A 68,564-nucleotide genomic window follows, 5' to 3' on the forward strand; every position below is an offset into this window, starting at 1 on the left:
AAACTCCCCCCTTGTGCAGGATCCCTGCTCCAGCAGAACCACAGCTGGCACTGCAGGAGGGCTGAGCCCCCCTGGGATGGGACTGTGCCACCACCCTGAGCCCCCCTGGGATGGGACTGTGCCACCACCCGGGATGGACTGCCCACCCTGAGCCCCCTGGGATGGGACTGTGCCACCACACTGAGCCTCCTGGGATGGGACTGTGCCACCACCCTGACCCACAGGGGACAGGGCCTGCTCTCACTCTGGCAGTGGGTTTGTATTACTGCATTTTATTTTCATTTTCCTAGTAAAGAACTGTTATTCCTATTCCCATATCTTTGCCTGAGAGCCCCTTAATTTCAAAACTATAATAATTTAGAGGGAGGGGTTTTACATTTTCCATTTCAGGGCAGGCTCCTGCCTTCCTTAGCACACACCTGTCCTTTCAAACCAATACATTAACAAAATCTATAATAACACAGATTAAACCACACTCAAACTTGGTCAAAATTAATTTTGACAGGACAAAATGAACTTAATAGAACTCAGCCCTAAAAGGATATCAAGCTAAGAGAATGTAACTTAACATTACTCAAAAGCTAACAACACCAGGGCTTAACTTAATGTAATTTCACCAACACCTAATTTGCACTGAATAAAAACATAACAGAACTAAGTCTCAACAAAACTGGAATAGAACAGGAAATAGCTTAAAGTGAAGAACAATTAAACAGGACACTGTCCAAACTCAGTAGCACCCGAACTTAACAGAGATTGATCTAACAAAATCAACTGAAGACAACTCATCCTCAATCAAATTAGCAAACATATCTCAGTATTACTCTAATCTGACAATATTGGACCTTAACTTTGCTGAATCTTATTAATAATAAATCTGCAGACAATCTGTGAACAGAATGATTTTTCTGGAGGCATTAAAAAGGGTGGAAAAAATCCATTGTAAGTTCATATATTGTAGATTCACATATAATGGAAGATCAAAGATTACTCACTGCAAACACTTTTGGATATATAAATTTCTAGAATTGTGGCAATAAACAAGGTGCACGATTAAAACAACTTTGTCTGCTTGAGCAGCAAATTTTTTTTGGTGATCTAATTATTTACAAACTTTAGGGAACTGCTGCAGATAAAATTCAAGGTTATAGAGCTTAGCTAAGAACTTAGAATGAATTGCTGCAAATAATCTAGGGAGAGGAGGAGAGCCACAGGCTGGGTGTGGAGCAGCCATGGTTCTGAGGGGGTGCTGGCAGCTCCGCTTGCCCTTTGGCCCTCTGGTTCCTGAGGCAATGCCCCAGGTGAGGAGAAGCAGGAAGGCTCCCCTGGATGGCTGCCAGCTGATGGAGCCCATGCTGGACCAGCTGGGTCAGGAGAGGAGAGAAGTGGAGATGGAGCCACACAAAGGGAAGAAGAAACTGGAGTCCCTCTGGCCCATCTTCAGGATCCACCACCAGAAAACCATCATGAATGTCACCATCATATTTTCTGCAAAAATCCCTTCGCCAGGATTTCTCTCCTTGGAAGCTGAGAAGCCTCAGAGAAAAAGGGCAACAGTTCTTATCTCATTTGCTTCTCCTGTGTTTTGCTGCTTTGGAATGTGGTTTGGACATTGTTTACCCAGAGGTGATTTTTTCATTGGTTTCATGTGAATTGTTTTCACTCTTTGGCCGATCTGTGCCAAGCTGTGTCAGACTCTGGAGAAAGGATATAGACATAAGGCCAGAAAGCTACTTATCAAAACTCATGACTCTTTCTCTTTTCTTTAGTATAGTTTAGTACAGTATTCTTTTATATAAAACAGTAACATAAAATAATAAATTAGCCTTCTAAGAACATGGTCAGATTCATCTTTCCTCCCCTCGTCGGGGGTCCATGAAAATACCACATATGAGTTCTGCACCAAGGAGGAGACAAAAACCTTATTGCCCAGTGGAAGAAGCAGGGCTGTGGGAACTTCTGCTGCCTGCACTGCATCCAGACTTGGGACACTAACTCTGGGAAAAACTGCAGCTGCAGGGTCCCCAAAAACAAGCTGGAAGTGGTGACTCTCCTGCTTGTTCCTCTGCCCTGCAGTGGTTCTGACTTCTCCCAGCTCAGGGACAGCAGAGGGGTAGTGCTGCTCTTCCTGGTCACTGCCTCTGCCTTTGCTGCTAGAACTGGTGTCCACTTGGTGCTGAAGTTACTGTCAGTTTTGGCATTCATTTAAGGTTGTTAAAAGTTTGGGAAATAACACCAAACTGTGGAAACCTTTCCCACCCAGAGCCATTCCCTGCCTGGAGGTCTGAGCCTGCTGCTCTGGCTGTGGCTTGGCTCTAACACCCTCCTCATGATTGTTTTTCAGGGCAGAATCATTGAGTGCACTCGCTGTGATGCAGAGGCTGCTCTGGGTGAAGCCTTTTGCCATCAAACTTGTTTTTTGAACTCTGAGAGACATCTTCCTCCTCCTCAATGGACTATGAGTGCAATTACAGCTGCTTTCTCTGATGGGATATTTCTGTATAATAATTAAAGCAGCAGCATGATCACCTGGATCATGCATAAATGGGGGGTGCTTTGGAGAAGGGTTTTGTGTAGCCATTTATTTTAAAATAAAACTTGCTTTCCTGGGAGAAAAAAAAAAAAAAACAGTTGTGCACTGAATGTAATTCTGAAGTCACACAAAACATGCAAGTGGGGTTTCCAACCACTCCAGAAATCACTTGGGAAGAAAAATCATCAGGGGAAGCAAAATCTGATGTGTGCAACATTACAAAATAGAAATAGCCACTCCTCACACTGAGCAGTAGAACTGGGGGTATTTAGCACTAGAGGGAAGGACCTGGAAGGTGACAGAGCACTGGCAAATGTATCCTGAAAGGTTGAATGGAAGCCCCTTCTGCATTCACATCAAAGTTCATGTGAAAATGTTAAGTGTATGTGCCAGAGAGAGCTATTCCTAGATTCCCTAAGAATGCACCACAGGATTTTATAAGTAATCAATTCAAAAAGCTGGGAAACAGAAGAAAATTATTTATTTATACAGAGAAGATCACACCTCTTATGAATTATGAACTATGCATTTATATAGCAGGCCATATGTGCTCATGAATAAATCCTTTTCTGAGACTCAAGACTTTGGTAGCTGTTCACTAAGTTAAACTTTACACATGTAAATGAGGAGAAGCCTAGGAAATGAAGATAGTTCCTTCCTAAGTAAAAGTCTTGCTTAAGCCAGTGAAACCCCCAGACCTCAGCAGGATTTTGCAATGTCCATTTGTATTTCTGGGACTGAAATCCTTAAAACAACTTGAGAACATCCCAAGAGAAGAAGAGCAAGACCCAGCTGAGTGCACTGAGGAGAAAAAGCTGCTTCATGTGTTTAGGATGTTGTCACTTACCAAGAGTATTTAGGCTGAGGATTTTTTGTATTTGGCTGAATCAAACAACTAGCATTGAAAATTGTAAACAACATTGTAATTGTTTTGTATTGTAATAACAATTAGCATTGTAAATTTAGCATTGAAAAATCATATGATGGTACAATGATGAGGAGAAAATGGTGTCATTTCTATTTAATTTATATGGAGCTGACATAAAAAGAGTCAAAGTGAGAGCAACTTACAGGAGTTTTCACCTGTAAATTTTCACCTTTACCATTTCAAGCACAGTATGTTTGCACTGGGGAACCCCACAGTAGCTGGAGCTTTTTTAACCTTTAAAACTGCCTCAGCTGCATTATTGCTCCAGATTTGAGCCTATAACATAATTAAAGCAACTCTATTTACAGCATACCTCACACACACACACCTTTGTCACAGCTGTGAATGTGATATGCCTGTTCCTATGCTTTTCTACCTCCAAGCCAGCACCTTTCTTTGACCTTTTACTCATCCTCAGCTCGTAGCTCCTCATGCAATTAAAGTGAGCCACGCTTATTTTTAGCATGTACAAATATTCTAGGAACTACAGAACTGTTTGTCATCTCTGTTGGTAGAGCCCAATTGTTTTCATTTGTTGCTTGGTGGAAATTACCATGGAATTCAGTTATCTTTTTGTTGCTGGCAATGCTTACATTTCTGAGATAATTTCTCCTCTCCTGTGAGTTACTCCCACTGCTCCTTCCTGACAGGCCTATCCCTAACATGGCTTTGCACAGCTTCAGGTGAACATCTCTTTTTAAAGAGTATTTCTCATCATTATTTTTGTACTTCTATGTATTATTAAATGTAGCTGAAAGGATGCTGTCAGGTTTATATCCACATTTCAATCCAGGGTGGGATAACCTCAGTGAACCTTAGCTCACTGTCCTGTATCCTCTGCACTGTTTTGGGTGAAACACCTCACTGGAAAAAAACAATAAAGCAGATAAACCACTGTAATATTAACACAGATTTTTTCCCATTAGATATTTATCTTTCTGCAGAGAATTTATGTCTGAAAGGAATGTGGCTATAATATTTTCCATTAAATTATCACGCTGCTAAATCTTTCTTGGCAGAAGTTGTGGTAAGGTGCAACAACTCAACTGCTTGCTTGACAGCTTATTCCAGGAATAACGTAGAGGGGAAAAAAAGTTCTACTCATTCCTTCAATAATGAGATGTTGGGGGGGCAAGGTTTTAGTCCCTTTTGCTTTGGCAGGCTGCAAACAGGACACCAGATGGGAGATATTTAATAAATAAACACTACTCTGATCCACCTATAGCCAAGTCCTGACTCAGCCTCCTCTTACTGAAATCACTTGGAGCCTGGTCAAGTACAGATAAAGAGCTCATTTCAGCATTGGATCCCAGCTGAGCATTGCTGCAGCCAGACTAGGTTAGGAACCTGCTGCTGGGAGCCACGGCAGTGTGAGAGGTCAAGGCAGCTTTGCCTTGAACTCTCTTCAGTCAAGTCAGCCTAGACCAAGCCGTTTCCTCTGCTTCCAGCTCTGGCAAACTTGGTAAAGCTGTTCCAGCACCTGGATGTCTCTGCTGTGCCACTGCCCCCTTGACATATTATTTTTTTCCTAAGAGTCTCTTTCCTTCCCAGAGTTAACTGGAACAGCCATGGGGGGATGGCCCCTCAACAAGGTGTTGAAGCTTTGGTGTCAGGTACAGCTGCTCCATGTCAAACATACACTGATACAAGGTGGGCTGGTTATCAATCTCAAGTGGAGGCTCCAGAATCCATTTGAGCCAGCCCAGTAGGACTGTCCAGCAAAGAGAAGGTTTGGTTGTGGGATCTGATCCTCCTCTGGAGTCACAGCTCAGGAGATGCCCTGTCAGAGCAGACAGAATGCCACAGGCATTCAACAGGTGTCAGCAACACCATGGAACGCCCGGGCTTATCGAGTCCCATCATGTTAAATTAATAATTGATCTTTTTTATTGCATTTGCAACAAACACTGCATAGAGATTGTTGGTCAGTGATTCCTCATCAGTAAAACACAAAGTTTGGAATCACTCGTGCAAGTGGCTGGGCCAGCGTGAAAAGCACTTGGAGCAAGGGAGGAGCCGGGGCTGCAGACTGACTGCGGCAGATGCCTGAGGCCAGGCAGCTGATGACAGAGCCGCACTCTGGGGACAATCCCGGCACCTCCACCGGGGCTCCGCACTGTCCGCGGATAACCGCAGGGCACTGCTCGGAAACTGAAGCAGCCCCATGACCAAAGCTGCCCTTCGGGGGAAGCTCCCATGTTAGAGGGACACCAGAACTCCATCAGCACAGTCCACATGAACATCTCTGCTGTTCTCACGGCACAGTGCCTCTGGCACTCCAGGTTTTGGAGGTTATCCTAAAATATTTGGGGGGTGTGTGGTGTCAGAGCCACCCTGCAGCAGAGGTCTTTGCAGTGCCACACACGCCATCAAATGCTGCTGAGATTTTTATTTAACGCTGTTGCCAGCTTAACGGCCACAGCATTGGGCTCAGGGCTGAGCTGTCCCTGTGACCAAAGGAAATGACACCCGGAAGGTGGACACACGGTAAAACCAGCATCCCAAGCAGCTGGCAGCCAGCAGGTTATCCCATAGGGTGTTTTAAAAATATCAGAACAGCACAATGAAGTTTGCATGTTCTTGCCATGTCACATAATGTGCTTCAGAGGATATTTGACTGAGACACTTTCTCCACACTGGTTGTGTCGGGTATGGCCTCATGGTGAATTCATCTGCACTTTTACCTTCCTGTTCTCCTGGGACACCAACCTGTGCTCCAGGCACTGAGTCCTGCAGGGCCCCCTTGTACCATGTACGTTGTGGCTCCTTATTCCACAGGACTTCCTGAATAACTGACTTCAATCTCTTTAGAGAAATAGAGGGATGATTGTGTAGCTGCAGTTCTTAGCAAAGGAAGTTCTTCTTGCCTGGTTCTAAATGTGGATATCAGTGCAACAGTCATGAGCTAGCTCATCTCTCTTGTATTATTATACACACAAAATAAGGAATTATTGGAAATCTCATCAGCTAATTGTAACAAATCAAAATGGACTAAGCATCTGGAATCAGTCAGTATGATTGCTTCTCCTCAACCAGACTCATTTTGCCCTAGAAGACTGCATACAGCTAATTTAGCTCAGACACACTCTCGAGAAAAAGAGAGACAATCAGCAACTGCATCAGTTCTCTACCCACAGCTCCAACAACTCTGAGGAAAACAGTGCAACAACATAGGATGCAAATTTGGATTTGTTGTTTTATTTGGTCTTAAAAAGATTTGGCTCTTTGTCCAATCCTTCCAAGGACTGTGTTAGGAAATATATCTTGCTGAAACAACAGACTACCTTCAGCAGGGAGGGCACTGGAGCTCCTCTGAGCACAGCTACTCACAAATTGCTCTGGAGCCTTGGGGTTTCTGGGGCAGACACCGAACCTGACATAAAATTGCATTTTCCTTGAGTGCAAGAAATGCAAAGACTTTGTGCTTCCACCTTGTTTTCTGTCTCCTTTGTGTTCTCTAGGAAGTACTGAGGCAGGAATAGATGCCATGCTCCTCGCTTTTGTTCTCTAACTGCAAGACTATCCTTTGCCTAAACATCAAAGAGAAACTTGCAAAACAAGAATTACAAGTTTTATGAAGACACAGCCAGCCAAATTAATTCTTGAGGCAATCATACAAAATAAATGTCGTTGAAAGGCTCTCTTACTATCTGCCAGGGGAGAATTTCCTCCATTGTAATGAAACATAGCTAAAAATATCCTGTGTTATAAGAACACTGGAGCTGAACGTGAGGCAGTGCACTTAGGATGATTAATTGGTGTGTCACCAGCAGAAACACTTCTTGACTAAAGCATTTTCACTCACTGCTGCACCCTGGCTCCACTTCAGCTAAGGGAGAGTCCAGGGGATGATTTGAAGTTCTTTTAGATAAAGAGTTTTGATTTGCACAGGGCAATTTATCAGCTCTGTCAGTCACAAAAATTTTTTATGACAGTAAGTCTACAGGTGCCAGCAAGATTAAGTTAGGAGTTTCCTGGGGTCATGGACAGTTCCAGAAGTACAACCAGCAAAACACAAGAAAAAGTTAGAAAAGTTTTATTACAAGAGGTTTTCAGTCTGAAATTCCTGAGTCCTCTTACAAAGACTCAGAGAGAAGCCAGGTTTTATTACTTCAGAAAAAGTAAAGATTTGATGAAAAAATTATGATAAATGATTTTGTTTCCGTAGCCTTTGTGAGTGACATTGACCTGTTACTTGTTTTTTTTCATGCAGTGAAAAAAATGAGGATTTATAAGCTCCAAGCACTTCCTTAGCTCCACACGCTATTTTTCCTCTCTTTATCACCTGAAAACTGCAGTAATTGATTGAAATGAAAAGTTGGACTACTTGTGAACAGGATTGTAATGTGTCCAAGGCAACCAAAGGCCATGAAAATTATGCTGGACTAGGACTATGACAGTAGGGATTTTAAAAGTAATTAATGGCAACAAATGCTTTACTGGGGAAAATATTATTGCGAGTTCAAAGCTGATGTTTTCTGAGAGGCTCATCCCCTTTCACAACTCGGGATGGGTTTAGTTCTGTAGAAAATACAGCATGTTATAAACCACACCACAGGGACACGCAACAGCCTCAAAACACAAATAAACCCAAGTCCATCTTAAATGAGCTGCACTTAACAGGGACGAAAAGACACACGTTGTTACTCATAGTCTAATTAAAGAAACTTAACAGTGCTATAATATTAGATTTACAGCTTGAGGAAAGGTCAATCCAAAGCGTCTCCACGAGCTGCCTCTCACACATTTCATTCCTGAGCCCGGGGCCTCGCTGCGGGTTTCGTGTACAGGATGAGCAGGAAGGGAAAGACATTTAAACAGAACGATGATAACTCATTGCGGGTAATGCTGGCGCGTTGTACTTGCTGAGCTATCCACGCAGGAGTTCAGTTTGGGGTAATAACTGGGCTAAATTAATTTATAAAGTTCCCAGGCAAAAGGGAGATTTATATAAAACATCCTCAGAACGCTGAACTAAGCGCTAACATTACTTCTGAGCCTCGCGTACGCGTACAGGCTGAGAGCAAATTTTGCTCAGCACCTCGAAGAACTTTTCCCCCCTCAATCTGCGGGCTGTGCCCGAGCGGAGCCCTCAGCGTTGAGGGAGCCCCGGAGCCCTCACGGCCCCGCGTCCTCCATTTCCTGCGCCGCGGCGGCGCCCGCGCCCTGCCAAGATGGCGGCGCTGCCTGAGGGCCGGCTGAGGGCGGGATGCGGCCGCTACGGCTCCCCTCGACCCCATGCCGACCCCCAGGGCCGTTCCAGCCCCGCGGGCTCTGCCGAGCGCGGAACTGGCGCCTGGAGGTGCCCGGGCGGGGCGGCGCGGCGCGGGGAGCGGAACGGAAGTTTGAGGGAGTCCCAGCTGGCGGAGGCTGCCGGGGGATGGGGAGGAGGCAAGTCCCAGGCGGGTCTGGCAGGAGCGCGCAGGTTTCCCGCTGGAGGCGGTGCGGGAGTCCGTGCGGGACAGAGGAGTGGGGCTCCTCGGTACAACATGGAGTCACCGCGCGAAGCGGAGTGACTAGGCCAGGCCGGGCAGCGACAGGCAGGAGTGAGGCGGGATCCAACGCTTCCGCCAGCCACTTGGGTGTGCGCGGTACCGCGCCGCCGCTGCCGGGGCTGCTCTGCGCCCGGGCTGCGGTGTGCGCGGTGCAGGCAGAAGCGGGCGGTGAGTCACGGGAAAGCAGCATGAACCGAGAGCCGCCATCGCTTCCCCGCCCGCCCCCCGCCAGCGCGCGGGAGGCGCGCCCCGCCCACCCTCCGGCCGCCACGGTTGGGTGTCCCCGTCCGCCGCTCCCATTGGCCGCTCCTCAGCGCCGCTCTGCGCCCATTGGCCGAGGCGGGCTCCGGCGAGCCGTGCGCACAGCGGCGGGGCGGGGTGAGCCGACGGGCCGTGTGCACACCGCGTGTGGCGCAGGCAGCGGGACCGGCGGGGCCGAGCGAGCGAGCGGAGCTGAGTCGTGCGGGGGCCGCGGCCGCGGGGAACTGGACCGCAGGTACCGCCGGGGGGCCGCGAGGGAACCGCAGGGAAGCGGCCGGGGGTCCCGCGGGGCCCCGAGGCGGCAGCGAGGGCACTGCGCGGGACGGTGATGGCGCTGGCGCACTCCGGCCTAGCGCGCGGGAAAGTACGGCCGGGCGGGCGCCGGCGCCATTCCCGGCCCTGCGGCGCGCTTGGGAGGCCGTGAAGGCCGCTAGGGCCGTGAGGGCCGCGGGCCTGGAAAGGGCGGCGGGCGGCGGCGGGTGAGTCAGGTCTGGGTTCCGGGAGCGCCCAGGGAGCCTGCGCCGCTCGGGGGAGGGAGGCTGGGGCGCTGGGCGAGGGGGGAGCCGCTCTGCTCGGCCCGGGTGCGGCCCGGAGGGGCCTCACGCTCGGTCTCTCGGCCGGGGGTGGTGGGCGGCGGGGCCGGGGCAGCGCTGCACGTGGCCGCCTGGGCGTGGGGAGAGGGAGCCCGGCCGGCCCGCCCGTGAGCCAGCGAGTTTGGGGAAAAGAACGTCCTGTGAGTCTGGGGACTGCGGAGAACGGACCGGAATTTAATATTTTCTTCACTAAATTGTTATTTTTCTTTTTTTTTAATTTTAATTTTGAGTCCCTGCTAAAGTCCCGTCGGCGGGGCCGCGGCCCGCGCACCACGTGGTTCCCCACGTGTGGGGCGCTGCCGGGGACCAGAGGGTCGAGGTGTCGCAACTGTTTGCTCCTGCCACAGGCACGGATGGTGGCCTGCTCTAGATCCAAATGTGACCTATAAATGGATAGGAAAAATAGTCTGTGCCATCTGCAGATCGCGGGCTGCGGGGCGGCCTTTTATTTGAGTTCCTGTCTGGCGTACTTCTCAAGTAACCGCTGTTAGTCATTTAGGAGCCGGCATTGTCACAACGTTAATTAAATTAATAGTGAGTTCTGATTTCCTGTGTGCACTCAACGTGATCCCATTGCCACGCAGCATTGGGGTTGCCTAGCCCCTGGTTCTTTCTTCACTGCTGGCTTGACTAGTGTGGCAATCCTGCATCCGTCCTCAAAGGGAAGAGGTTAAATAGGTTCACTAGAGCTGTGCAGCAGTCCTGAGAGTTACAGGTTTAACCTGCCATTTCAACTGACTTTTTTAATGTCTGGGCTGAATGATATGTTTAAAGCCTCACATGTTGCCCGTGGTGTTTAAGTTTAAAATTTCATACAGATAGACTTAAAAATTAAGGGGGAGGGTGGTAAAATGTGCATATTTGTTCAATAGGGTTTAGCCCTTTCCATATTAACTAGCATGGATAGGCAGAAAGTGCTACTGAGTCACTCCTTGATGAACTTTTGTTCTCTTTCTTGTTTGTGTCAACAGAGATATCTAAGAATTACTTGTCTAAGTGGAGTCATGATGTCCTTTTGGCCTGGTTTCTGTCCCCTCTTGAGTCTTAGTTAATGTTCAGCAGTCCTGGGTCAGCTTGGCTGTAAAATGAGTTGAGGGGTCCTAAATGGAGCATAAGGATTAGCTTTTCACTTCGGCAGGTTTCCTTGAATTTTCAGACTAGTTTATCTCAGAATTGGCGTGTTATTACCTCAATGGCCAGAATACTTAATTTTGTATCTTGTTCTAGTGAGAACAGAAGAGGGAGACAGGAGCATCACTAACTTTGCTGTAGCTGGTTTTCAGGTTACAGTGTGGAAATAAACTGCTAAATACTGAGTGGCTTTGGTGGTAGTCATGTGTCCTGTGTTCAGGAATTCTTACAGCATGTTGCTTGGGAAATAAAAACTCACAGATGGTATTTCTTGTAAACTGAGTAATACTTTGCCTTTTCTTTTGAAATTAAATGCTAGCTTATGATTATCAGGCCTTTCTGCCTCTCCAGTGCTCCAGAGGACAGCAGGGCTGTACTTCCTGTCCCGTTGGGGTTTCATCAAGCTGGGCTCTGGCTTGTCCAATTCAGGTGTGGTGCTGTGGGTTGCTCACAGCAGCCTGGGAAGGCCCTGCTGATTTCCCAAGGGTGCCTGTGCTGGACCTGCCTGGCTGGAGGGCTTTGCATGTGCTGGCTGGAACAGTGGCTTTATCTGCTCGTGCTTTGACTGGAGGAGTGAAGTCCTGCTGATAGCGGCTGCAGGTGCTGTTGTAGGTCAGAAGAAGCACTGAAGTAGAATGAGGGGAGTCATCCCTGTTCTCTTGGGCTATTGGATCCTAAGGAGCTGCTGGTATCCAGAACAAGCCTGAGTTATCTCAGAGGTGAAGCTCAGCTTCCTTTTTACTATGAGGAGCCCAAGTTAGTTGTATTTTAGTTTGTTAAAACAACTTCTCTGGAGGGCATCTAGGCTAAAAGCCATATAAAACGTGGAGTGTTACAGTGGAGCTTTGTGGCAGTGTTCTACATCATCAGGTCTAAAGGGGCTACTAAAACTGAGCATTAACTGCAAAGCCACAGAAAAACAGTATGAGACAGGGAACTTTTTGTATCAGAGGTGTCTCCTACAACTAGGAGAATCATCAGGAAACTCCCACTTTAAAGTTTGGTGTTCAAGTTGCACTCAGAAACTTCAGATGTCTCCTAGGACAGTGCTATGGTGACACAGGGATCTTTGTCATCAGTCCCTGCTGTTAAGCAGTATGGCCACCACACAGAACAAGGTCTAAAATTCATATTTAATAATGTTTCAGCTTCCAGCTGCAGTTGCAGAGATCTTTTGGAGGAGTTCAGGTAAATAACTGCCTTCTCCCTTCTCTAGAAAGGTAAGGTTTGAGGTGAGAAAGCACAACTAGACTTGAGTTTCTGGAGGAGTTTTGGGAGCTAATGGAGGAGACAGTGCCTTGCTGTATCTTGCAGAATTTAACCTGGCTCAGAAATGAGATGAGGCTGTAGTCTTAATTTCTTTTCCATTACCACTTTTCCTGCCCTGGTGAGGTAAAAATCTGGTTCTGGTATGTAAGAAGGGAGGGGATGATGACACATGGGCAGACAGGACAGGCTGCTTTGTGTAACACATCTGAGCTGTGGAAAACAGTGATAGCTGGGACTGAAAACTTTCCAAGAAGACTTAGGTAGCTCTCTTTCAGAAGGCTTACTTAAGGTGGCCTTGATAGATAAAAGGAGCTGCTGGAAACTTGCCTGTGATGACAAAATGGAGGGGTATTGACTAACAGAGAAGTGTTTGAACTTGGGTGGTTTTTACTGTGCTCATTTTTTTCTCATGGAAGTAACTGAAAACTGTAATGGTGTCCAGAGTCCTTGGAGGCTCTCCATTTAAGGGCTTGTCTTCTGAACCAGCCTTTTCTGGATGTTGCTCCTTGAAGGTGGCCATTGGCTTTCTCTGAAAATTGAATCCTTACAGTTCATGCTGCTGAGGAATTCTGTCCTGTGTTAGGCTTGTTAGGGTGCAGGCAAGTAAAAGCAGTGTCAGCTGCAGCCACCTCTCACTGGTGAACCCATTTGCAGTTCCAGATCCTTTACAGGAGGGATGCAGAAGTTAAACATGGAAATACTGGTGGAGAGAAACTTCAGGCAGACTGTTGGGATGTGTTTAAGGGATCTGAGGATGAAGCAGCATGCTCTGTAATCACCTTTCTATGGCAGCTGTAACCTTCCACTGCTATTGAGCTCAGGGTGGGCAAAGGGGCCTCTGAAGATAGTGGTGTTTTAATTAATCTCATTCTAGAAGGATCCTTGCACAGAGACTGGTGTTCAACTTTAGATTTCTGCTTCAGTTTGTGTAATTTTTACCAATTTGCTGTATAGCAGAGGAGGAGAAACTTGAGGTTTTCCCTTTGAAGGGACAGTTAAAAAGGGAAAAAAAACTCTGAATCAGATGTAAAACTTCTGTATTGGCATTCTTTTGAGGCAGTGAGGAGTGAGCTTTTGTCCCTCCTGCAGCTGCTGACCCAAACTGGCAGAAAGACACTAGCTGTAGGTTACCATAAATCTTGGTGTAAAAGTTCCCCCGCTGTGTATCTGGAGTAGGTCTGGCTCACCTGTCACACATTTGTCTTTTACCATGTGTTAACCTGGCTGCTTCTGTCAGTGCTTCCTGTGGGCCACTGCCAGCAGGTCCCACTCTTGTCACCTGGTGCTGGAGTCTCGTCTTCATGTTTGAGAGTGAAGCCTCTTTAGATGTGCTGCAGGTCTCTTACAGCTGGTGCCTACTATTTTGCTCTTTTTAATAGATTTTGTGTTGCCATTTGATAATGCTTTAATGCGAGGATTGTTAAAAGAGTTGTAATGAAGTGAAGAATATATATATTTAAAATTCAGAGACCCCCATCTTGGCCCTCTTGCAAATGAAAAGCAGCATCCACTCTGGTGCCCGAGCCCAGCTCCTGCAGTTGGCTGTGCCTGTGTTTTCCTGTTCTGCAGTGTCAACACAGTTGCTATGAAAACAGGAATAAACAGTGGCACAGGGAGTGCCAGCTGCTGCCAGCAGAGCGGGCAGTGCTCAGCCCTGGCTGCCCTCAGAAGGCACTGGAAATCCTGAACACTGAAATGAAGCAGAGAAGAGTGAGTTGTGTGTGAAATCAAGTGAATCTCTCTTAAGTGCTTCAACAACCAGTTGCTTTAACTTTGTTTAGATGTGTCTGAGGTGTCCTCTTGCAGCTTTTCACTCCTAACCCTAACCTGGCCATCTTTCATTTTGAGGATAAAATCCATCATCTGGTCCATCTGGAAGTTAGATGTGGGATTACAGAGATAACATGCTGGAGCTCTTGTATTTTAAATTCTTACCCTTTTACTGTGGTTGGATAACCATTTCTGTGCAGAAGACCATCAGAGAGAAAGGAGCTGTTTCAAGGGAGGAATGGATAAAAAGCCACAATAAATTTGTGAAACATTGAGGTACTTTGGAACTAGCTAAATGACAATTCATGTTTAGATGCACCCTCTGTACTTAAGAGCTAAATCTGGTTCCCTCTGGAGGTCATGTGTTGTTCTACTGCTCCTGTAGTGGTTTTCTTCAAGACTGAGCTTGTGGGACGTTCCTGTAATCTGGGATGCTGGAGGTCTGGGAGGAGGGGAATCATTCTGTAACATGAGTAAACTGCAGGGATACAGGGGGATTACCTTGAAGGGGGATCAGGTAAACTGTGAAAGACGCCAGATAATGATTGTACTTCTGTTGGGTAAAGAATTAATTGGGAGGGCATTTTTGAGGTATTTAAACTTCAGGAGACTTCATCAAAACAAAGCTGGACATGTGTATTTTTAGAGCCATGTACTGTAAACTTGTCTTCAAGCACACTTTATAAAAGACTCCAGTTTAAATGTCTAACTTCCTTGTTCTTTTCTTTCTCGCTCTGGAGGTGTTGTGTGAGTGTCCTGCAGCACAGGGGAGGTGTGGCAGTGTGAGCACAGTCTGGAACCTGCCCTGTCACTGTGGGCTGGATCTCTTCATGCAGTACTGACCTCCGTTCCCAGTTTGGGCTGTCAGAACTGCCTGTCTGATGCTTCCAGAGCATTTTAAGGATGTTTTGCCCAGTTAGCCTTCTATGTAGTTGGCAAGTTTCTGCTGTCTTAACATCTTAAAACACTTTCTTTCGTGTAAACCTGGAGTGCCATATGCATCCTGAGCTATAGGTTAATTACAAGCTGTTTAGGTCATAAAAGACCTAAAGTCTTCAAAAGTTAAGCTAAAGGGCTTTTGAATGCTTTAGCTTTAATACTATTCTTACACTTGGCTTCCATTCAATAAAGGTTGTAGCTGCCAGGCAGATCCTTCAGGAGAAAATGTAACAACTACCAGGAGGAAATAACTTGTAGAGATTAAGTTTCTGGCTTTAGAGTTTAACTCTCAGCAGCAAGGAAGAAAGTGCTTTACTGAAAGGGAAATGACATTAAGGCTGCTGCTACAATAGTTAAAGGGATTTCCCTCTCCCTGAACATGTTGGAATTTCTTGAAGTAAAGGGTGGCTACAAAATACTTGGAGGAAAAGTTACATGGCACATTGTCTGTTCAAAACTGTCTTACTCAAAGCAAAGTGGAGGCAAACTTGTATTCTCTGTAGTGGTTTCAGTGGTCATGATCAGATACTGTACAAGAAAGCACTGAATTAGCTGGAAGTCCTGTATGGTTTGCACTGCCTTTGCTGAGGGGCTGGGAAGCCTCTGAATCTCTCATTTTAATGTAGCCTTTGGCTGGGGGAGCAGAAGGTGCTCAGAAATGTCTTTCTTGTTCAAACAGGTGATCTGCAGCCATGAGCAGCAACGAGTGCTTCAAGTGTGGCCGTACTGGCCACTGGGCCCGGGAGTGCCCCACTGGGATGGGCCGTGGCCGTGGGATGAGGAGCCGTGGCAGAGGTGAGTGGGGCTGGGCTGTTCTTTTTCTCTGGACAGCAGATCTCCAGCTGGCTGCTGTGTGCAGTGGGTAAACCAGGCTCTGCCAGACTTGAGTGAAGAAGTTTGAGAATCTAATTGATAATAGGAACTAGGAAAACATGCCTCTACCTAGGAGTTTGGCTGGGGGCCCTGAGAGTGAAGCAAACTTCTCAATTCAGTTTGTGGTTGATTCTTAAAAGTATTCAGAACGTAATACTTACTTCTATTTATTTTCTTTTACCCTTTTCAAGCAGGCTTCCAGTTCATGTCTTCATCCCTGCCGGATATCTGTTACCGCTGTGGTGAGTCTGGCCATCTTGCCAAGGACTGTGACCTTCAGGAGGATGGTAAGTATCACTAAATATTCCATCTCTTCAGTGCCACAGGCAGAGCTCTGTGGTTGAGGAGAAGGGTGTTGGGGTTCCCTGGGACCAAGCAGTGCATGTGCCCTGTTCATAGCATGCTGTCCCTCACGCTACCAAGGTTTTATAGTCTTGTTTGGTATGTTTTTCTTATTGTGGAAGCCTGCTATAACTGCGGTAGAGGTGGCCACATTGCGAAGGACTGCAAGGAGCCCAAGAGGGAGAGGGAGCAGTGCTGCTACAACTGTGGCAAGCCCGGCCACCTGGCCCGCGACTGCGACCACGCAGACGAGCAGAAGTGCTATTCTTGTGGAGAGTTTGGGCACATTCAAAAAGACTGCACCAAAGTGAAATGCTATAGGTAAGGACTGACAGGAGGCAGCTGTGAGATGCACCTCTTGTGCTGGATGCATTCTGTGTCTAGTTTTGGTTAGCAAATACAGTTTGTTTGAACTGTTACCCACTGTTGTCCAGAACTAAGGCTTAAACACTTACTGGCAAGATGGAGTACAATTCCATTATGTATCTCTAGATGGCCACTCAGTGCAGGTGTTCAGTCATTGGAGCTGTGCAGAAAGGGTCATGTCCTTTTGCAGAAGGTAGCAGGAGGTAATTGGCTGTAGCTGAGGTAGGCACCCTGTGTCTTCTGCCAGAGCTAACAAACCCCAGCTGTACTGCCCAGCTGACTAGCACAGCCAGCCCCTGCGGGAACACACTGAAGATGCTTTGCTTATGGGAACAGTGAATAGAAGTGGGTGTTAAATTGGTTTGAAATGCCATCTTCTTCAGTGTTGTCTGGTTTTTGAATGCAGCATATACCAGAAACAGCACGTTCCTGAGAGCAGTATTCTTCACCCCCACCAGCATTCCCTGCTGTGGAGGAAGGAGAGAGAACATGGTGTATTTGAGTTAAAACTAGTTATTCTCAAAACAAGGCTAAACTGCAAGCATAAGCATCGGGAACAGGCAAAACCCAGGACACAGTTGGGGGAAAAACCCTGCCAACACACAAAGCTAATGTGCAGTGATTCTGGCACATACAGTGATTAATGTGAGTTGATCATTTGGGAGCAGTTCATGGCACTGCTGAAGACACACTTGCTTCATGTCAGAATTCTGGAACAGAAGCCTTGAATGCAGGACTAACGTTGCAAGAAACTGAAGTAGACAATGTCCTGGACAGAGTAGGATTGCTCCTGTGGTGTTGTGGCTGTTCTGACAGAACCTTTGCTTTTGCAGGTGTGGTGAAACTGGCCATGTAGCCATCAACTGCAGCAAGACCAGCGAAGTCAACTGCTACCGCTGCGGCGAGTCAGGGCACCTTGCACGGGAATGCACAATTGAAGCTACAGCCTAATTATTTTCCTTTGTCGCCCCTCCTTTTTCTGATTGATGGTTGTATTATTTTTCTCTGAATCCTCTTCACTGGCCAAAGGTTGGCAGATAGAGGCTACTCCCAGGCCAGTGAGCTTTACTTGCCGTGTAAAAGGAGGAAAGGGGTGGAAAAATCAACTTTCTGCATTTAACTACAAAAATGTTTATGTTTAGTTTGGTAGAGGTGTTATGTATAATGCTTTGTTAAAGAACCCCCTTTCCGTGCCACTGGTGAATAGGGATTGATGAGTGGGAAGAGTTGAGTCAGACCAGCAAAAACCCTCTCTGGGTTACAGGGAAGTGATCCTATGCAGGAGGAATGAAATTCTGGAAGTGTCTAAACTTCCTCATAACTTTTATTTTATTACAATGGCCTTGGATTGTCTGACCTCAGTAGCTGTTAACACCAAGTGATATCTGCATCAGGCCCTACCTAGAGCACATAGCTGAGTGGGAGTAAAAAAACAAGATGCACATGCCTGTTAATGGCCATGAGAGAGAGAGAGAAATCTGAAATAAATCTAAAAGTAACAGTAATTCAGTCAGTGAATGTTAATGTTGGAGATACAGAACGCAATGGGAAGCTTTTGGATAAATATCTCAAAGTCAATCTGAAACCCAGACATCAGTGCTCATAGCATAAACAATTTGGAGCTATTCAGGAGTTGCAAATAAATGCATTTTCACAGAAATCAAGATGTTATTTTTGTATACTATATCACTTAGACAACTGAGTTTCATTTGCTTGTAATCGGTTTTTAAAGTAAGATGGTAAGAGCAATTGAAGTCCTAGAACATAGAAAATGTAATTTTAAACTATCAATAAAGCTGGAGGAGGAAGGGGAGTTTGGCTAAAGTTCCTTTTGTTTATTTTTGGTTTTCCTGTACACAGTGCAAAACATATTAAAAGGGGTATGTGGAGGTTCAGCTTGGCCTTTTCTTTTCTGCTGTCTCATGCTGAGGTCCTGTCTGCACATGTTCATGGGCGTGGGGGCTGGATGGGGGGCTGATTACATCTGTGCTGGTGCACTTCAAGCATTTCATGGAAAAAACACTGAAGGAGGAGGTTGCTGGAGGTGCAGGGAGTTCCAAACTCTGAGAAGGTCAGAGCGGTGTTTGAGCTGTCACAGTGGCACTGGGAACTGAAGGCTTCTGTCCTTGCCCTGTCCCAGTGCTGGTTCACTGGGGGTCAGTGACCAGCTGCGAAAGGAGCTGATAAAGAGGCTCTTCACGTGCACTCTGTGAGTAAAGTCATTGTGCTGGGGCTCCTGGCTGACCAGTGCTTCACCCTACAGCAGCTGGAGAAGGGGTGCTAGCACCTGGTGGGAGGGCTGGGCTTTGCCTGGAGTGTGTGAGCTGCTGGCTGTGCTCCAGCTCTGGCAGCTCCCCTAGAATCTGGTGTGCTGTACTCATGTTTGAATTGTCACTAAAGGTTTTCCTTGCCAGTCCCAAAGGCTGTAGGTGCTGTAGCATTGAGAAGGGGGCTGTGGTGTCTGTCCCTATAGAAGTACCAGAGTGGCATGTGCAGCTGTGCTGGAGACAGCTGAATTGGCACTGGCACTTGTATCTCTGTTATCATTACAGTTACTGTCAGGGTAACGTTCCTTGTAATTTTGGATGCAGCAGTGAAATGTGGGTTCTCCTGGGGTAGTGCACATACACAGCACATGGTGGTTCAGCCTGCTAGGTTGGGACAAATTTAAGTCTTTGCACACAATTATCTTAGTTTAACAGCAGTAAAGTTTGGACCTCTCTGATTGCAAGCACTTGGAAGTCTTTGGGACTTCAATGACAACTACAAAGTGGTGTTTTCCTCTAAAAAAATCTGTTTTTATACAAAGAAAACAAGATTTAAAAGCTGAGGAACACAAACGAGGCTTTAAGTTCCAGAAAGAGAAAATTACTTCAAAAGGAGATGTTTCTTCCTTGGTCATCTTTTTGTGAGAGCATTGGTGCTGCTGTTCATACAGGTGAACAGGAGCTGGACAAGCAAGTGGTGATTTCATACATTGTGAGACGTGGGAAAAATCAATTCTTCGTATGTCTCATGCTGATCTTTTTCACTAACACTGAGATATCTCATTCCTTATGGCAAACTCATGAAGTGGTTACAGAGCAGGACTGTTCGTCGGGAATTGAGTGACCAGACAAGGGGCAGTGGGTACAAACGGAAAGGGGAAGCTTAGATCCGGTATTGGAAGGAGCTTCTTTCCATGTGAGGGTGGGCAGGCCCTGGCACAGGGTGCCCAGTGCAGCTGCGGCCGCCCCTGGATCCCTGGCAGTATCCCAGGCCAGGCTGGACGGGACTGGGAGGTTTCGGTGCCATGGCAGGGGTGGCACTGCGGTGTCCCCAAGGTCCCCCCCGCACCCGAACCCTCCCTGCTCATCCCAGTCCCGCCAACCCCAGTGGTGCGCATGCGCGGGGGTCACCGAATCCTGCGCGAGCAGAGTGCGCAGGCGCACTGGGGAGCGGGGCCGGGTTCAGTTCCGGGGCGGGGAACTGCTCTGTGCACAGCGCGTTCGGCGAGACCGGGGGGCTGAGGGCACGGCGGGACCATGGTGAGTACGGGACAGGGGCCGAGGGCACGGCGGGACCGTGGGGAGTGCGGGACAGGGGCCGAGGGCACGGCGGGACCGTGGGGAGTGCGGGACAGGGGCCGAGGGCACGGCGGGACCGTGGGGAGTGCGGGACAGGGACCGAGGGGCTGAGGGCACGGCGGGACCGTGGGGAGTGCGGGACAGGGACCGAGGGGCTGAGGGCACGGCGGGACCGTGGGGAGTGCGGGACAGGGACTGAGGGCATGGCGGGACCATGGTGAGTGCGGGACAGGGGCTGAGGGCACGGCGGGACCATGGTGAGTATGGAGCTGGGGCTGAGGGCTCGGCGGGACCGTGGGGAATGCGGGACAGGGACTGCAGGGCTGAGGGCACGGCGGGACCGTGGGGAGTGCAGAACAGGGGCTGAGGGTACGGCGGGACCATGGTGAGTATGGAGCTGGGGCTGAGGGCTCGGTGGGACCGTGGGGAGTGCGGGACAGGGACTGAGGGCACGGCGGGACCGTGGGGAGTGCGGGACAGGGGCTGAGGGCTCGGCGGGACCATGGTGAGTATGGAGCTGGGGCTGAGCAGCTCCTGGGCACGGAGGGACCATGGGGACTGCAGGGCTGAGGGACCCCTCGGCACTTGTCCTCTGGTGCCACTGCCCGGTGAGGGGCTCAGAGGGGACCGGCTGAGGCTGGGAGCGCTGGAGGAGTCGGCAGGGCCGGGGGTGCCTGAGGCCGCTCTGTTTGTGTCTTGCAGGCTCGCAACGCGGAGAAGGCCATGTGAGTGCGGCGGGGGCACCGCCGAGCTCGGGCTCACCTCCGAGCTGGTCTCACACATCAGTGGCTGCTGGCCCTGACTGTACCTGATCTCACACACCTGTGCCAACTGGCCTACAGAACACACATCTGTGCCTGGCTGGCCCATAGAACTCCCTGTTCTGCCACTTTTAAAGCACCAGCAGTTTAATGATATTTTTGGGTACTCAGTTGTATGTGTGCTGGCCCAGAGGTAGTGGGAGTGTGAGGGCACCTGCACACACGTACCTGGTGCTGTGCAGCTCCTGTAGCTCTGCTGGGTGGTTCTGTGCAGGAGAGACCCTGTAGTAATGTACTTGCCCTCCTGCAGGCTGGGGGATAAGTACATTGAAATGTCTGTAAAGGACCTTTGTGGTTTTAGGCAGTTCCCATTTTGGGAACAGATGCCAGGCCAGATAGGAGCAATCAGTCAGCATTGCTTTACTTGAGAAATGAACCACTGAAGATTTTGAGTGTTGAGAAGTTCATTAGCTGGAAGAGCTGGAGGTGGTCAGTGAATGTGTTCAGGCTTTTGTTTTCTACAGGCTGTAATTGAGTCCATAGTAAGTATCCAGAGCAAAACTTGTTTCTGTTGGAATGTGGATTTGTGTAAATTTGCTTTCTTCTCTTTAGGACGGCCTTGGCAAGGTTTCGGCAAGCCCAGCTTGAGGAAGGAAAAGTCAAGGTGAGGTGTAAAAGCCCTGGAGGTTTGGTAGCTCAAGGCAGGCCTTGTTCAGAGCCCAGGTGTCCTGTGCCTGGAAGGGAAGGGAACTATTTCAGCTGACTGTATTTCACACTCACACAGCCAGGAAAATTCTCCACTAAAGTTTCTCCAAACTTTTTTTACTTTTCTGTTTCATATTACATATTATGCAGAAAAAATGGGTTTAATGCCTTTTAGTAAAAGGTGGAGCTTTAGTAAAAAGGTAGAGCCTTTCAATAAAAGATAAAACTGTGGGGAAAGGGACAAAATAACTGCGCACAAAACCCTAGAAGCAAGATGATGCATCAGTTCGTGGAAGTAAGCCAGTGCAATGTGGAGAAGGTTGAGAAGAAGTTATGCTGTATAAACTGGAAAAAAATTACATAGTTTAGTAGTAGCAGTTGAGAAAAGCTTAACCTTAAGAAGGTGGTGTGTGCTGAAAATGGTGAAACTGTCCTGAATGGAACATTTGTTGTATTGGAGAGGATGATAGGGTGAGAGATTTTGGTTTGGATAAAGTGGATTTAAGTAGGTTTTTGTAGTCTGTGATAGTTTAATTTGTCAGAACTGTAAATCATTATTGTTCTTCACTTACTAAAACTATGGGAGCAGAAGGCCCTGGAGCTTGGTAGCATAATTTCGCATTAATGGAGCAGTAAAGCCTGTGTGAAATGCTGTGTGCCAGTGCTCAGCTGAATTTGATGTGTGTGGTGTTCTGTCAACAGGAGCGAAGGCCTTTCCTTGCCTCAGAGTGCAATGAGCTGCCCAAAGCTGAGAAATGGAGGAGACAGGTAATGGCAACCTGTGGATTTTCTCATTCTATAGGAAGTAGATCTTTTCACTCCCTGCTTAGGCAGTCTGCCTACAAGGGGTTTTCCACACTTGTCAGTACCCTGAGAGTTAAATCACAGAATGCTTTCTAAGGTTGTCCAGCTCAGTGTTCAGAGTAGCTCCTACCATGTCAGGTTACTGCAAGGCCATGTCCTGCTGAGTCTTTACCATCTCCAGGGATTTAGATTCCAGTTTTTGGGGATTTCCAGTTCCAGTGTTTGATTATCTTCCTAATGATTTCTTTCTCCTTGAATTTAATCAGAATTTCTCCAGTTTCAACTTATGTTTTATTGCTACTTGTCCTATTGCCATGCATTTCTCAAACAATCTGGCTCTGTCCCCTTTGTTTCCTCCACTGATTTAGAAATTAATTTCTATGTTCTTATTTGACTAGATCATTGGGGAGATTTCCAAGAAAGTGGCACAGATCCAAAATGGTAAGATTTTTCTAACTATGTTTTATTTTTTGAATACCCAGTCATAAGCAGTTGCAGTAAAAACCCCATTTCACGTGAACTATGCTATTTGCATTGCATAAATTCTGAAAATCCTGTGGTGTTTCTCTGCGCTGCCTGATTTATTGTTTTTTTCTTCTCTAACAGCTGGATTGGGTGAATTCAGAATTCGGGACCTGAATGATGAAATAAACAAACTACTGAGGGAGAAAGGACACTGGGAATACAGAATAAAGGAGCTGGGAGGTCCAGATTATGCTGTAAGTGTGGAATGTCTTGTACTGCATGGTGGTTCTGCTTACAAGTGAAGTGACTGCTGAGAAAAATATGTAACATTTAGTTAGCCATGGATGGCTTGGCCAGTGTTATTTTTATTCAGCCCCTGAAATGTTTGGCTGTGTTAGAAGAAAGTTTTAAACTATGAACTCTGTTTATTTTCCAGAGGATTGGCCCAAAGATGTTAGATCATGAAGGGAAAGAGGTTCCAGGAAACAGAGGCTACAAATATTTTGGAGCTGCAAAGGATTTGCCTGGAGTAAGAGAGCTTTTTGAAAAGGAACGTAAGTAAAGAGCAGCTCCTCCCAGACATGAATCTCTGTGGTAGAATATCTTGAGTAAAATGCTGCTGTAGTTTGTGGGGAGTGCTGGTAACAGCATTTCTGAATGTCTTTGGCTGTTTGCAATTAAGGAAATGTAGTAGTGGTTTCTACTGGGAATTCCAAATGGTGAGGACTGATGGCTTATAGAAACTTTCAGCATAAAGAGGCAAACTTCATTGAGAAGTTGGATGTGGTACTCAGAGTTCATGACTAGAAAAAGGGAAAGCTGGGTTGAACATAATTTTAGAAGCAGGAATGAGTTTTCATAATGAAAAACTGGAGGTAAGGGGGTGAAACTTTGTCATGAAATGAGTGGGAATTGCTTGGGCCTGAAAGTGAGGCAAAGACAAATTATGGGAAATACTGCAGGGTGTGGGGGAACCATTCTGTCATGTACTGGAAGTGCTTTGTGCAGGCCACAGGGTGACACCAGTGCTCCCAGTGCTGGCAGCAGCTCCATCATGCTGGGTGTTGGCTGGCACGAGGCAGCTGTGGGTGCTGTGAGGTTGGGGACACTCAGCAGGTGATGGAGGTGACCTGGTGGGTGACAGTGGTGTTCTTGCAGCCCTGCCACCCCCACGGAAGACTCGGGCTGAACTCATGAAGGACATCGACGCCGAGTACTATGGCTACAGGGATGAAGATGATGGGATTCTGGAGCCCCTGGAGCAGGAGCATGAGAAGAAGGGTATGTGAGATTCCAAACCTCCGCAGGGCAGCCCAGGAAGGGGTGGTGATGGACTCTGAAGTTAAGGCACCATTTTTTTTCTGGTGTAGAGGATTTAGGCAAGGAGTGTACATCCATTAGAAAAGCTCTGGCAAGACCATGCTGCTCTGAGTGGCTCTCACCCACACTTGGCATTTTCGTTTGCTCCCCAGTTATAGCAGAAGCAGTGGAAAAATGGAAGATGGAGAGAGAAGCACGACTTGCAAGAGGCGAGGAGGAGGAGGAAGAAAACATCTATGCTGTCCATGAGGAAGAGGTAGGGGGTGGCTCAGGTGATGTGACTTTCCATGTGTCTTCTGTGCTTCCTTCTTGGACATGGCATTACTCTGCTAAGGTCCTGTCTGCTGCTGTCCTGGCCCTCTCCCCACCTGGCCACTCCACAGTTTAGTCACAATCAGTAGTAGGGGAGTGCTCTTGGCCCAAGCTTAGGGAGTGCTGGAGGCTGGCAGGTGAGGACAGACCTTTCACTGCAGTGAGAAACACCTTGCTGTGATTTCAGTGACACTGCTCAGTCTGGCTCCTGAGCACAACCTGCCTCAGTAACAGCACAAGCAGCTTTGGGGACAGGATAATGTCACACACTGTGTACAAACCCCAGGGGTGCAGGGCCTTGTTTACACCTGGATCATGATGCAGCAGGGCTTTGCTGGTGCTGCTGTCACTGCTGTGACATGGCTGTTTGTTCTCTCTGCTCCCAGTGAGATCTGGAGGAGGGTGCTGGAAACAAGGTCTCATTTCTCAGTCTGTATCTAAGTGGGCTAAGCACAAGAATAAAAAGGAGGAATCCATCAGATGTGGTGGCTCCTCCAGTACCTATTTTATTTGTATGATCCCATGGACCAAAGCAGTACAGAGCTGTACAGGGAAGTGGTACCCATTTTTTTAAAGCACTTGCTGCTTAGCTGGCTCCTCTTCTGTTCACAGCTCTGCTGTAGCAGCCAGAGTTATGGAAGGGGAGGAAATACAGCTTTACATTCATGGCCATGCCACAGCAGAGCAAAGGCCATGTGAGAAATGGAAGCAGTAATGCTGAAAATGCCCAGGAGCAGGGTCTGCCTGTGATCCTTGTGTTCTTTTGGTGCTGGGTCCTCTTCACTCATTCCTGCATTGTAGTTTTGACCATGCTTTGTTCCTTCTGGCAAAGCAAATGAAAAAGGGTTTTTTATGACCTCTATAGAAAATAAACTTGATGTGGTTTTTTTCACTTTTTAGTCTGATGAGGAAGGTGGCAAGGAGAGAGAAGGCGAAGATGGCCAACAGAAATTTATTGCACATGTTCCAGTGCCAACTCAACAGGAGGTAAGGCACAACAGCACTCAGCTGCAGAGATGCTCACTGGCTTTTGCAAGACACATCTTCGTGTACATCACGTCATCAGTGAAAGTGCCCTAAATTTGTGATTTCTGTGACTTGGCTCTGCAGCTGTTTAATCCCCTTGCAAATGCTATAACCCATTTCACCTGTGAATTTCCAAAACCTTCCTAAGTATTCCATGAATTAGGAAGTGTTGTGGTATAGCTAAGCATCTGAGGTCTCAGCATCTCAACTGAGCTGAACTCACCCTGTTTTTACCTCTGCAGATAGAGGAAGCTCTTGTACGAAGAAAGAAGATGGAGCTGCTCCAGAAGTACGCCAGTGAAACCCTCCTGGCCCAGAGCGAGGAGGCAAAGACACTGCTGGGGCTGTAACAGTGCACCAGTGTCCTGGTCAGTGTGTAATCCCTCTGAAAGCAGCAGGCTCCTAAGTTCTGGTAGCAGTGGGTTCTAGCTCTGCAGGTTCCTTTGGATGTGGAGCAGACTGCTGGAATTACAGTGTGGTATGCAGGAGCAGAACCATCATTCTGGTTCCTCCACTAGGATGACTTGTACTCCAGTGCTGGAAAGGGTCACACCTTGGTGAACTTGTCTGCATCTAAGAGCTGTCTTCAGTGCTTTCAGTTTGGGAAGGGGTCTGTGCAGTGGGGCCTTATGCAGGCAGAACCACACCCAGTGAGCTCCTAAATCCTGGAAGGTGCCAACCAATCCATGGTGTTCTGCCATCCTGTCTGCTCTGTCCTGGCTGTAAGTGTGCACATCTTCTCATGCTGAGCTGAGAACTAACTCACACTATTACACCTGCTTTGTTTACTAGAATAATCTGGAACCTGTCTAGAGGGGCCTTGAAGGCAGATCTTAGGAGTGACTTTGGAGGAGATTTGATTCTTTCTGAAACACATGCAATGTCTAAAACCTGTTACCTTTTTTGTGGTTTGTAACTGCACCCGGATGAATTGCTTAAATGCTGGATATTCCAGCAGCTACTGTAAAAAACTTTGCGATACCTTGTTCAAATATTTTTATTAAAACTTATTTACAACCTGGTGTCTGTTTTATTCTAGCTCAAAGGATTGTGATGATTCCTTAGTGGTAGCCAAAGATTGGGATCATAGACAGCCATCCCTGTAGGGATAGAAGCCCTGCATCCCCTACTGCTCTTGGCTTCTGAATCCTGGGACAGGAGGCAAGGTAGAGCCTGGTCAAAGTCTTATGGATGACTAATAATGTTGTACAAGTCTGAGTGAATGGCGTTTGAAGGTGGACATCTGCAGCCCTGGAGAATTTCTGTCTAAGGAACAGAGTATTGAACAGCCAGGTCTGGGATCATTCAGCATTTCTGGATGCTCTCAGTATTTATCTATTATAATCTATTGTGAATAATCCACTCCAGAACAATTAAACCTCTAAATTATAGAGACAAGCTTTCTGTTACTTGATGGAGTGATCAAACAAAAAAAAAAAAAAAAGAATTGAAAATTTGGAAAGCATAGCTGCCAAATTAAAACTAAAAAAAAAACAAAAACAAAAAAACAACCCAGAATAAATTAAAAGCTCAATTATTGGTAGCAAGCAGACAACTAACAAACACATTCTTCTCTCTTCCTGGCAGCAGTGCAGCTCTCTCTGCTTTGTAAGAAAGCAGGAAACAATGTCTTTATGGCTTATGATAATTTGTTGTAGATTTGCTTAACTATATACTGGAGATAACCAAACTAGATTTAGGCAGGGGGAAAAACAGCTAATTCTTATGGCTGATACAGTTTGAGGGCTTGGTAGTACCAGTGGGTAGATTCCTTCTGTCACTGTATGAATCTATAAGATAAAAGAACACACAAGGGTAAAGGCAGATCAGGGACAGAGTGGTGATAACAGAAATAAAAAAGAAGAATAAACAGAAAGAATGTGAAAAAACCAACAGGATTATAATTACAGTCTTGTTCAAAGGAGTATGACCAACATCATGATGTAAAAGGCAGGTGTGTAAGACAGGGCTGATCTCTGCCAGCCAACACAGAAAAGGAATAAATGCACAGAACTGCAGTGTGTAACTGAAGGCAGACTGGCTGCTGCCTGGCCCTGCTGTTCCAGGTCCTCTCTGTAGCTCTGAGTGGAGCATTTTTGAGCTGAATGCTCTTGGCTGCATTTGAGTGAACAAATTGCTCCGTAATTATTTCCCACAGTGGCCTATAGCAAAATCCAGTGTCCTGCCAGGCTGTGGAATTGCTAATGGAGTCAGGGTGGGGAAGCTGCTGTGGTCACAGCCAGGAAATGGATCCTGTTTGTCCTGGAGAATGGAGCAGTGGGCAGGCTCTGCCTCAGCTCTGAGAGTGCAGCTGTGCTGGGATGTGTGTGTGGTGCCAGGCTTATGGCTCATACCATCTCTGGAATGCCTCAGCCCTGAGCACATCCAGCTTATAAAACAAGTACTTCATGTATTCTTACATGTGTGCTTCAGAGTTCTGCCCTCTGTGTGATCCTGGCTCGAGCAAGGGCATAAAGTCTCTAATTGTTCTGTCTGCTGCATCGATTTGGGCCTCCTTTTGTCTCTTAGAAATGCATTTGTGTGTTTCATTGAATGCCAGCCACGTCAGTGCTGCAGAAGGAAGGCACCTTCCTTGTTCTGTGTCCTGGTGAGTGCAGTGCAGTCACTGGAGGATCAGTTTCTCCTCGCAGTCACAGGGGTGCTGAGGAATATTTGTGGGTAGCACTAGGAAATAAGGGGATTTACCTAATCTGCATTAGCAGATGAGCAAGATAAACAGAGACAGCTTTGCAGAGTATCCATTAACTAATGACATTTTGTGCTCTTGTCTCACTTTCAAGTCTAGCTGCAGGGGTGCAGAGCTGAGGGACTGTGGTGTTTGTGCATGTTAGACTTTTTCCCAAAAAACGAATCACAGAATGGGTCAGTCTGGAAGGGACCACTGTGGGGCATCTGGTCCAGCCTCCCTGCTCCAGCAGGGCCACCCCAGAGCACAGGGCACAGGATTTGTCCAGACACTTCTGGGATAGCTCCAGTGGGACAGCTCCACACCCCCTCTGGACAATGTTCCAGGGCTCAGTCACTGCACAGGGAAGAAGTTCTTCCTGGGCATCATTTCCTGCCCGTTCCTCGTGTCCCAACGGTTGGCACCACCAAGCAGATCCTGCTCCATACTCTTGGCTTCCCTCTCAGACCGGACGTGCACAGCTCCCTCAGCCTTTCCTCGGAAGAGAGATGTTCCAGTCCCTCCATCCCTTGGCCAGGCAGAACCAGACAGAATGTTTCTTCTGCTCTGTTACTAAATTGAACAAGTTATCTCCTGGGTCGGGATGTCGTACTGACTGCTCTGGGCAGCGCTGCCCGCCGCGGTGCGCCGGAGGGGCCGAGCCCCGGGGGCGCGGCGGCGGCGCGGGGCTCGCTGGGCGCGGAACCCTCGCAAGAGGCGGAGGATGTCACAGGGCGCTCCTCCGCTGGCCCGGGGCTGACGTTGGCCCGTGACGCGTGTGACGCTGCCCCGTGAGTTCACGCCGGGCCGGGCGGGGCGGTTGCCGGCCCCGCACTCCGCTCGCCATGCGCCGGGCGCTGCCGCCGCTCCGCGCCCTGCTCGGGGCCGCCCGCCCGCCGCGGCTCCCGGCGCCCCGGGGGATGTGCGGCCCCTTGGCCGGGCGGAGCGGGCACAGCGCGGTGAGCGGGGCCGGGGCCCGGGGCGGGCGGGCCGGGGCGCAGCGAAAGCGAAACGGGCGCGGGGCGCGGCGGAGCGCAGCCGGGCCAGCCGCAGTGCCCGGGGCCGGGGATGCTCGGGGGCATCCTCACTTCCCCAGGACGCCGAGACGGATATCCCGGGCACTGCCGGCCGCAGCTCCTGTCCTGGGGCTGCGTGTGCTCTGGTTTTACAGAGCGAACGAGGGAAATTCTTTCCGACCACTGCCGGCTGTGTCCCTTTGGCTGTGCAGCGCGGCACAGCACTCCTGTCACCAACGATTTCTTTAGGGTCAAGAGGGAAACAAAGCTGCTGACTTCATTACCTCTATCTGTCATGACATCTATCATATATACATGTTCAGTTCTTTCCTTTGTGCTTTTCTCCCCTTTAATACTTTCTTCCTGCTAGTGTTACCACAAAATTCCCATTTGTATTCGGTTATCTATACATCTGTTATTTATATGTCGCAAATTAACGTAAAGAATCGCATCTGCTACCGAATTATTCCAATGCCACTCTAGTTTCAGGAGTTTCATGTACCCATTCACAAAGCCTGGGAAGACTGCTATACATTTATTAGCAAGCCTTTAGCAGCATCTCTGCAGCTGTTGGATTATTTCCGATGTAGCTTTCCTGAAACGGGTGCAGGCTATGTGGAGACAAGGTCTTCGGGGGTTTTGTTCTTTAAAGGGTGATGATTCTACAGAGGAGAGAGGAGAAGGCTTCAGGGGGAGTTCTTGCATATAAAGACCAAACCCCAGCCTAATTTAAATGAATGGGAATGCAATACATTTCCAGTGTTGACGTTATTAACTCGGGCTGCCCTGGGGGGGGTAGATTTCCGCTGTTGTTTGCGCTGCCCTCCATTCCCAGCGGTGCCTGTCCCTGCGCTGTGCCCGACTGCAGGAAAAACGTGCTGTGTGAATAACTGATGTGGAACAAAGTGCTGCTCGAGTAGGCAAAGTGCCCTTCTCCTCCTGCACAGGAGAGGCGGCTGCTGCGGGTGCGTGCCCTGAGCCAGCCCCGGCAGCAAAGGCTGTCCCAGCTCCCATGGCTGCAGTCCTTTCTGTTCCCCCCACCGCGCTCAGTCTCGGCCCTTAACCCCTCCCTTTGCATCACTGACCGTAAATCCCAAGGTTCCTGGTTCCTGCTTCAGGCTCGGGAGAGAGAGGAGCTTTGGATGACAGGTTTTGTTCCGTGCTTTCCCAGCCTGATCCAGTGACAGTTTTATTGCTCACACTCCTCTCTCTGTCTCTGCTCCTTGCCCTCACCACCCAGCTCATCCTTCCTCACTCTCCTTGCCGGGGCTCACCAAGTCCAGCTCCTCACTGCCTCAAAGGCAGGCAAGGAGATGCATTTCGGTAACTCGAGCAGCACCTTGGTTCGAGGAGGTGCTGCCTTTCCCAGTTAGCCTGCCCTGTGTGAAACTGGGGCTGGAACCATGTGTGGGAGCACAGCAGTCACTTGGCTGTAATCAAACTCTTGTGGAACAGAACAGTTTTACTACAAACACCTTGTAAGGGAGCAGCCAAGTACAACAGCTGTGTCCAAGACCTGCCTACTGCTGAAAAATTTACTTTTGCATATTTTGTTAGTATTCTGTGGGGGTTAAGCCATTAAAGCGTGACTCACTGGCACAGCAGCATGTATTTTGTACCTCTTGGCATCAGTTTAAGTTAATTTTTCCCTATCTTCTGAAATAGTCTGGAACCATTTGTAAGGCAAAATAGCTCTCATGAGTCTGTATGCATAAGGCAGAAGGAGTTGTGGTGTCAACATGTTTTTAGCATGAAGATGTGCCTATAGTGTTATAGCTCCCCTGCTCTCACTGGAGCTGTCTGTTCTCAGGGGGCTGTAGCTGCTGTAAATTCCATTAAATCTGTGTAAGGACATGCATAACTAATGAACCCTTTGATTTCACCCCTCCTCCCAGCTCAGGGGGCTGCCATCCTTTGGATTCCTCTTTGACATCGACGGGGTGCTGGTGCGGGGCAGGACCCCCATCCCTGCTGCCAGAGCCGCCTTTCGCAAGCTGGTCAACCCTCAGGGACAGTTCCTGGTGCCCGTGGTCTTTGTCACCAACGCTGGGGACTGCCTGCGCCAGAAGAAGGCTGAGCAGCTGTCTCACCTGCTGGGGGTCCCAGTGAGTCACCTCAGTGCCATTTATTGCATTGGCATGTTGGATGTGCCAGATGTGTTCTCTTCCATTAAAGGCTGCTCAGTCCATCAGGGCTGCTTTTCCCCCCCTGAGGTGCTTTGCTGAAAGTAAAAAGTGCCGTCCAAAACTAACTGGTGAAGGCACTGATGTTTCCAATAGTAAAGCTAAAAGTATTTCTTGGGAAAGATGGTAAGTAGTGATTCACAGGAGCTTCTTTCCAAAATAATGGCCTTACTGGTTACTCCCTGTCCTGTTGAAGGGGTGGGAATATGTGAGCTAAAAGAAGGGGTAATCTGGTACAGTTAAATCACAGCTGCAGTTTAGCAAAGGGCCCTCAATTGGAACCACTTCTGATTCTCCTTCCTTTGCTTCCAAATTAATTTGATGATTTTATAAAACCAGGAGAGAAAGGCTTGTTCATGTTGAATTGAGCTGGAAGCTGAAAGGGGATGTGTGGTAACTTGCAAGTAAGGTATTTTTTTCTGGCATATTATCAGTACATCATTTGTGAAAGGAGAAAATGCTGATTGTTATGCAATTCCTGGAATCTGTCACATCTGTTAATTGAATCTGTGTACAAACAACTTCTCTGAAATGCAACAGACTCCTTTTGTTTTTAAATCCCAAACAGATTTCCCAAGATCAAGTGATGATGTCTCACAGTCCACTGAGGATGTTCAAGCGTTATCATGAAAAATGTGTCCTGGTATCTGGACAAGGACCCCTTCTTGATATTGCTCAAGAGTATCTTTAAAAAAAGAGTTTTAAAAAACCAACAACTTTCTGTCAGTGTTTTCCTTATTCAGGTTCAGGGGAGCCTATGGATGAAGTGAAAATTAAATATTTCAACCCTACAAATGCAGTAATAAATAGAAATGATAGTTCCTAGTATGGTGCCAAATTTATGTTTGAATGTGGTTTTATACCAAGTGCCCAAAGAACTTGAATTATATTGATATCAAAATTTCAAACTGTAACTTGGTAACCTTAACTTCTGCATAAGCTTTGCTGAGGTTTCCATTAAGTCCCTTCTGCTCTTCTCCCTTTAGTGGGATTTTCACTGAAGTTGGTGTAATCATATTCATAAGCTGTAAAAATGTATATACAAGTTTTAAGCATAAGCTCTATTTGAAGTACAAAACTGAGAAAGGTATTGTCTCTTAGAAAAGCATTTCTAAATTCAAACTTCATTAGGTTTGGCTAAGACAGAAGTAGATGAGAGAACTGAAAACAAAACAGAAGAACTTTGGTCTCTCATTTATCAGCAGTAGGGTGATCATTTTTTGCCTTGCAGAAGGAAAACCTGTCTTTAATGTTGCTTTCATTGCTGACTAATTTGTCAGTTGAATCCCTTTAAATGGTCAGGGTGGAAGGAGCAGTTAGAAAACCTTTCCCTGTGAGCAGCTGTGTGTCCTTAGCTGGTTGCCCCAGCCTTGGCTTCTGCCAGCCCATCACCATTGACACTCTGAGGGAGAAACGCCCTCTGCTCGATGCAGTTGACCACGACAGAAGACCCAATGTCCTGGTGAGTGAGATTTTTGTTCCAAACCTCTCTGTTTGCTCCTTGCATGACATCCTACAGCAGGGATCAATATTTAACTACCAAGCTAATGCTGCTGTTCTTACATTGTATTTTGACTTTGCTTTTCTGCTTCCTTATTTGTTTTATTACAATGTTCTCAAGAACAACTCTTTTCTCTCAGCAGTAATTCTTTAACCCAGCCTTTGATTTTAGAGCCTGCTGTTGTGGGAAAACTCACAGCCTAATACAGATACCAAATGCAAAATCTGCCTTGGAAAGCTGATGAGCCTCCTCAGAAGGTGTGGAAGATAGCATAAGCTTTTCCCTGAATATAGGATTGTGTTGCTATTGTTTCTGACCCTTGAGGTTGCTTTGAAGAGAATAATTTTCCCTTTGCTGTTTACAGCACTATTTAATGTCAGCAGCAGGTACAGCGGTTCCAGTTGAATTGTGCAGGATTTAAGTGAATATCTGGGTGTGCTGTACATGCCCAAAGTGGATTTCCCCACTTGCAATAAGGACATTCTCTGTGGCTCACAGAATCACAGCTCAGCTCTGGCACCTTTTGCTGGGCTCCTCACCCATGGGGATGGGGAAGGTCAAGAGCCTGTTCAAGTGTTTGTCACCACAGGGAAGAAATAATGAAGTGCAGACTCTTGTTTAGCAAATATATTACATGATATACAGTGCATTCTTTATTAGAAGTGTTAAAGGAAAACATCTCAAAATTTGATTTTTAAATGTCTTGGTACTGCTGGAGGCCTCTTACTCCTGTGGAAAAATAAACACCCATTCTTTTATACACAAGTAGTTAAAACAACTAATTAAACAAGTAATTTAAACAAGTCAAATCACAACAGAAGTAATTTTAACAACTGGAGTTAAAAACCTCCAGAGCAGCTGAGGAGAAGCAGGAGGCAGGTACAGCACAGTCACTGCTGTCCCTGTGCCAGAGATGTCACTTCAGAGAGGAAACACAAGTTTCTGAGTGAACTGACATCAGGAATATACCAATAGAGAGTGCATTTCCTCTTGGAGTGGCAGGGGGCAGCTGTGGGAGCTGAGCTTGAATTTATTCTGTTAAAAATAGATGTTTCACCTTGTAGAAAACTTTAACTTTTTTCTTATTGCAGTCCCCATCTGCTGTGGAGCTTCCCAAGATTGAAGGTCAGTTATCTTTATTTAACTTGCATCTATCCATTAATAAATGAAATATCTTTGTTATTTTATTTTATTTTCAGAAATTGCTTTTAGATTGTTGGGCACTTTGAAAATTCATTTGAGACAATGTTAAATTTACTTTTTAATGACATCTGTCATTCATTTGAAAGCATCATGTGTTTTTTTAATGTGTGCAGTTTTCAGCCACTGAGTTTTGAAGTCTGAAGGGTATATGAGGTCTCCTTTCCTTTTTATCTGTCTTTAATGGGCTATTGTTGCCCTCCTTTCATAAAAATGAGAATCAGCTGATGTTCATTATTCAGAAATAATTGTTCTGTTCTTACAAGTAGTCAGGATGCAGCTGCAGTGTGAGAAGGGTCTTGTGTTCACTCTCATCTCACCTGAACTACAGGAGAGTAGAAATTGGATCTTGGGATTTAAAAATACCCATGTCAGATTATTGCTGGAGACCAAAGCAATTTTTAAAAGCAAAATCCAAATAGTGCTCTGAGATTAGGAAATCAACATCTCTGGTGTTGTATTTAAATGCTGCATGTAAGCAGGGAACTCATAGGTTGTGGAAGACTTAGAAATACAGTTTAGAAGTTAATATTGTAATTTCTGGAGAAACTTCACCTGTCAAGTAAAATTCCTAAACCTGTAGATTTTGCAGTGGGGTCTTGTTAGTGCTGAGATTTCTGTGACTGGATGTGCATGTGACATATTAAAGCCCCTAAATTAATGAGACTGTTTGATCAGTTCCTGGTTATATTGAATGACTTGTTCAGCCTCCTTAGGCCAAGCTTTAGGCCCAGTGTCAGAGACTCAGTGCTGTGTTGACAATTCCATGACTGTTCTGTGCCTGTGCTTCCCACAGCTGTGGTGCTGTTTGGGGAGCCAGTCAGATGGGAAACCAGCCTGCAGCTGATCATTGATGTTCTGCTGACCAGTGGCTATCCTGGAAACCCCTATGGGCAGGAAAGCTACCCTCACCTCCCTGTGCTGGCCTGTAACATGGACCTGATGTGGGTGGCTGAGGCACAGTCCCCAAGGTAAGTGCTCTATTCATATCCTTGGGATTTATTTGGGGCTTCCTCATTTTTCCAGCAGCATTCAGAGTCAGCACTTGAATACAGAATGCTTCATGGCTTGGCTTTGAATGCAACATCTCTAATAATGCACTTTCAGCTAATGGTGCCTGGCTCTGGATGCAATAATGCATCCAGGAAATCACTTCTCAAGAGAAAAGCTGCTTTTAAGCTCTAAACCTTTGGTTTCCTCAGTCCCAGAACAATGGGGAAAAGAGAGTTTTTTTCCTGAGGGCCTCAGAGCCTCGGTTCAAAGGCAAAAATGAAAAAATTATCAAGGCCATTGTTTCATTTCATTAGGTCCCTCTTTGGTATTTCTCTTTTTCTGGTAGGGTAAAGAGCTGACCCTGCTGATTGAAAGCAGCGAGTGGTTCTGAGCTGAGGACAATGCAGGGAGCTCTTTAAGGAACACAAGGAAAAACAAGTAGAACGTGCAGAACAAGGTGCCAGGACCTCTTAGAGTGGTTTTGTTTGATTTTGCTTTCAATTGAAGGTACTTTTTTAATAGGTCTGTTTCCCCTCCCTTCCCCTCAGTCTGTAATTTGAAATAGAAACCTGTTACTGTGACTTGGTTGCTGCCTCAGTCCTGGGTCAAAGATCTGCTCAGGTACCAGTCTTTGGAAGGAGAGGCCATCTCTAATTAGCACACTGGAGAAGATACATGTGTGATGGCTTCAGGCTGCAGTAAGGCAGCCAGGACACCTCCAGTGAGCAATTTTAAAATCAGATTAATCTGTTGTGCCATCCCAGTAATGTGGGTTTATTGTGGTGTCAGTTGTTCAGCTAATCAGCACCTAATTTTCAGTGAACCAGCTGCAGACATGTTGCATGCTGAGCAGAATTTGATAGTTATAGGACACAATTTATTCCTAAAAAATAATGAAATAAAAAAGCCTTGTTTGATGTTTAAAATCTGTGCTTAATGTGATTTGATTTGGTATTATACCTGTGTAGGTTTGGGCATGGAACATTTATAGCTGTGTAGGTTTGGACACAGAATGTTCATGGTTTGGATTTATAGCTGTGTAGGTTTGGGCAGGGCATGGAATGTTCATGGTTTGGTTTTATATCTGTGTAGGTTTGGGGATGGAAAGTTCATGGTTTGGATTTATATCTGTGTAGGTTTGGGGATGGAATGTTCATGGTTTGGATTTATATCTGTGTAGGTTTGGGGATGGAATGTTCATGGTTTGGATTTATATCTGTGTAGGTTTGGGCATGGAACGTTCATGGTTTGTTTGGAAAACATTTACAAGAAGATCACTGGCAAAGACCTGAAGTACGAGGCGCTGATGGGCAAACCCAGCAGGCTGACATACCAGTATGCAGAGCACCTGATCCGGGCCCAGGCCCTGCAGAGGAGCTGGGAGCAGCCCATCCAAACCCTCTACGCTGTGGGGTAAGCTGTGCTGAGCCCCCCAGGCACAGCAGGAGATCCCAAACCCTCTGTGCTGTGGGGTAAGCTGTGCTGAGCCCCCCAGGCACAGCAGGAGATCCCAAACCCTCAAATACACCAGGAAATTACTCACAGTGTAAATGCCAGCCAAGAAAAACACACAACTCTTACCAGCTTGTTTCTCCTACCATTAAGACCATCTAACTTTCTTGGTGCTATGGTATACTTTTTATGATGTTTCTAATCTTAAAGATTAATGATGCTTTGCTCTTTTTATGTGTAATTTCCACAGGAGCACAAAAGGTGTTTTATATGCAACTAAGACTTCTCCTGATTTTTTTATTTAGTTTTTTTTCTGTAATAGGCTCTGTGACTCTCACAAAAGGAGTTTGCTTGGGTGTTTATTCTGTTGGGTTTAGTGGTGTAACACCAACTGTCTTTGAGCAAAGGACAATTAGAGGCTTCAGAGCTAGACTTTATCTCTGAGGTCATTTAGCTTGGTCATATGCTTCTGCATGTGCTGCCACATCATGGAATCCTTTTCAGAGAAAAAGATAAAGCTGCATTGTACTAAAGGCTGTTTCAGAATCTCCAAGATGTTTGGCAATATAACAAGCTCCTTCATGGGCTGCTCATACCTTGATTTTCTCTCCCCTTGCCCCAATATGGAGAGTGATTCATTTTTATCCTGCCATGCTTCATGAAAACGGTGCAATAAAATAGCTGAGGGGTTGGACTTCTCCCTGTCTGCCTGATTCCAGGCCAAGTGGTGTAAAGTATACAAGGAGCTGTTAGATGGAAACCGTGAGGATGCCTTTGACAGCTGCAGCTGAGGTGCTGACTGAGTTTCTGGTTTGCAGGGACAATGTGATGACGGACGTGTACGGAGCCAACTTGTACAACCGCTACCTGCAGGAGAGCTCCAGGAGCCACCCCAGAGCCCGCCTGCCAGCCAAGGCTGCTGCAGGCACAGCCCCTGCCCTGCTGGCACAGCATCACCAGCCTGGCCCTGGCTGGGAGAGTGAGCTGGCTGCTGCGGGCACAGCCCCTGCCCTGCTGGCACAGCATCACCAGCCTGGCCCCGGCTGGGAGAGCGAGCTGGCTGCTGCGGGCACAGCCCCTGCCCTGCTGGCACAGCATCACCAGCCTGGCCCCGGCTGGGAGGGCGAGCTGGCTGCCGCAGCCGCTGCCCGCTGCAGCTCCGTGCTGGTCTGCACCGGGGTGTACGACCCCCACAGCGAGGTGGCCCTGCCCAGCAGGGACAGCATCGCCCAGAACGTGTTCCATGGGCACAGGGATTTCAGCTTCGACCCTGCCTTGGTGGAGCCAGACCACATCGTGCCTGACGTGGATGCTGCTGTAGACCTGGTCTTCCAGCTGGAGAACTTTGCACCTCATTGAGGCGACAGGATTTCTTAGCGACCACTCAGTGCTGTGATTTTCTTGCCCCAAACACACTGTGCTTTACAGGAGTGCCACAAGGTGCTGCCTTCTAAATTTTTTAACCTCTATTAGGTATGCTTATCAGTAGTACATGTAGGTACATGTGTGTGTTTAATTATATAAAACATCAATAATGCTTTTTATAGTGCTTCTAAATATGTAATTTATGGCTGGAGTTACCCTTTACTGTCTTCCTCTTTGTTATGTTAGGGACTTTAATAGCAATATTTCATAGTAACCTATTCATGTACTGGTACTTAAATCCCTCCACGACAGCACCTCCTTTTGTTTGCTGGAAGATTGAGCTTTTAGGTGTTGAGGACCTTGAGAATTCCAGATCGTGGTGCGGGGTCACTCAGTCCATTCCACGTGGGCTGGTACAGAGCACAACATGTATTAATGCCTGGCATTCTGCAAGTACTGAACGCTCCCTTCAATCAGAGTGGAGTTCAACCTGTTCCACTTTGGACTTGCTCTCATCTGACCTGCTGCTGCCTTTCCTGGTGTCTGTTTACCCATGTCCCTGGAGTTTTATTGCTCCTCTCTGCTGGGTGAAGCCTTAAGTGTGTTGGAACTCCATAGTCCTGGAAGGGAAGCAGCAGACCTGGGTGCCCTCTGTGGCCTTCTTGTCTTTCTATATTTTCTATATTCCTCTCCTCTCTCCTCTCTCCTCTCCCCTCCCCTCTTTTAGGAATTTAGAACCTTAGAAAGCTTTAGCAGTTTTGTTTCATGTGTTTCTGTGAGTTGGGACTTTACACTGAATCAGTGACTACTGCTCAGCCAAAAAGTGCCTCCTAATTTACTTGAAGCCTCATACCACTGTGGTAATTAACTGGCCTTTAATGTAATCTATTTCATCTCATGTCAACGTTATTTGTTGTTTGGTTCGTGGATTTTATAGCTGTTAGTTTAAAAATTAATTTATTTTTTGTTATTTTTGTAAAATACTTCCAAAGTTTTCATCCCAAAGATGCCTTGGAAAATATTTGTGTTATTTGTTATAACACATAAGCTTGGAAAACATAACCCAATTAATTGTTTTAAACCAAAGTCAACTTACACACAAAGATCAATTCACTTAGGGACTAGTCAGGTTTTTAAGATTGTTTGTTTTTCAAATCAGAAATTGTACAAACAAAACCTGGGTGTTTCTTTCTCCCAGGTTCCTGCAGGGCTGTCAGAATGACTTCCTGGCCGAATCCTGCCCTGCTCCTTGTCCCAGCAGCAGCTCTGAGAGCCCCCAGCTGCTGTGCAGTCAGATTTTGTTGTGTTCCCTCTGTTTGCAGAGCACTGCAATCCCCCTGCACTGTCAGGATTGTTGATTCATTTCTTGTAGTGTTTCCTGAGCACTTTCAGTGTCTCACTGAATGCAGTGTGAGGACACTGCTCTGAACAGTTCATGTCCTGCTTCTTCACTGGAAAAGGATTTACAGCAGCACATTCTTGCCTTTTTAATTGGTACAGTGAACAGATATTCACCTGTTTCTATAGCACTTTCCTGTCATACACCAAGTATTTGCAAAGAACGCTGAATCTAAGTAAAGATTGTAATTCTGTAAGGTCAGGGGGATTTAAAGTCACATTGTTTCAGTACTAAAACATGTTGCAAAACTCTCTAATTTTACCAGAATGGGTGAAGCAAGGAATAAAAATGTTGGAAGTTGCTGAAGAACAGAAAATGTTCCATTTGTTTCTCCTTTTTTTCTCTACTAAGTGGACAAACACTTCAAAAGGCTCATGAAAGAGCTGCATATAGACCTCTTAGATCTCATCCCTCATGGAAACATGAACATAAAATGCATTTGTAGAAGAGGAAGACAGCCCCTTTTTCTCTGTGACATCACCAGTAAAATCTAAAACCCTCCAAGGCTCAGGGTATTCCAGATTCTGCAGCTCCATGGACTGAGCTCCAGCCTGGTGAGTGGCAGACCCTCAAAAAGCCAAAATGCTGAAAAAACAGCAGATGAAGGAAATAAAGGAAATTAGAAATAGTGACCTGGGTAACACCACACACAGCAGGCAGCTGCCAAAAGAGATGGAAATCTCTTCCCATCAGTGTAAAGGGGAGCAGCTGGGATTACAGGAGTTTCTCTGGGACTCAGTGGTGCCCTTGTATGCTCTGTAACTTGTACAGAAATGGGGACTAACAGACATCACAGCACATCTCACACAGCCTGTGTTAAACTCCTCTGTCTGCACAAGGTGAATTCTGGGCTGATGGAATAAATCCTGTTTGCAACACTGACAGAAACAGGCTGCACACTTACAGGTTTCAGCAAAGTGTTTCTGTGGTCACTTCTGGGAGTAAACCAGATGAGTGTATTTTCCATACAGCACAGGTGGGTTTACTTTGTGTAAAGATTGCTTTAATTTGTCTAATTCAGACCACCTGGCACTCAGCAGGTCTTAATTAAAACTTCTCCTCCTTGCATTGTGTTGGTCTTGAATGCCATGCTCAGAATTCAGCACTGGGGGCATGCTAAACGTGCCTCACAGTTTAACACCCAGCAGGTGATTTCTTTATTTACTGGTTTATTTCCTGACCTTCTCCTGAAGCAGAAGCAGCACCTGGTGTGCAGGTAAGAATGTCAGAATCAGATTTTCAATAGGATTTGGGATTGGTGTCTTTTTTTTTGGAATTGTATCTGGGAAAATGGCTTTTTGCTGGTTTAACAGCTAACTTCCTGCCCACAGATGTGGAGGATAAATATTAAGTGAACTTAAACTATAAAAAAACATGGGTGTTTTTTTGCAGGTACAAACTACATTATAAAAGGTCAGGTTACCACAGCAAATGAAAAATGGTTGTAGTGTGTGTAGATCTCTTGAATCCAAACTATTTCACAGTCTTGGAGAATTCCAGGGAGAGTTCCCAGAAATGGGAAATCATTTCTGGGAATCACATGCACTTATAACAAGCCATTAAAAGGGAAAGTTGGGGGTTTTGCCCACACAGATTTAGAAGCTCCAGTTTAATGTGTAGAAGATGAGAAGATGCAGGTCAGTCCCTCCCAGGAGCAGGAGATGTTACTCCTGACACCTGCACTGATCCCCTGCAGGGCAGTCACAGCCCAGTGTCCCAGCAGGAAAACTGTCCCTCAGGAGAATTCAGTGACAAATCCAGCTGCACCAGCACTCTGAGGAGCCAGCTCCAGAGCCTGGCCATTGCACTGACAACTCCTCCTTTGACACCTGAGGCTGTTCCTGAAGCAGCAGACAATGCAAACCAAGGAATTCAACATTTGGCTCCTGTGGATCACCAACCCCCACCTGCTGACGCTCAAATTAAAGAGCCAAGCAAAGAGAAATGGGTGTTGCTTTGTTTAATTTACAGCACCTCAATCAAAACCAGGATCTAAACATTCCCCTGGGGAGGTACAGCTGGAACTGCATTGTTCACACTCAATTGCAAGCACTGGAAAGGTTATCTGCACTTCTCCAACACTGAGCATTTGGGGATTCATTCTTCTTCTTCCAGACAGCTCTGCTGGAGAGTTTGCTAAGTGGGAACAACTGAAGTGCATGCATTTCTGGAGGTGATGGACATTTGGAGGATAAGAGGAAGTCAGTCCAGCACCATTTGTTTAATTAAGAGTCCATCAGGTCATATCCTGTGTAAAAATAGACCATAAATAACTGTAGGACAGAACACATAATTTCTTAAAATTGATTTTGGTTCTGATCAGATACCACGACAAGGTACCTGCATAAAATAACAACAAAAGGTATGAATTGCCAAATGTTTACTTTAATTAAACCTTTTTTAATGATACATGGTACAATGTATCCACTACTTTGCTAAAATTCACAACAAAAGCAGGTTTCATGTTTAAAAATACTTCTTATAATAAATTCATAAATAGATGAAGGTAAAGTATAAAAAATTACCGTAGTATGCAAGCTTGCTCCCTTGTCTCCTCAAATTCCAAATCATTTAGTCAGTATCGAGATAAGAAAGTTTAAAAGCAAAACAGTTACTGATGATTAGAAATGTACAGCCTGCATCTCTTGAAGAAACCTTGAAAAGCAACAGATTTGTCCTAGAAAATGCAGAACCATTTTAACACTGTTATCACCCAAACCCCTCAAATCATTTTGGAATGCAGTGAATGAATTCAATATGAATTAGAGATTTTTTTCCTTCCCCCCCAGAGGTGTGTGTGAGCCAGACTGGCTGGGATGCTCCCTTCTCTGGACTTGTGGGATTTTTACCTGGCAGATCTCAGCGAGTGAGGCACAGGAGAGGGAAAATCTGGCTGACAGCACAGAGCACACCTGCCTATCAGAAATCTGAAAGAGAAATCTTTAAAAACAGTCACAAAGAACTAAATTCACCTTCTGCTCAGTACCAGCCTGTGTCTCCCACTGGCTTCCCCTGTTTTGGGAATGGTTTTTGTGTCTCACATCATTCCAGCACAACTCTGTGGGGAATCCCTGACTCTGCCCCACCAAACCCTATCAGCAAAGTTATTCTCCTCATCAATATTATCACTCTCCTAAGAAAGCATTTATTTTGTCAAGTATCAAACTACTCTTCACACTTTATCTATTTTAATATCATTTATAAAGGGGAAAATCTTCCTTATGCACAGCATTGAACTAGGAAATGAACATGAAAAATGCAGAATAATCAAGCTGCTCTGCCTTTCACATTAATGATTTTTTTTTTCTCTGATAATTATTTCCCTTTAGTGCAAAACCACTTCCCCACAAGTTTTGTGCTTTATCTGCAGTGGTACCAAGATGCTTTTGAAGACATTGGGAGGCATCTGCCTGCAGCTTTCCTGGCTGGGGGAATTCAGCTCCTGGCTCACTTTGAAAAAATGCCTTCAAGTTTTCAGGACAAGTTTGCATGCCATGTCCAGAGGACAATCTCCCAAACCTTGTTTTCACATATGACAGCCCAGGCACCCAAAAGGAGCAAGAGCTCCACTTTTGGTGAAGTTCTTGGAAATCTATCAGTATTAGCTAATAGGAGAGCTATTAGTGGTTTTAGCTGGGCTTCATTTGGATTTTTCCCCCTGAAAAACCTTCCTGCCAGTACATAGAGAGTAAGAAAATCATCAGGACTCTGGTCTTATTCTCATATTTCTCAAATTCTGCTTTGCAAAGCAAACATTAGCAGGTTTCTGGGCTGACATTTGGTTGTATATTTACATAATTATAAATATTTGTACAGGTTCCATCCATGATGATGGACTGGATGAGAAACTGGAGATAAAATTAGCTTAAAATCAATACAAAGGGTAACAAAGGCTCCTGGGAACCACATTCTGCTGATGATTTCATTTCAGTAACTGCCTCTGCATTCCACTCCCAAGTGCTACAAGACAGAGATCAATGTCCCCTCCTGTGCTTTTGTAATATTTTTGCACACTTTGGTACTGCCAAAAAGAAATGATAAATACTAAAGCAAATACATGATCAGCCAAGGGGATCTGCTTAAAAGCAATTACTGCACCATAGCCTTGTTAATGTTCAACTGGCAGCAAACAGATTTCTTGGCAAATGTTAATGCTGTGAACTCTGAACAAGCACTACTGAATTATTCACTTGATGTACATCAGTGCCCATTTATACCCTAGAGGGGAAACTCAGCTCTTTACCTATAAATCTCAGGTTTATTGCTCCTCACTCTCTCCACCCAGGTAGCCTTTTGGTTTCAGTAGGATTAATGGAGTTAAACCAACCTAAATTCCTAAAGCCTGAATTCCACAGCTGTGTGTGAGCCCCAGGTCTGATAAAGCCTTCAGCAGGGCACTGAAAAGCTCCACATTTTCTGCTTATTTCTGGTCAAGGAGCTCCCAGCCTAATGGGCAGTGAATAAAGGAAGGGTTTGGTAATCAAAAAAAACTTTAACCACTGATAGCCCAACCTAAAAAATCAACCAAGACTTCAGGTTTCTTCTGAAAAAAAACCAAAAAAAAACCCCAAGTTTTCTTCTGTTTCTTTTGTTCAGTTAGGAGGGCATGCAAACTTGTACTCCACTTGTTACAACACAGAAGAGCCAAGAGTTAAAGGACAAAGCTGATTTAAAGCCATGGTTTTAGTTTTCTGCAGGAAACAGAGAACTAACTGGAATTGGTGTCTTCATTGAAAGTACAGGAAACAAATCACTGCTGCTGTATTGCACATTTTCTGACTGAACCAGACAGACCTGCAGACAGAGCCTCACCCTTCAAGCCTAGTTTAAGAGCTAAATCCAGGCCAATTGTAATGAAAAGTGTAGTGTCTGGTCTAATTCTACTTATTCACTAAACAAACCTCAAAATGAAGAAAATGGATCAGTAATTCCTCAGTTCTTCATCTACTGTAAAATCACAATCGTTCACTGGCTGCACTGGAAGCAGGATTTATGTTCAGTTTGCTTCTTGTTCCAGTTTTAGGATGAGTTGCTATGTAAACTATGGATTTCAGTCTGAGAAGTAGCAATACTGCTCTTAAATGCAAATGGGTTTTTCCCAGCAGTCAGAAATTTGGCACTAAAGCTGCAGGAAGTGGGGGCTGAGCGCATCTGGGGGTCCCTGCTCCAGCAGAACTGCAGGTACAGACTGTAATGGGAAAGCCAAATGTCTGCAAATATTCTGTGCCTGAAGGACCTCACCAGCAGGAAAAGCAGCCACCAGCAGTTTTAGCCTGGACTGCCTTCACAGCTTCTCCTGAGAGCAGAACACAGGGAATACACCAGCACCCCCAGGGTTTGGAAAATTCCCATTTTCATTCCCATTCCCATTTTCAAATTCCCAACTGTCTAACTGGGCATTTATTGCCCACTATCTTTGGAAGCAGGAATATCCTGGAAAACCATCCAAAACCACTACCAAGTACTGCAGCTCAGCCTGCCCTTCTGCAGAAAATACCAGAACTGTGAAAACTATACTAGTTGAAAAATTTAAGGCCTTTTCATTCTCTCAACTATAAAATTTGAAAACTAACCCCTTAGACAGAAGCAAACAGGCCACAAAGCACACCTTATTCCTCAGTTATCTACCTCACAGTTTCAAAAAACAGGAAGAGCAGAGAATGATTCAACATTTGCTTCAGGAAGATGAATAGGATTAAAATTGGTATCCATTAGCCCTTTCCTAAATCTTCCTAATTTTCATGACACTGGATATGTTGGATGGCTGAACTGCTGCAGCCCTCACAGCAAAACAATTCCAGTCCTGGATTTTTCAAAGAGACAAGACATTCCCTTCAAATGGTGCTTCTTGAAAGTGACTCCTTCCAATTATCAGATTGCAAAATTCCCTTGCCACACCTGAACACCTCTGTTTTATCTGCAGAGTTTAAAATATTGCTGCTCCTGCTCTCTTTGCAAACCCACTTTTGTAAGGTGCCTGAGAGTGAAACTGCAGAAGAATCCATCAGCACCTCAGCTCCATCTACAAGGGACTCCACAGAGCTGCATCTGAAAGAGCTGCATCATGACATCTATTTTACTTCATGTAGACTTTTGATCCACTACGAAATATTTCTCCCTGCTGAGTGTTTTAAAGAAATGAAAAGCAACTGGTAACTTGTGACAGGGAGAGGGGAACATTTGGGTACAAAGCTAGGAGGGAATCACTCAAAAGGACACTGGTCTCTCACAATCAAGAGGTTGCAATCATGCAGTTCTCAGCTATTCTGAGGTCTTCTTTCCCATGATATGCCCATGCAGTTTTTAAAGAGATGGTTTGAAAAACAAAACCAGTAAAAAAAATCAAATCCATTCATGCCACTGATGCACTCTGGTAATCTACCACCAAATGCCTGACCAGAATGAACCCTGTGCTTGACCATCAGGCACATGGCAAGAGATCTTGGCTACAGTCAGGTCAAGGTTTCTCCAGTTCCTGTTTCCAGTGGTGCATGGCTTGAGTTGTGGAATGAAATGATGAGACCTGAGAGCAAAGTCTCAGTGATGCTTCCACCTGGAAAGAGGAGCTATCACTGTGCAAACAACAGGCAAATGAAATGCATCTCCCCTCTCCTCAAGGCTGCTCTAAATCACCACCCTGGTGCAGTGACAGTGCTCAGGCTGGTTTTGCTTTCTGTTAAAACTTCAAATGACAACAAAACCTGAGAGAAGCTCCCCAACCTGGGCCTGCTCCAACAGCAACTAGCAATCCAAATGCCCTAGGACAGGGGGCTGCTATTTGGTCCTGTAATCAAAATCTTGGCTATTCTGGCCCTTGAAATCCCATTATCAATAACACTGACACTTCCTGGTCACTGCTGCAGTGCTGAGCATTTGAAGAGATGCTGTCAAGACTGCCTACTCCAAAAGTGACCTCCTTTGCCACCAGCCCCATGCTAAATGCTCAGACCTTTGGGACTGCATCAGTTTCTTCCCCAGCCAAATGTCTTCCCACCCCAAAATACCAAGTTCAAAGTCATTTCCTCCATTTTTTGTAACTTGTATGAAGGTTACAGAAAATAAAACCGTGGGGACAAATGTTGAGTAAGTTTTTCAGAGGGTATGACTTTTAGGACCACCTCTCCAAAGTCCCTTTTTAAAAATAAGACACCAAAGCAAACAGGATTGTGTCTAATTCTACAAAATTGCTGGTTTCACAGGAGGAGGAGGAGGAGGAGGAGGAGAATATGGCTACCATGCTACTCAGCATTAGGGTGAAGCACCATCTAAATTCCAGTAAAGTTAGGGATATCAGCTAGCTCTTATCAGCAACCACACCCCCAGCCTTCCACAACGTCTTTGCTGTCAAGCTTGATGCTGTCAGTGTTCTTCTCACTGAACATGGGCCCTCCATGCCTCATCATCAGCTCGGTGGCCATCTTCACAAAGGCCTCCTCCACGTTGCTGGAGTCCTTTGCTGAGGTCTCTATGGCACAGATGATGTTGTCATAATGTTCAGCCAGGCTCTGAGCTTCTTCCAGCTGAACCTCTCTAAGGTCACTTAGGTCAGACTTGTTTCCTGGAAGGAAAGGGAACAACAGAGGGATTTGTAACTGCTTGTTTGTGCTTGGCAGGAGGGGCTGGGGCTGCCCAAGGAAGCTGAAGAATTCCCATTCTGTAGATTTTCAAAATGTGACTGAAAAGGCCCTGACCAGTCTGACTAGTCTGACTCTGGCCTTGCTGTGAGCAGGAGCCTGGACTGGATAACCTCCCCAGCCCTTTCCAACCTGTATTTCTGTATTGCCCATAAAGAACAGGAAAAGGAACTGAAGAGTGGTGCCTGTAGACCCTAACGGAAGGGAGCAGGCTAGAAATTGAAGTTAAAACCATTCTGTGAAAACAGCAGCTGTCTGCTGATTCCTAGGGAAATCCAGAATGGCATTGCTCTTGTATTAGCAGCTCTACAGGCCCCCAGAGCCACATCTGAGTCCAAACATTTGGGCTGGAAAGCAGAACCTCTAGCAAAGAACTGACAAAATCTGATTGCCCCCAAGTCCTTCCAGAATTCCCTGTCTGCTCAAGTGGGTGTGTGCTCCAACTCACAGAAACGGGGAGGGGAGGGGAGGGGAGGGGAGGGGGGGGAGGGAAGGGAAGGGAAGGGAAGGGAAGGGAAGGGAAGGGAAGGGAAGGGAAGGGAAGGGAAGGGAAGGGAAGGAAGGGAAGGAAGGGAAGGAGGAAGGGAAGGGAAGGGAAGGGAAGGGAAGGGAAGGGAAGGGAAGGGAAGGAAGGGAAGGGAAGGGAAGGAAGGGAAGGGAAGGGAAGGGAAGGGAAGGGAAGGGAAGGGAAGGGAAGGGAAGGGAAGGGAAGGGAAGGGAAGGGAAGGGAAGGGAAGGGAAGGGAAAACTCCACAGCAGCTGTGCTGCAGAACTGGGAAATCCTGGGCATCCCAGTTCTCCATTAAATGAGATGCAAAGGATTCAAAGCTGTTTACTCCTTAACAGAAGTCAACCAAAGCAAAACACCTCTGCTCCAGTGAATCAGCTCTTCTGGTAAAACTCCCAATTGGGTTATTGCACACACCTTAACTCCCTAATGCACAAGCACTGGCATTCCCAACTCACCAATCAGCAGCTGCACGATGTTGGAGCCAGCATACTTCCTGACATCCTCGATCCAGCGAGGGATGGACAGGAAGGAGCCCCTCTTGCTGATGTCGTAGGCCAGGATGGCCCCGTTGGCGCTGCGGTAGTAACTCTGCGTGATGGTCCTGAAGCGCTCCTGGCCCGCCGTGTCCCAGATCTGCAGCTGGGGGACACAGCAGGGTCACACACGGCACACCCGGACACACAGGGACACACAGGGTCACACAGCACACAGGGACACACAGGGACAACCTGAACCGTTCATGGACCGCTGTGTCCCAGATCTGCAGCTGGGGGACACAGCAGGGTCACACACGGCACACCCGGACACACAGGGACACACTGACACACAGGGACACCCAGTGACACCCACTGACACACAGGGTCACACAGCACACAGGGACACACAGGGACACCCTGAACTTCTCCTGGCCCACCGTGTCCCAGATCTGCAGCTGGGGGACACGGCAGGGTCACACACAGCACACCCGGACACACAGGGACACACAGGGTCACACACAGCACACAGGGACACCCAGTGACATACAGGGACACCCACTGACACACAGGAACACCCAGTGACATACAGAGCACACAGGGACACCCAGTGACACACAGTGACAACCTGAACCACTCCTGGCCCATGGTGTCCCAGATCTGCAGCTGAGGGGACACAGCAGGGTCACACACAGGGTCAACACATGTCACTGTCATATTTTATGAAAAATCCTTTTGCCAGGACTTCTCTCCTGAGAAGCTAAGAAGCCTCAGAAAAGAAATGTAAACAATAATTATCTGATTGCTTGGAATGTGGTTTGGCGGTTGCTCACCAACAGGTGCATCTTTGATTGGTCTCATGTGAATTGTTTTTATTTAATGACCAATCTCAGCCCACAGTCCTGACCAATCCTGTGTCAGGACTGTGGTCAGTCACGGGTTTTTATTATCATTCTTTTCCAGCCTCCTGCTGTCTCCTTTCTCTTTCTTTAGTGCAGCTTTAGTATATAATTTTCTTTTACTATCATATAATATCATAATATAATAAATCAGCCTTCTAAGAAATAAGGAGTCAGATTCATCTCTCACCTGGTCCTGGGGACCCTCACAACACCACCACAATTAATAACCACACACACAGGGACACACAGTGACACACGGGGAGCTCAGCACTCCTGGACACCTGACCCCTGTGATGAGGCAGAAGCCATTTATTGTTTACATGATGCACTCATTGATAGATTCTAGCCCTGCTGCACACACTGAGCACTCATCTCCTATCGGTGCCTTTGCCTGTCCACGTGCTCTGCGGGCACCTCTCAGAAGATGGCACTGGTCACTCTGCCAGCTCTTTCTTGTGGTCTTGGAATTCAGTTTCTTAGCTTCCTCTTCACTATTTTAGCACAGTTTATGTCCTAGTAACCTTGATGAATTCCAGAGGGCCCTGAGAAAATTCTGATAAGAGCAGTTACAAGGGGGATGGCTGGTGCACACTGCAGGCTAAGTGGTTCAGATACATTGCTACAGTGACACACAGTGACACACAGCAGCTGCTCTCCTCAGCCAAAGCAGAGGACTTGATCCAAATCTCCTGTATTTGCAATGCTTTGTACCCCTGAGTTTATCTAGCCTTTTGTATGTGATCTAAGAACAAGAACATATGCTTAAGAACCTCAATACAGACACATATATAATAACTACATATATATATATCTATGTAATCTACGCTGAGAACTTGGCTGCTCAGGGTTTGTAGCTGCATCAGTTGGGACCCTGGTTTCCTGCCAGCAAGCTCCTCCTGTGCCAGATTTTGGAACTCTCTGGTGTGCCCAGCCCTTTGTCACCCTTGGCAGCAGAACAGGGTGCCAGCCTGCAGCCAAGGTCACCCGGTGTGCCACTGACACTACAGGTGGGTTTTGGCCACCACACCATCTGTGGCTCTGCCAGTTCTGTAGGGCAGGAACAAAGGCAGCAGGATGTGGTCACATAATCTGAGAGCACTGAGGCTGCTTTAGAAGGAAATAGTAGACACTTAAAAGAAAAGAGTGTGTAAATGAAATGCCAGCAATCCTAGGTCTCAATAAAGTTAGTGAAGGATCTGTCAGTCTCATCACCTGTCCTTTTCTCAGTGGTAAAACACACATTACAACTGGGCAGGAGAAGAAATGCTTGGTTTCCATACATTTGCCTAAATCCAGCAGAATAAGAATTATGAGTTTGGTATCAGAGTTTCAGTTGCCAGTACTAGATTTTCCAGAGGAAGAAACCAAATAATTCAGAGTGGACAAACACAGTATGCTGCTCATAGGGAATTTCTTCATAAATCCCATTGTTTTATAGGTTGTCTGATGTCCCAGAACATGATGGTTTATATTCCAGGATCTTTTAATCTAAAGTAACTGTGGATATCCTCATCCTCAGTATAAATCTCTAATCCTTTCTGAATCTTCCAGAGCTCTTGGCTTCAATATATAGTCACACTGAAATGGAAGAACTTCCTTCTAAAAATTTATGTTCTGTTGCACTTTCACTTCTTACATTTCACATTTATCCAAGTGATAAATGGGAGACCACTGCCTGTCTTTTTGTGCCATTCCTTATATTCTGCATCTCCACTGAAAAAGGACATAAGCAAATATTACTGGGGTTTGGAGTTCTCCCATAGCATGGACCTTTTATTTATGGTTTCCCCCCTCTCTGAACATTCTTATTCTGAAGTGTTGTCAACAACTTAACACAATGTGCCAGACCTATTTTATACCAAATAATATGGAACCATTTTTCCTTTTATTTCTTTTGCACAGTAGTGTTTTCTTTGTATCTTCTGACTCTGCTGCATTTCTGAGCAGCAAATTTCCCTCTGGAAAAGACTGTGCTGATAAGATCTCATTTCCTGTGCTAGGCAAGCATTCAGATCCAGCTGATATATGTACAGCTGAAAGGGAATAAATCCCAGCAAAAAGGACTTCTCAGAGCAGGGGAAGGACTGTAATGGACTCAGAAAACCACAAAGCAATGATTATTAATGACACAGATAATGGTTCAGAGCAGTCAGCAGCAATTAGCAGGGAGCAGGAAACTGGGGGCAGGTTTATGGCTGATCTCTGCACTCAGGTCTCTCACCAGCCCTTTGTGTTTGTTAAATCTCAGTACCTGATCAGGTCAAGTGCTAGAAAAGGCTAATGATCATTGCCCAACTCTTGGGAAGGGCCTGAGGGATTCTGTGCACACAGACAAATTGGAAACACTTGAATTAAGAAATAAAATTGTTTCAGCTTACACTTTTCCTGTGGTGTAAATAAAAGTGCAGAGTGATTGAGCTAAGAACAACTCCCCCTCCAGTTTGGAAGCTTGAAAACCTTGTCTGGTCACATAGCTTGTAATTTGAATAATGTCTTCCAGCATTAAGAATACACACTACAGACACAGCAAGGAGGTGTTATGAACCAGATGACTTAATGTAAACAAGTTGTATTTCTAAAGGAAAAATACAGCTAATATTTCATGTAACATTAATCAGTCTGATACACAGTTAAAAATATAATTTAAGTAATTACAAAAATACCAGTTCTGATCCTAAGTAAACACTATTTTCTCCAGCATGTCTACAGAGATAAATGTCACAGAATTCTACTGAAAAAGAACCATGACAACTATAAAAAAATACCAATCACAACTATAACTTTAACCGTGAAAAGTTAGTAAAAGTTTTATATATTATTTCTGTTAAACTATATTTACAAGCACATAACTCTTGATAAAAAATAGCAATTGAAAACTCTTGGAGGAAAAAAAAAGTAGTCTTAGTATTCTCATTCCAAAGTCCCTCAGTTTAATTAAAAGTTAAATACCAAAAGAACTGTACTAGCCACAGGTTACTAAAAAAGATATGCTCACATATTCTTTTGTATTGTACAAGTGTATGATGTAAGTTGTAAATGACATAATAGTTATTATTAATTTTGAATATTCATTAAGATAAATATTATTTTAATAAAATTTAACTAATAAAAGTTATTGTTTTAATATAATTAGACTACTAATAAATAATGCTTAATTCTTACTTAATATTAATACTAAATTACTTATTTCCTTGATTTATGTGTTTCAGCTTTGTAAATGACATGATGGTAGCCATGTCTGTCACTCAGTGACCTTTGAAAGCTGTTCCTGATTCTGTAATTACTTTGGCAACTCCTTTGGCGTAAGAAAGGCAGAAAGAAGTTGGGATTGCTGGAGAATTGTGCTGAATTCGTTTGAAACTACTAATTAGAAACACCTATGAAATCAGAGATTGGTGGCAGGGGGACCACTGCTAGGAACAGAAGAGAACAGGGAATAAATACTCCTTGTTCAGAAGGAATATGGCAGAAGAAAGGAGCCACCTTTCTCATTGTTTCACTAATTGTTTCACCACTGAATACTCATTTACTCACAAATGTTAATTGTTTCACCACCTAATACTCATTTACTCACAAAAGCTGGGTATTTTGATCTCCTCTTAGCTTGGAATTTTTTGGACAGCCACACTCCTCATGGTGGCACATAAAGGACAGTGAGAGACACCAGAAAAAATCCAGGACAAGGAGTGTTTCAACTGGATGGAAGGAGAAAAACAGAAGGTTCCCTGGGAAATCATTCTGGGATGTCTGCTCAGGCTAACAGAAAGCAGATTTTGAGCTAGAGGGACAGAGAAAATACTGAAGATGGTGAGTGGCAGGTTGGCCAAAGAGCACAGTAAATGACCATTATCAAATGGGCCAAGGTGGCTGTTCCTGCATTGATCAACATATTCTTTATCAAAGGTTAATGCTTAACAGATGGCCCCAAGACACAGTAAATAATTTCTCCCTCCCTTACTTCCTACATAATTTATTAAGTACTTTCCTGATTCTTCTAAAGTACCACAGGAGTTCAGGTGTGCTTTTGCTTGTGGAGCAGCATAAATAATGGCTAAGTGCATCCTCCAGCTGATACCTTGCTTTACAAAAATAGAAATGTCACTTTTGCAGCAATATTCCATAAAATTTCCCAGCAGTGAAACTGGACCTAAAGACTGTGCTAAATGACTCTTAACCAACTGTGTCTGAATCCTGTCATCTCAAATGGCAAACAATAACATACATTCCTGTAGGCTGGCAAGTCACAACACTTGCTCCTAAAAACATTTACTGAAACAGCCTTGCAACTTAATCCAGGCAGTTTCTGCCAAAAGCAACATCTCTGTGGCACTGTATTTCAATTTAAAGTGATAGTCATAGACAGAGCAGGCAGGATAAACTGCCCCATTCAAATGCTTCCCTACACAATTTTCAGAGAACGAGGAATCCCTCTTTTTTGGGAACACAGTATTCCCATTTGCTGCAGGTTATGAGTGCCAAATGAGTTGACAGAGAGCTAAATTTTCCTCTGGGTACCAAAGAATATTGCTTCCAATAGCTCTGCTTTTATCTGTGCAGCAAAGTCATTAAATCCCCAGTGAGGAGACAGGACACTTAACAAGTCACAACTCTGTATTACTGGCAATTTGGCCAGATCATGACACAAAATATATTTTGGGCCATTCTGAAAGGAATGCAGTTCACAGCCATGAGGCCTGAACCAAAGCCAATAATCTTGATAACATATGGGCTGAAAAAGCCTGTAGATGAAAAAGTGCAATGGTACTTCTTCATTTAAACACTTCTTCAAATAAAGAAGTATTTGTTGTAAAAGGAATGTGTTTGCAACTGTTCTTCTCTCCTGCTACTTTCTGAAAGTTATACTGAGAGAGAAAAACTGTGGCATAGAGGAAAAAACACTTTATGTAAAACAGTATGAAATGACAACATAAAGTAGGCACTAAAGGCAGTTAATTAGCTCACAGGAGGTAATTTATCAAAAGAAAAATACTTTTGTTATTACTAACCATGATTTATGGACTTGGACTTAGGAATGTCCTTGCTTATCATTATGTAAAACGTTGGTTCCAGCATTTTATAAATATCTTTTCTTACAGTGACATAACAGTTATAAAACGTTTTTGTTCTGTTTGCCAGATTTTTTTCTATCACTCAAAGAACATGTAATTATTTTATCAATAGGACTTTAATCACTATGCATTAAATGATTAACAAGACCAACTTTTAGGTGCTGCAGTCTGCACTCTAGGGCTGAGCCAGCCAGACAGGATGGCTTTTAGAGAAAGCAGCATGCCACAGTTTCAAACAGCATGTACTAGAACATTTCTGTAAAGGAAGACAGCCTGCAGACATTTCACAAAGCTGATCTACTTCTTTATGAAGTTTAGTCAGCTCCAGCAGTGTGTGGAACTCCACGAGACACTTGAAAGAACACAGCTGCAAGGTGCAAGGAAAGCCTCAAGTTTCATAAATAATAATAATAATAAAAAAAAAGTTATTTGCAGCACCTTAACCTTCAGTATTCCAACAGGCATCTTTTCCCTTATCCAAAAAACCACCAAAACCAACCCCACATCAAAAGAAAGCGAGACCTAAAATCCTTGGGTTCCAAATGTTTCAGAAATGTTATGTAACTGTGACAGGAACATCTGAAGTTTGAAACAGAAAGGGGCACATTGAACCCTGATTTGTTTGTTTCGATCTCAAAACAGGTGTTGTTGGGTTGCAGTACTACCCCTAGGAAGACTAAAAATGAAATCCAGGCCACTGGGGAGGGGGGACATGTTTTTGTAGACACTTTGTTTTAAAGGAATTTCTTGAGATGAGCCTCTGAAACATTACAAAACCAGGAATTGTCTCATTCCTGCATCATTTGCTAAATAGAAAACAATACTGTCTAGAGTGGCATAACCCCCTAACAGAACCAAAGCAGCAGACAATTACCTGGTCTGCTTTTGTGAGGCAAGAAGTGCAAGCAGAGTGTGTAAGGGAGCTCCAAAAAGTGCAAGGAAATGCTTCCTTATTTCCTGTTTCCAAGAGCACACTGAGCAAACCTAACCCAGGTTAGATGGGCTGCTCTGAAATCTCGATCCAACTGGAAAAATCTGATTTAAAATTCACACACAGCCCACATCTTAACTGACCAAACAAAACAAAACAAAACAAAAAAAAAAAAAAAAAAAAAAAAAACCTCCAAGCAAATGCTTTCATATTCAGGCTGTCCCTGACCCAGCAGCTGACAAAAGTATCTGTAAGGTCAATCAGCAAGTGTTGGATTAATTTCCCTAAAGTAATACTTAAATATTCTTTTTCAATATCTGCATTCCTCATTTTTTTCTAAGTGGAAGTACAGAGCAGCCCAAAGAAAAAGAAAGCTTCAAGACCTTAACTTTCTGCCTTGTTTTTTGTAAAACACTTCGAAATAACACCCAGGTTTTGTTACAGCCAGGCTCCTAATCCTGGAATACCCAGGTGTAAGCAGTGACAATATGAAAAAGCACACCTGGGAAGTTTGGCTGATTTGGGGCACTCCTGAAGTCCCTGGCACCAGGAACAGACACATCTGTCACTTTCTATGTGCCCGGCATTTAAACAGAGGCAGGTTTCCACCTTCAAGGAGAAGCCCCACTCTTCACTTGCCAGAAAGTGTGGGAGAGGCACCGACAGCTCAAACAGAAAACCTGAGTTTGCTCTTCAGCTCCTCAGCCAGACCTGACAGGGAAAGGTGGGACACTAACAAGGAAATAAACACTGCTGCAGGGTATGGCTATGGAACTGCTAATCCCTCTCTTTCCCTAGAAAATACCAGCCTTCATTTCTGTTTTCTGCAACTTTCTCACCATAATATTCTGCTCACCAAAGTTAATTTATAAGAAAAAAGCAACAGAGGACATTGACACCTACTTTGGCAAACATAGGCCAAAACTTAACCGCATCACTGTGTCTGTGTGTTACCACAAGCTTTACAATTCCATCATCTTCCTCCAGGCAGTAACTGAATTAAATGCTTTTTAGTTTAACTGGGGGTAACGATAGCTGCAGGACCCCACTCTGGAGGGGCTGCTGAAGGGACTGATCCCAGTTTAAAGCATCTACTATAAACCACAGATGCTCTAAACATTTTCTCCCCACTGTTCACTTGCACTCCTGTGCTCAGAGGGTGAGAACAGTTGCAGGGAATCTGTGCCACTGAGAATCTGAGGACAGATTCACGGGGTGCCTGTCCTGGGCTGCTTTCTAACCCTAACAACCAGCTGATTTCCTCCAGCATAACCAAAAAAAAAAAAAAAAAAAAAAAAAAAAAGAGATGTCAAATTTAGAGTTTAATGGTTCTATAAAGAAGAACCGTGAAAACGGCACTTCCTGTGACACCCAGTAAACAGTGTCTTAAGATAACAGCACGCCTAATTTAAGAACCTTCTCTCAATGTGCCAGTTCCACATCCCTTTCTGGAAGCACGGCAGTCCAGCTGAGCTTTCTTCTGCCTTGTAAACACACCAGAAAGAAGCCTGAGCAGAGAGGGGGGCTGAGCCAGGGCTTGCCCCGGCTCTGGGCGGAACCGGCCCGGCCCGGCCCGGCCCTGGGCGCGCTCGGTGCCGCCCGGCCCGTCCGGGTCCCTGCGGGCAGCCGGGGATGGCGGCCCGGAGCGAGCCCGGCGGGCCCAGCGCCGCTCACCTTCACCCGCTTGCCCTGGATCTCCAGGCTCTTCATGGTGAAGTCCACGCCGATGGTGCTGCCCTGGCGCTCGGAGAAGGCCCCGGTCTTGAAGCGCTGCACCAGGCAGGTCTTGCCCACGCTGGCGTCGCCGATCAGCACCAGCTTGAAGAGGAAGTCGTAGCTCTCCTCAGGGTCGGGGCCGGCGCCCAGCGCGGCCACTCCGGGCATGGCGGGGCGCGCTGCGGCCGAGGGCAGCCGGCTCTGCGCACCGCAGCGTTGCGCCCGCCGCCGGCCCCGCGCCGGGACCGCCCCTGCCCGGCCCGCCCCGCTCCGCCCGGCTCCGGGACCGCGCCGGGACCGCCCCTGCCCGGCCCGGATCCACTGCGGGACCGCCCCTGCCCGGCTCGCTCCGCTCCGCCCCGCTCGGCTCCGGGACCGCGCCGGGACCGCCCCTTCCCGGCCCGAATCCCCTCCGCGACCGCCCCTGCCCGGCTCGCTCCGCTCCGCCCGGCTCCGCCGGCGGCCGGGCTGTGAGGGCTCCGTGCCGGGATCGGTCACCGAGCGGGGCTGTGTCGCCGCCCCGGGCTCTGTCGCCGCCTCGGCACGCCCGTTCCGTTCCGGCCGCAGGTCCCCGGCGTGTGGCGGTGCCAGCGGCCCGGGCCGTGCCGTGCGGCCCACAGGCGGCAGCGGCCCCGCGGTGCTGCCCAGCCGTCCGGCGCTGCCCGGGCGGAGGATCCGCACCGGCCGCGTGGCCGCATCCTCGCCCCAGTGACACGTTTTGTGTTGTGTTCTGCTGGTTTTGTGTATTCCTTTTCCAGAAATAATCGGGTGCCGCCGCCGCTCAGCCTGCAGAAAGCACAGCTGGCTTGCCTGGCTGGCTGCTCGCTCTCGGGTCTGCGCTGGGTGTGAGTTGTTTCCACAGGCACACGCCAAGGCTCAGGGCTATGGTTTCTCACCCTTGCGAGGTCCCGTGCGGATGAGAGACGGCTTTGCAGCTCTTAACATCCAGCGACGTCTCTGACATGTGCACATGGATGTGTGTGACCATTACACCACATGCTGCTTCTGTGTTTTAAGATAAATATATCTCAAGAGTCTGGAATTACTTGTTTTTACTGCTATCTGGGTTATCTGCAAAGCAAAACTCTCCTTTAGGTTATGTGGAAAATCAAGATGCTTATAAAAATAAGATTGACTAATTAAATATATTGACAGAGCACATTTTGTCATTCTGTTCTTTCTACCAAAGATCAGCTAAATTCCATCCTCATCGTTTCAGGTTATAAAACTGTGACGTGAAACTCTTTTATGGCAAAGAGTGAGAATTAAATTGTCCCGTAGATAGTTGTGCAGGAGGAGGGCAACCTGATTATCTCAGCCAGCACAGCCAACCAGGCCAGCTTGGCTTGAATTGCCTCTGAACTCAATCTGGTTTTGGGTGGCTCCACAATTATTCCTTTTCAGGTCTGGATATATTTTTTGGTGATCCATGGTTGCATTCCAGCCAAGAGCAGAGGTTTGAGTCCTCAGTCAGGCCGGACCAAAGGCTTTCTGTTCCTGCAGCTCTGAATGAAGCAGGACACTGCATCCTTGGATATGGACCAGCCAGGACAGAAAAGGTGTTAAAGAGATAATAAGACACCACTGTGTGTATGCTTTCATGCTAATTATATTTTCAGAGCTGAGAAAAACACTTAGGCTTGTTAGGAGGAAGCATTGCTAGACTTGTCAGTCTTTAATATTTATAATTATTGTATCCTGTTATTTTAATGGAAAAATAAAGGTGCTATTTCTGTGAATATAATTTAAAATCAGCTATTTCATTATCCTTGCTAGAGATCATTCCAAATATTTTTCTATTAGCTATTATTGTTGCTGCTTGTCATCACGAGCCTTTAACTGCTTTTAAAATAAAGAAGTCCTCAAACAAAACCAACAAATTGTCACATTGTATTGTTGGGCTTACATGAGGGATCTGTGATGAGCTCTCTCACACTATGAAAGCTGTGAGTAGTAGTCTGAGTGTTAAAATATTTGATTTTTTGATTAATCCCCACACTCCATTGGGGTTAACAGCTCTTTCATGCAAAGGTAAAACAGGAAAAACAAAATGGGTTTGAGTCAATTCCAGTTTGTGTCTGGCTGTATTTGAGAGTGGTTCCTCAGAGAAGAGAGTGCTACAAACACTCTGTAGCAGTCTCTGACCTAGTACCACTCTAGCAATACCTAGAAAACAGTACCAAAACCTGCGAGAAACCTCCCAAAACTGGCCTTGGTCACAGTTTCCTGTTCTCTCTGTTCCACAGGGAAGTGAAATTTCACCTCCATGAACCAAGCTGCAGAGCCCTGGGTGCAGGGGAAGGCTGTTGGCAATTTCCACATTGCATTTGGGGAGTAGGGCTGGTTCAGAGCAGCTGCTGGAGACTTGAAGTTTAAAAGGAAATTAATTCAGTTCTGATCTTCTAAATAATCATCTACAGTGATCTCAGATGAAACAGAAAAAACACAGATTTTAGGGAGATCCTCAAATCTGTTCCCCACTCTCCTGCAGCACTGGAGAAGGAGCCAAGGGCAGGGTCTCCAAGAAAGTTCTGAAACTCTGTGAGGACACAGTGAATTTACTGAATTCTCTGCAGTAGCAAACATTCATTCCCATTGGGGATGTAGAACAATCACCAAAATTGCTCATGAAAACCAAGATGACTTGAGTTATGGCTTGGTGGGCACATTGTTCATGCTGTGTTCCAAGAGAAATTTTCCAGCAAATTTCAACATTTTGTATTTACAATGCAGGCATGATGTTTGATGTGGTAATGCTCCTTTTGTGGTACAGCCTTTCCCTGGTTGGATTTTGGTTAAGAGAATGTTTAAGCATCTGCAGTTCTTGATATAATTTTATGGCCTGCTGATTTTACAGCTGACTCAGCTGGAATGGGCTGAGTTCTTTCAGACAACAAAAGTAGTGATATATTGTAATTTCTTTTTAAAGAGAGCTATTTGTTAAATATTGAAAGATCACCTTTTATAATAAATATAATATATAAAAATATAATATATGCATGTATATAATACATTACATATATATATATATATTATATGCAAAAACCTACTTCTTTGGGATTTTTTGGTTGGGTTTTTTTTAAAGTAATAAAACCATGTTCCCACACTCAGCATTACCTGACATAGCCCCATAGATTTGATGCATAAATTCTTCCTTGTGCACATTAAATCATACATGCTCTGTGACTCTTGAGTTTCTGAAAGCAAACTGCTCTTGTACTAATCTAATAGTAGTTTTAATATTTTGAGCTTTCCTTTTTGAGGAGAGTACCTGAGTGTTTATGTTTACAGGAGAGGCAACATTTTGTCCTCTTTGTGGATGGGGTGTAGAGCTTTTAACCCCCAAAGGGCTGGCACAAATGAATAGATGGGTGTTTTGAAGCCCATCACCAGAGAAGAGATATTCCTGCTGTACAGGAATCCCTGCTGGCAGCCTCTCCTTGCCATGTTTGTGTTGTGTGTGAGCAGGAGCTGGGGAGCAGCACATGGACAGAGATGCTCTTTAGGGTGATGCTAAGAATTGGGTTCGATTGGGAAGTCCCACGTTGTTGCAGTGGGGTTTTCCTTCTGTGCTCTCCTCCACCCTCAACCCTTCCAAGCAGCAGTGGTCCCAGCCCTTGGAGGACTCCTGGAATCTCAGAAAGTGATGTCACTTAAACCTATTCTTGCAGATATTTTCCCTCTGCCTGGTGTCCTTTTTCTGTAGTAGCACGGGTGGCAGCAGAACCATTGAGGTATAAGGAAATTACTGACAAATAAACAGGGATGAATTCAGTGTCCAAAACTTCTCCAGCAAAGGCTTTGTACTGAGTACTCCTTCTAAGCCTTGCTATGAGGAAAATTGAAAATGTCTCCCTCATGGTGACTCCCAGCAGTGAAATAGTTTCTGTTCTGCAGCTGCTCAGCAGTGTGTGTGACTTTGTCACGTGTGATGTGCTCCTCACCCTGTGTGGGTGCTGCCTTTGTTATCAGCCAAGTTCCAGAACAAGCTGTGGAGAACAAAAAAATTGTAATTGTATTCATGAAGTTTTCCAAGTTAGGCATTTTGAATATTAGAAACCATCAGCTATTTCCAGTTCCTTTCAGATGACTCAGTTGTGGAGACTGGCCTCTGTCGTTTGAAATGCTGCATTCATATACACAGCTCAATCATCTTCTGAATGAATGAAGTGCAAATCCTCCTCTGCTTGGCTTCTGCAGGCTTTTATCAGCCTTAGCCACCCACCCTTTTCTCCTGGTCTGTGCTCTGTAGAGGATCAAAGGCAGTCATTGCAGGGGTTTTATCTCAGGGGGCATGAGGACACACACACCACTCCAGAGCCATGCCAATTGCAGAACTGATTCCTTAAACCCAGCTGGAAATCAGTCTCAGACACCAAAGAGTGGCTGATGAGACCAAACCCTTTGGTTTATTTGGCCAATCCTCCCAGCCAGCCCCCTGGTTTTGGGTATCTGTGCAGTTCTCTGAGCTCCTTGGGGACCTGCATCACCTTGGCTGGAGCTGCACCTTCAGGAGTGCAGGGTCAGGGAGTTTTTGGGTACCTTTAGCAGCATTTGCAGCCCCCAGGATTCCTGCCTGGCGTTTCCAGTGCAGCCAGTCCCACAGAGCAGCAGGGTGCACATGAACTGGGGTTTACCAGCTGGCCTGAGGCTGCATGATCATGAAATACTGTACAAAGTGCTAAAGACTCAGTAAAGAAACACCTGGAAGTCTGCAGGGTCTGCTGGCTCTTTATTCTTTTTATCAGACATCCTAAAATCTGGGTTTTCATTCTCCTCGTGTCTGTTTGGGATCCCTGATGTTGTCACAATAGTTGGATTTTTTGATGGTAATTCTCCCTGGTACAGATTGTTGAGGAACCTCAAGTTGTTTTAAAACAACTTATTAAAAGAAAATATTTGGGCCTTTAAAAATTATGATGCTGCACATCAGTTAGGTAGGGAAATGGTAGGGAAGATGACCCCCAAAGGCATTTGATTTCTTTATTTTGTTTTACTTAATATACTTCTTTTCTTTTTGTTTTATCAGACTGATAGGATGAAGTCATAGTATAAAGTTATTAGTAGAATTTGAATTTACATTAAAGTTCATCATCACTGGGAGAACAGAAGGAATAAAATCTCAGTCAAGTTTCAATATAAATATTGAGCTGTGACTTTAGGAATTGTAGTAGCAAAAAATTCCAGGCATGTCTAAAAATGATTAATCACAGTGAAGAAAACAAAGTCCAGAATTATAATAACTCCAGGCTTCTGCCAGTTGAAAACAATTTGTGTCTTGCACCTTCTGACACTTCAGGACAGAAAACTTGCATGGAAACTCTGGGAAGAGCTGGCAGTAATTAGCAGAAATTGTTTGGAAATCCTCAGCCCATCACTTGAATAGGGTGACAAATTTCAGAGAATTTCTGTCCCTGTGGAATTCAGCAGCCACTAGGTGCCAATGTTGGTCCAGTTTCAGAGCAGTCGGACAAAGTAGTGATGGGAGGCAAAGGAATCCCTTCGGGGGGGTCTGAGTTTTTGCTGTGCACAATTTGTGTCCTTTCATTGCCCCTTTCACAGAATTCAGAGAATTCACAGAATTCCCAGAATGACCAGGCTGGAAGAGACCTTCAAGATCATCAAGTCCAACCCAGCCCCAACAGCTCAACTCAACCCTGGCACCCAGTGCCACACCCAGACTTTGTTAAACACACCCAGGGATGGTGACTCCACCACCTCCCCGGGCAGCCATTCCACAACTTTATCATTCTTTCTGTGAAAAACTTTTTCCTGCAGGAAATACATCCAACCTGAATTTCCCTTGGTGCAGCTGGAGGCTGTGAGCTCTGGTTGTGTCAGTGCTGCTGCAGACAGAGCCCAGCCCCAGCTGAGCACAGGCACCTTTCAGGAGCTGTGAGAGTGATGGGGGCACCCCTGAGTCTCCTTTCCTCCAGTCTGAGCACCCCCAGCTCCCTCAGTGGTTCCTCACAGGGTTTGTGTTCCCAACCCCTCTCCAGCCTCATTGCCTCCTCTGGATGTGCTCAAGTGTCCCCAGGTCCTTCCCAAACTGAGGGGCCCAGAACTGGACACAGCACTCGAGGTGAGGCCTCACCAGTGCCAAATACAGGGGAAGAATGACCTCCCTTCTCCTGCTGGCCACACCATTCCTGATCCAGGCCAGGAGCCATTGGCCTTCTTGGCCACCAGGGCACAATGCTGGCTGGTGTCCAGCCTGCTGTCACCAGTACCTGTTGGGAAGGATGAAAGTTTGACAAGAAAGTCTCACAGCTGTGTGTGCTTGGCAGAAAGATTTTTGAATGTGGAGTCTGATGAAGGGATGGAGATGGAAGCAAGTTTTGATATAGAAGGAAAGAATTGCTGAGCCAGTCTGACTGGATAACCAAGGAGGCAAAGGCTGTGTGAGTTAGAAGGGGTTTTATGGCTTAGAGCAAAGGATAAACCCACCCCAAACAAGAAGGTGTTTGTACCAAGCAGGAAGAGAGCACAGGCAAACAAGGCAGCAAATGTGGCAAGGAGAAAAAAGGGCTCAGAATTTTCCACTGCAAGAAAACTGAAAAACAACTTCTAGCTTAAACTGCAATGTGCTGACTGTGAGTGACTGGAGAACAGTGACATGAATATGCTAATGATAGTAGGTGTGACAGGCTATAGGTAATAGTTAAGGTATAGATTGGTTCTACTGTATGAAGATGCTCAGCAAAGAGAAGTATAGAATGCAATGTAACCAAACCAAAGGGTCTCCAGGCCTGCCTGCAGCTGGAGCTGACAGCTGTGGGCACAGCTCTGTCACCCACCCACAACTCTGGACTGCTGCAACGACTTGGATGGGATAAACTGCATTTTGGATACAATGAACTGCATTTTCTATACAACAAACTGCATTTTGTATACAATAAACTGCATTTTGGAGAGCCACCTGGAGTCCCACATCCCTGATTTCAGCTCTTACAAGTACCCCCAGGTCCCCTTGTGCCTGGGCACTGTCCAGCCACACTGTCCCTTCAGGCTGTAACTGCTGCTGGTTTAGTTTCTGTCTTTCCCTAATCCAGCTTTTGATAAGTGCAGCTGAACATTACATTACTGGGTTTTGCAGTGTCCCTGCAAACTCAGGGCAATCAAAATACCCTCAGTTCAAAATGCTCTGCTGTCTGGAGGGCAGCCTGTGGTGGTGTGGCCATTGACCTTCCTCTGCTTTGTCCTGCTGCTGATGGGAGAGGGTTGCAAAGGTCGATTTTATTTGGATGTGTCAGGTTCCAGACTCCTTCTCCATGGTCGTAAGAGGCAATCTATAAATCCTTGTCAAAAAATAAATTATTAGTTAGGAAGTAAAACCCTTTTGACCCCTGAAGAGGACACAAGAGAGATGATTCAAGGAGAAAAGGGAGGCTGCAATCCATCCCTGCTGACACTCCCTTCCCTAGAGATCAAGGTCATTTAAGAAAAGGCCTCATTTGAATTTTTTCCCCTTGGACTAAGATGAATGCTCTGTATTTCTGTAGCCCTATTCCTTAGTAATATTCTGAGGGAAGAGGTTTCAGTCCACTTGTCCCGGGGAATGTCTTGATGCAGACCAGAACCATTCAATTTTAATAACTCTGGGTTGCTAGAGCAGTGGATGCTTGCTGGTCAGACAAGCCAAGCCAAATGAAATCTGAGCAAAACTCTAAATGCCAACATTTCTTTTGGCTAAAATGAAGATGCCAGGTCAGGCAGTGGCTGTGACATCACTGGGATGAACATTGGGAAGTGCTGCTGGGGAAGGCACTGGAGAGGCCACGTCAGGAGCACAGTGCCCCTGGGAAGGAGCTCAGTATAAACAGCAGCCATGTGGCCATTATGCAATTGGAGCAATTTGTTGTCACACACCCATTATTGAGTGTAATCTGAATTTCAGTGGAGCCAACCTAATGGCAAAATATTTATGTGGGTTCCAGCGACAGAGCTGGAAATGGTTTTGTGCTCTGGAGAGAAAAGGCATTAAGAGAAATAAACTTAGCACTGCTGAGCATCACAGTAAACTTAGCACCATCAAAGGAGTCATTAGGTGGGAATTGTTAATATTTCATCTGTTGGCAGTGAAACTAAAATCCTGTAATTCAGGTGGGCCTTAGGAATCCAGGAAGAAGAGAAGTTTTATGAAGCCTCAAATTCTATTTTAATAATTTCCCAAACAGTGCATTTAAACATAAATCAGCATGAGAATGAATGTGTATTGGCTAATTAATTTAGAATACAAGAGTGGCAGCACACACCAGCCAAGAGCCTGTTTCACTGCATTCAGGGTGTGTTTTGTACATTGAATTAGTGTTTAGTTCTTACAGTTTGTGTTTTCTAGTTCAAAAAATAGAAGAAATTTCCTGTTCACCTGAGGAAATCCCTATTTTTTCTCGTATTATTAGGCTAGGAAAAGTCTTGGTTTTCTTCTGTTTGAAACTTTTTCTGGGGTGAGTTTTTCTCTTTTAATTGGATGAGTTATTCTAGTAGTTTTTAATGCAGTTCCATATCTGGTCAGTGCAAGCAGAAGGTGTGCAAATAAAATGGAAAATTACTGTCATGATGTGACATCTCTCTTATGGCTCAGCTGGGGTTTAACTGAACAGAAAGAAATATTTTACTTTGTATTACTCATTTTCTGTGTAGTTAAATTCTTGGAAAGGGAGCACTAAATCTGAATCCTTAAATTCACAGCTACTTAGACAAATGATAAATGCAGAACAAGCTGGTCAACTCTGCAATGTATTTTGTTCCTGAGAGCAAAGCTGTGCTTGGTCTCTGGTATGAATTTAGTGTGAATTGATTTAACCTAGGCTGCTGAGCAAACCTTAGGACAGGTTTACAGTCAAAATCCTCTCAGGTTACATATGAGTGTGAGCCCATGGAGATGTATAAATTCAAATCTGCTTCCTACACTCACTGACACTTAAGAGAAGAGAGTCAGAACAGAAAAATGCCACATGTCCACCTCATGGAGCTGCCCAGAGCTGCTGGGAAAGGTTGGGCTGATTCTCAAAGCATGGGTGAAACAAAAAGCTGTTTTCAGGTTTCTTCCTGAAAAAGAAAAGCTGTCAAGTGCACTTGGATCTCATTCATCTTTTACCCTTCACCTGCAGGAGGTGGGATTTGAAACACATGAGAAAGGGCTGTTCTTAAAATACCAACACCCTTAGAGCATGGGACAGGGCAGAAATCATGCAAATTCAGTGACCCCACACCAGTGGTAGGTACATTTTAGTGAAAATATTGCTATTTTACTCTGAGTAAGCATCTTTTCTAAACTAACTTACATCACAGGCATGCACTTTTGCTCCTCTGTGGCAAGCCCCTGCTCCTGCCAGGGCAGGAGGGCTCAAGCTGGCTCCATTCCCCAAGCCATGCCATCTCCTGTACTGTCCAGGTGCCCAGCCCTCCCTGGCAGTGCCACTTGGATTGGAGCTGCTGGCAGTTGCCACTGCCCTGTCCAGGCAGGAGGAAGGTATTTCCTACTAAAACTAAAAATAAGAATAAAATAAAAATATATAAAAAAGCAGGAATATCAAGTGTCCATGGCAATGCCTCTGTTTTTCCCACTTGCTCAGCTCCACCCTTGGCACCTTTTGGGCAGCTCCTCCCCAGGCTCCCCTGCTCCTGCTGTGCTTTCCCAGGAGCTCCAGTGGCCCCAGCAGCTGCTGCTGCCCAGGGCAATGGTGCTGTTGCTTTCTTTCTGGATTTGGCAATCCTTCTGTCTTATAAACGAGCAGAAGTGCTTCAATTCTTTCAGTCCTGGTGCAGAAAAGAGTTATCTGTAGCTGACTGCAGCAGTCAGCCCCAGAGTGGCTGCAATACCAGTGCTGCAAAGCCAGAGAGCTGGGCTCCACAGGGCAGAGCCACTGCTATTCCATTGGGCTGAGCTGGGCTGGCTTATTCCATGGGGCAGAGCTGGGCTGGTTTATTCCATGGGGCAGAGCTGGGCTGGTTTATCCATTGGGCAGAGCCAGTTTTATTATATTGGGCAGAGCTGGGCTGGTTTATTCCATTGGGCAGAGCCAGTTTTATTATACTGGGCAGAGTTGGAGCTGTTTTATTTCACTGGACAGAGCTGGGCTGTTTTATTCAGCCTGCTCTGAGCTGAGGCAGGGTGGTTCTTAGGGAATGAGCTGCTTTGTGTTCCTGGGAGCTCCAGAGCTGGCTGTTAGCACATTAATAATCACATTAATCACAATAATCATGTTCTGTAGCAGAAAGGAGAGCAGAGTTTTGTGAAGATGGAGCCTTGCAAACTGCCCTGCTGCATGAGCTCAAACCTGGAATAAACTCTAACTAAAGCCTGGCAGAAGGCAAGCAGGAAGCTGGACAGTTCAGCTTGAGCAATGCTGTTTGCTCCAGTGTTAACAAAATACAGAGAATTTATAGGGAAAAAGGTGATTCACAGGCTGTGCTATTTAATTAATGAAACCTGCAAATATTCCTCACCTTAACTGAGTTTCAGTTTACACAGAATTACAGTTCACCAGAATTGTACACAAAAATCTTCGCTGTGTGCTACTGTGAGGTTTTGGTCAATAATGCTGACTCTGATGACTTGTCCTGCCCACTGTGAAAGCAAACCATTTATTTTATATTTTATTTTATTTTATTTTATTTTATTTTATTTTATTTTATTTTATTTTATTTTATTTTATTTTATTTTATTTTATTTTATTTTAATCATCCCAGGAGTCACACCTGTGTTACCAGACTGTTCAAGCAGATCCAGCCACCAGTTTGCCCCTTGCAGGCAGGATGCAGTGACAGTTCCTGGGGTGTTCCAGACCCATTTTGGGAGTGCTGCCTGCCTGTTTCACTTTGATAGCTGATGCATTTTCCTGCCTTTGCACGTTGTTAGCAGCTGTGGTGTTATTGATGCAGTTTGATGGAGTGTGTGGTTAAGCATGACACAGTGGCCCTGCCAGATAAACACTGAGTGCTGCTTTTGACCCTCAGTTAGTTCCAGCTGTCCCCTTGCAGAGGGTTTTTTTCCCCAGATAAAACCCAAATGGGTGGAAAATTATAAATGCAAGGCTGTTTTGGTAGAATGTGAACTACTGCCACGGAAGAGATTCCCTCCTCTTTCCTTTTATAAGGACAGAAAAGTTCTCTCAGTTATTTATTTCCTGTGCATCCTGTGTATTCTGTGCATCTTATTTGATGTGTTGGTTGGTGTAAGCAGAAATGTTAAGGACAGAAAAGTTCTCTCAATTTTTTTTTCCTGTATTCTGGGTATTTTATTTGATGTGTTGGTTGGTGCAAGCAGAAATGTTCACTAATTGCTCATTTAAAAAATATTTGTACTGTTGAAGCCATGTAGCAAAGCAGTTCACTATTCCATGCATATCTAGTTTATAGGTACAGCAGAGAGTGATCAACTTTTAGTGGGAATGATTTATTTCATTTTTGGGAAACAAACAATGTCATGTAGGAAATTCCATGGGAGAGGGCAGAGTGCATTTCTTCTGTAATATTCTGCATTCTTACAGAATGGTGGTTATCTTTTAAAACACTGAAAAGCTCAGTGCAGGGGAAATATTCTAAAATTATCTCCAGAGGACAAGTTCAGGAAATATCTTAGAAATTTAATCAGAAATATTTAGAATCATGGAAGAGATCAAATTTGGGTCAATAGGAACGTTCAATAACCATCCATTATTTCAGTTCCACACAGAATGCTTTATTATTGCTCACCCTCCAGGAAATTCCATTTGATTCACAATTATTTTGCTGATTGTATTGCCATTACCAGTCCATCTTTAACTGCTTTCAGTCAGGGATGCATTCAGTGTCTGGTCTGTGTAATCTGGGTGCTTTTGGTGGCCTCATGAACCTGAGGAAGAGAGGGCTGAGTTTTCCTGCACGCAGGAATGGTCCTACCAAGCCCCCTGGGACACTGAGAGATGCTGATGGGTTGTAAACTCACAGTGAGAAAAGACTTGTTAAAATAACACAATTGGTGTTCATCTCCGTTTATTAACAAGTGTAGGGCTGTAAATCTTTCTATAAGAGCTGAGGAATTCAGTGGGAAAATGGAAAGTTAAATGATTTTTAAAAATGTGGAATCT

At 45.7% G+C, this 68,564-nt stretch overlaps 5 protein-coding genes and 1 pseudogene across 12 annotated transcripts in view; 4 read left to right on the top strand and 2 right to left on the bottom strand.

Moving 5' to 3' along the window:
• The first annotated feature begins 1,292 nt into the window (after positions 1 to 1,292).
• Positions 1,293 to 2,394, top strand: LOC103816933 (protein BUD31 homolog; annotated as a pseudogene).
• A 6,909-nt stretch (positions 2,395 to 9,303) lies between these two features.
• On the top strand, positions 9,304 to 18,395 carry CNBP (CCHC-type zinc finger nucleic acid binding protein). 4 transcript variants are annotated; one of them, XM_009090967.4, is made up of 5 exons: positions 9,304 to 9,452; positions 15,599 to 15,714; positions 15,984 to 16,079; positions 16,257 to 16,455; positions 17,334 to 18,395. In XM_009090967.4, the coding sequence occupies exons 2-5, from the start codon at positions 15,612 to 15,614 to the stop codon at positions 17,449 to 17,451; spliced, it is 516 nt and encodes a 171-aa protein (XP_009089215.1). In that variant the 5' UTR covers positions 9,304 to 9,452; positions 15,599 to 15,611; the 3' UTR covers positions 17,452 to 18,395. The 4 variants fall into 4 exon arrangements, with proteins under 4 accessions (XP_009089215.1, XP_050835490.1, XP_009089216.1 ...); XM_050979533.1 differs by having other exon boundaries at positions 15,984 to 16,078; positions 16,253 to 16,455; XM_009090968.4 differs by having other exon boundaries at positions 15,987 to 16,079.
• A 1,515-nt stretch (positions 18,396 to 19,910) lies between these two features.
• Positions 19,911 to 26,476, top strand: ISY1 (ISY1 splicing factor homolog). Of its 5 annotated transcripts, none has more exons than XM_050979527.1 (11): positions 19,911 to 20,027; positions 20,769 to 20,791; positions 21,440 to 21,491; positions 22,235 to 22,300; positions 22,735 to 22,777; positions 22,943 to 23,055; positions 23,238 to 23,355; positions 23,960 to 24,082; positions 24,274 to 24,377; positions 25,334 to 25,420; positions 25,702 to 26,476. In XM_050979527.1, the coding sequence occupies exons 1-11, from the start codon at positions 20,025 to 20,027 to the stop codon at positions 25,807 to 25,809; spliced, it is 840 nt and encodes a 279-aa protein (XP_050835484.1). In that variant the 5' UTR covers positions 19,911 to 20,024; the 3' UTR covers positions 25,810 to 26,476. The 5 variants fall into 5 exon arrangements, with proteins under 5 accessions (XP_050835484.1, XP_050835488.1, XP_050835485.1 ...); XM_050979531.1 differs by lacking the exon at positions 19,911 to 20,027 and adding an exon at positions 20,277 to 20,283; XM_050979528.1 differs by lacking the exon at positions 19,911 to 20,027 and adding an exon at positions 20,293 to 20,323.
• Positions 26,477 to 28,900: 2,424 nt separating this feature from the next.
• LOC103817111 (haloacid dehalogenase-like hydrolase domain-containing 5) lies at positions 28,901 to 39,745 on the top strand. The gene is made up of 8 exons (XM_050979522.1): positions 28,901 to 29,104; positions 31,057 to 31,266; positions 31,913 to 32,025; positions 32,713 to 32,806; positions 33,937 to 33,970; positions 34,842 to 35,016; positions 36,263 to 36,451; positions 37,309 to 39,745. Exons 1-8 carry the CDS (start codon positions 28,991 to 28,993, stop codon positions 37,847 to 37,849), a joined length of 1,470 nt encoding a protein of 489 aa, XP_050835479.1. The 5' UTR covers positions 28,901 to 28,990; the 3' UTR covers positions 37,850 to 39,745.
• Positions 39,746 to 41,619: 1,874 nt separating this feature from the next.
• On the bottom strand, positions 41,620 to 56,768 carry RAB43 (RAB43, member RAS oncogene family). Its single transcript, XM_030227959.2, has 3 exons — positions 56,449 to 56,768; positions 47,855 to 48,038; positions 41,620 to 46,812 (listed from the first exon to the last, which is right to left on the bottom strand). Exons 1-3 carry the CDS (start codon positions 56,656 to 56,658, stop codon positions 46,559 to 46,561), a joined length of 648 nt encoding a protein of 215 aa, XP_030083819.2. The 5' UTR covers positions 56,659 to 56,768; the 3' UTR covers positions 41,620 to 46,558.
• Positions 56,769 to 67,878: 11,110 nt separating this feature from the next.
• GP9 (glycoprotein IX platelet) overlaps positions 67,879 to 68,564 on the bottom strand; it is a 2,902-nt gene continuing 2,216 nt past the window's right edge. The window contains exon 2 of the mRNA XM_030228111.2: positions 67,879 to 68,564. This exon is cut by the window's right edge and continues 803 nt beyond it. The gene's annotated coding sequence lies outside the window, so the exon portion shown is untranslated.

The sequence above is a fragment of the Serinus canaria genome, chromosome 12 (assembly GCF_022539315.1).
Source record: "Serinus canaria isolate serCan28SL12 chromosome 12, serCan2020, whole genome shotgun sequence".
NCBI classification, from domain to species: domain Eukaryota; kingdom Metazoa; phylum Chordata; class Aves; order Passeriformes; family Fringillidae; genus Serinus; species Serinus canaria.

What these genes read in the sequence shown, in the direction of transcription:
- CNBP (XM_050979533.1), top strand. Translation starts at nt 15,612, where the DNA reads ATGAGCAGCAACGAGTGCTTCAAGTGTGGCCGTACTGGCCACTGGGCC. An exon ending in ACTGTGACCTTCAGGAGGAT is followed by an intron (nt 16,079 to 16,252) that starts GGTAAGTATCAC and finishes TTTCTTATTGTG; the next exon opens with GAAGCCTGCTATAACTGCGG. An exon ending in ACCAAAGTGAAATGCTATAG is followed by an intron (nt 16,456 to 17,333) that starts GTAAGGACTGAC and finishes TTGCTTTTGCAG; the next exon opens with GTGTGGTGAAACTGGCCATG.
- RAB43 (XM_030227959.2), bottom strand. Translation starts at nt 56,658, where the DNA reads ATGCCCGGAGTGGCCGCGCTGGGCGCCGGCCCCGACCCTGAGGAGAGC. An exon ending in TCCAGGGCAAGCGGGTGAAG is followed by an intron (nt 48,039 to 56,448) that starts GTGAGCGGCGCT and finishes TGTGTCCCCCAG; the next exon opens with CTGCAGATCTGGGACACGGC. An exon ending in CATCGTGCAGCTGCTGATTG is followed by an intron (nt 46,813 to 47,854) that starts GTGAGTTGGGAA and finishes CTTTCCTTCCAG; the next exon opens with GAAACAAGTCTGACCTAAGT.
- LOC103817111 (XM_050979522.1), top strand. Translation starts at nt 28,991, where the DNA reads ATGCGCCGGGCGCTGCCGCCGCTCCGCGCCCTGCTCGGGGCCGCCCGC. An exon ending in CTCACCTGCTGGGGGTCCCA is followed by an intron (nt 31,267 to 31,912) that starts GTGAGTCACCTC and finishes AATCCCAAACAG; the next exon opens with ATTTCCCAAGATCAAGTGAT. An exon ending in CTTCTTGATATTGCTCAAGA is followed by an intron (nt 32,026 to 32,712) that starts GTATCTTTAAAA and finishes TGGTTGCCCCAG; the next exon opens with CCTTGGCTTCTGCCAGCCCA.
- ISY1 (XM_050979527.1), top strand. An exon ending in TGGGAGGTCCAGATTATGCT is followed by an intron (nt 23,056 to 23,237) that starts GTAAGTGTGGAA and finishes TTTATTTTCCAG; the next exon opens with AGGATTGGCCCAAAGATGTT. An exon ending in GCAGGAGCATGAGAAGAAGG is followed by an intron (nt 24,083 to 24,273) that starts GTATGTGAGATT and finishes TTTGCTCCCCAG; the next exon opens with TTATAGCAGAAGCAGTGGAA.